A 71,402-nucleotide genomic window follows, 5' to 3' on the forward strand; every position below is an offset into this window, starting at 1 on the left:
ACACCGAACGCTCCCTCCGAACGGAGGAGCACACGGCGGCCCTTGCGGTGGAAGTTCAAAGCAGCCTCTCTAGGAAGTTCCCCAGTCCGGCCACCAAACGACCGGACACCGTCAAGCGCGCCCGGAGTAACCTACAACAAGACCACCGGGCACGATCCGAGCAGGCGTAGCAATGCGGCCCCAACCCCAACCCTCGCAAAAAGGCGACGCCAGTACTTCGCGTACATAACTACGCTCTAGAGATACCATGGGCACAGGGGGAGGGGCACCATCACGGCACGCCCAAAACATGGCTTCAACCGTACCAGGGGCAGCCGATTTTTTAATTTTCTCTTACTTTCAGGACTCCACTCTTAGGAAGGCCATCTCCAGTTCAATTGCCGCACAAACGATGCAAGAACCAGGGAAGCAGACAAGCCGCGCCACATTACGGAACTCCCAGGTGGTCTCTATCACGAGCAGTATACCTGTTTCGCATATTATTCCGCAGCTTGCCCCTGGAGCGGACACGCTACATAGTCCAACCTTTTGCTTATCGCGTTATTTGTATCGTTCTACTTTGATCGCAACTCTTTTTAATAAACAATGCATAGCTTTTGTCTATTTTTGCATTACCCTTTTTTATATTTATATATGTTCCTTAACGACATGTCGCACCCGTACACTTTGGTACGGCCAAAATATGCTAGGGGCTTTAGTACCCCTCAACATGGTGTGAGAAGTCCGAACACTTCAACAAGTGCGGCACCCCAAACTTATAGCATTATATGCATCGGCTCCGAATCATGTCTTGGGTCAATAGTTGGGTTTCCCCGGCTCCTATGTTTTGGTGCCTTACGTTCCGCTATATCGGCTAAGGTAGCACTAGGAGAACCACTACAATTGTGCCCCGGTTGAGCTGGGTCGAGCACCTCAGTGGAGAAAGCTAAAACTGACCGTCATGATGAGGCGAGAGCTGGTCGCTGTTCAAGAGGTCTTTTCGAGTCCTTAAAGACTTATGCCGCTTAGGGCGAGGAGCCGACTCTGTCCAGCCAAGGCGTGGATAGCGCCCCGAACTCGGTCTTCCGAATACCAGGGGCTTCGCCGAAATTTAAAATTATAGAATTCTATGGCTAAGTGAGAGTGTTCACGCATTATAGTCCGATTGCCTTGTTCATTGGGCTGGGCGCCTCCCTCGAAGGACCCAAACATGGGAAAAAGAGCCCTCAGGTTTATCCCCGAACACCCCAGCACTAGCGGCACGGGGGCAGAAGCCGACGACTCTCCATCTCTCAGAATTGATAAACAGCCGCACAGAAGGTAATATTTTAAATTCTAATAGCATTGCTTAAGCGCATATGAACAAGTTTTCAGCGCACAGGATAAAACGAGCGAGTTTTACTCAAAAATTACATCCATAGAACATTCCTCCGCCACAAGGCGGGCACCCTTCAGAACATCCTTATAATAATTTTCAGGCTTGCGATGCTCTTTCCCCGGCGGTGGCCCGTCCTTCACAAGCTTCTCAGCATCCAGCTTGCCCCAGTGCACCTTCGCATGGGCAAGGGCCCTACGGGCACCTTCAATGCAGATGAAGCGCTTGATGACTTCGAGCCTCGGACAGGCCTCCACCAGCCGCCGCACCAGCCCGAAATAGCTCCCAGGCTGAGCCTCTCCAGGCACAGCCGAACTATGAGGCCCTTCATGGCCTGTTCGGCTGCCTTGTGGAGCTCGAACAGTTGCTTCAACTGGTCGCTCAGGGGCACGGGATGTCCGACCTCAGTGTACTGAGACCAGAACACCTTCTCCGTCGAGCTGCCCTCCTCGGCTCGATAGAATGCGGCGGCATCAGATACACTCTGGGGAAGATCTGCGAATGCGCCTAGAGAACTCCGGATTCGGGTAAGTAACAAGTAACTCACGCTTATGTGTTTACTTTGCATAAAGAATGCCTTACCCGCCGCTATCTTCTTCACCTCATCCAACTCCTGGAGGGTCTTCTGGGATTCGGCCTTGGCAGACTTGGCACTTTCAGTAGCCGCCGCAAGCTCGGACGCTCGCGCCCTTGAGTCACGCTCCAAACTCTCATGTTTTTCCATGAGAGGTTGGAGCTCTTGCCGCACCTTGCCAACCTCGGCCTCATACTTTTCTCACTCAGTGCGCTCCGCGGCCGATCTCTTCTTGGCCTCGAGCAGCACTTGCTTCAGGGTCACCACCTCAGACGTGGCCCCTACAATAGCCACGATAATCCTGTCGTTTTTTGCAATTGCACCTTTTTATATATACATATATTTTATTTAAATAAGGTATTTCTTACCTTCATTGTCCTCGAGCTGCTTCTTGGCACGTCCGAGCTCTTGCTCGGACCGCTTGAGGTTCTGCTTTAGCACGTCCACTTCCGCAGTCAGTGCGACGGACGCTGGTAGGGAAGCCTGCACACGCATATTGACTCTTTTTAGACTCCTGCGATTTTTTATTTGATCCTCTATTCGGCTTTTCTTTCCGAACGCCAAACAGAGCATCAGGGTCTACTATCTATGCGGTAATGTTATTTACACATTCTTTACTTACCTCAAAGCCTGTTAAAAGGCTTGTACAAGCTTCAGTCAGTCCGCTCTTGGCGGACTCAACCTTCTGGATCACCGCACTCATAATAGTGCGGTGCCCCTCGTCGATGGAGGCGCCTTAGAGCGCCTCCAACATATTGTCCGGCGCCTCCGGTTGGACGGAGGTCGCCGCCGCGGTGGGCTTGCTCCTCTTGGAAGGAGGTTCCCCGCCGGACTCTGGAACCTTTGAAGGTTCCAGAGCGGTGTCCGGCCTAGGGCCGGACTTGGAGCCCTGGGGGATTTCGTCCCCTTTACTCCTGGGGTCCGGGTGGTCACCTTGCGGCGCCTCCAGGACCACCTCCTCCCGGATTGGACCCTGTTGGGACAACACTTCGGTGTCGTCCGTAGGGCGGGGGGAGGAAGCCGTCGGCAGCAAGTTCACGTCCGACGAGTCCAGTGAGCCGCACGACGACGCGTCGATCCGGTCTTTGGGTGGGCTGCATAAACATATTCGACATAAGGGAAAGCTGTGCAATAAACGAATACTATGAAATCACTTCGGTATCCGGATACTTACGATTTCGCCAGGGACTTGGCCCTGGGTGGCCACTCCTCTTCACCGTCGTCAGCGTTGGTGGAGTAGTCCGGAGGAGGGATTCTCCCCTTCTTGGACCCTTCGGCCTCCCCAGTTGGGGCGGCCTTCCTTTTCTTCCCTTCCCCCGCTGGAGGGGGAGGGGTCTCTTCTTCCTCCTCCTCATCTTCGTGGGAGGAGTGCGCCTCAGAACCGTCGGATGATGGATCCGACGCCTCCTGGCGCCGGGCACTCTTTCGAGTCCCCACGGCCTTTTTCGCGGCCTTCTTCTCCGGCACCACATAGGGTGCCGGAACCAGCAGCTTCGCCAATTAGGTGTCCGCTGGGCCTTCGGGCAGAGGAGCCGGACAGTTGATCTGCCCGGACTTCGCCTGCCAATCCTGTCAAAGGTAAGGGAGCTTAGATCCCACACAGAGTTGACCTATGAAAAACTAGTGCCCTGTAAAAGGTACAAAAAACTTACCGCGCTAGCATGACGCTGCGCGCCGTATCCGCGATCCTCGGCGGCAGATGCGGGAGCCTCGACGCCTTTGAAGAGCACCTTCCAGGCATCTTCGTACGTCGTGTCGAAGAGCCTGCTCAGAGTTTGGTGCCGCGCCGGATCAAACTCCCACAGGTTAAAAGCCCGTTGTTGGCACGAGAGAATCAAGCGGATGAGCATAACCTGGACTACATTCACAAGCCTGAGCTGCTTGTTCACCAGGGATTGGATGCATGTTTGTAGTCCGGTCACCTCCTTTTTGCTACCCCACGACAGGCCCGTCTCTTTCCAGGATGTGAGCCGCGTTGGGGGTCCGGACCGGAACTCAGGGGGCATGACCCATTCGGTGTCGCGTGGCTCGGTGATCCAGAACCACCCCGATTGCCACCTGAGTGAGTCCTGGATTAGGGGGTGTTCGGGTAGCCGGACTATACCTTCAGCCAGACTCCAGGACTATGAAGATACAAGATTGAAGACTACGTCCCGTGTCCGGATGGGACTTTCCTTGGCGTGGAAGGCAAGCTTGGCGATGCGGATATTCAAGATCTCCTACCATTGTAACCGACTCTATGTAACCCTAACCCTATCCGGTGTCTATATAAACCGGAGGGTTTTAGTCCGTAGGACAACAACTTCATCAACTCCATATACAACAATCATACCATAGGCTAGCTTCTAGGGTTTAGCCTCCTCGATCTCGTGGTAGATCTACTCTTGTACTACCCATATCATCAATATTAATCAAGCGGGACGTAGGGTTTTACCTCCATCAAGAGGGCCCGAACCTAGGTAAAACATCGTGTTCCCTGACTCCTGTTACCATCCGGCCTAGACGCACAGTTCGGGACCCACTACCCGAGATCCGCCGGTTTTGACACCGAGATTGGTGCTTTCATTGAGAGTTCCTCTGTGTCGTCACCTTTAGGCCCACTGGCTCCTTTGATCATCAACAACGATGCGGTCCAGGGTGAGACTTTTCTTCCCGGACAGATCTTCGTCTTCGGCGGCTCCGCTCCGCGGGCCAATTCGCTCGGCCACCTGGAGCAGATCGAAAGCTACGCCCCTGGCCATCAAGTCAGGTTTGGAAGCTTAAACTACACGGCTGACATCCGCGGAGACTTGATCTTCGACGGGTTCGAGCCACGGCCAAGCGCGCCGCACTACCTCGAGGGGCATGATCTAGCTCTACCCCCGGACAGTGTCCTGGAGGCCGCACACGTATCGGTTCCGACCCCTAACTCGGAGCCTATTGCGCCAATCGAGGATGAGTGGTTGGACGTCACCTCGGGGGCTACGATCCCGAAAGTGATCGAGCCAAACGCTAGCCCCGCACTCTGCACGACCCGTGACTCCAAGGATCCGGACTCCTCCCCGGACTCCGAACCCCCCGCGCCCCTGCCAATCGAATCCGATTGGGCGCCGATAATGGAGTTAACCGCCGCAGACATCTTTCAGCATTCGCCTTTTGGCGACATCCTGAATTCTCTCAAGTCTCTCTCCTTATCAGGAGAGCCCTGGCCGAACTATGGTCAGCGAGGATGGGATACGGACGATGAAGAAATTCAAAGCCCACCCACCACCCACTTTGTAGCCACTGTCGACGATCTAACCGACATGCTTGACTTCGGCTCCGAAGACATCGACGGCATGGACGACGATGTAGGAGACGAACAGGAACCAGCACCTGTAGGGCGCTGGAAGGCCACCTCTGTAACACCCCGGATGTAACTTACCCAATTTGTACTCCAACTCTTGCCGTTTCCGGCCTTAAGTTATTTTATTTTCTCGGGTTCGGGTCTTTGTCTCCGTGTGTTGTTATCATTGTCATGCATCTCATATCATGTCATCATGTGCATTGCATTTGCATACGTGTTCGTCTCATGCATTCGAGCATTTTCCCCGTTGTCCGTTTTGCATTCCGGCGCTTCGTTCTCCTCCGGTGGTCATTTCTACCTTTCTTTCGTGTGTGGGGATTAAACATTTCCGGATTGGACCGAGACTTGCCAAGCGGCCTTGGTTTACTACCGGTAGACCGCCTGTCAAGCTTCGTATCATTTGGACTCCGTTTGATACTCCAACGGTTAACCGAGGGACCGAAAAGGCCTCGTGTGTATTGCAGCCCAACACCCATCCAATTTGGCCCAAAACCCGCCTAAACCCTCTCCATCATCTAGATCGTTCGATCACGATCGCGTGGCCGAAAACCGCACCTCATTTGGACTCTCCTAGCTCCCTCTACCTCTATTTAAAGACCCCTCCTCGAAAATCCGGATCCTCCCCCGTCCTAACCCTAAAATTTCAGATCTCCGCCGCCGCCGGACACGTCCGGACGGAGCCGGACGCGTCCGGATCCGCCACCGCCAACCGCCGCCTGCCACATGGCGCGCCGCCACCCGCCGCCGCCGAGGCCCGCGGTGCCCAGCGCCGGCCCCCGAGCCCGGTTGGCCGCCTCCCCGCGCCGCCCTTCTCCTTCCTCCTGCGCCGCTCGCCGGCTCCCCACCGCCACCGCGCCGGCGCCGCACCTCCGAGCTCTGTCGCCTCGCCATCACCGCCCGGAGCCACCGCGCCACCTAAACGCCGGCGCTCGCCGCCCCGGCCACCGTCGCCTCGGCGCCCGTCCTCGCCACTGCCGCCGCGGGAGAAGGCCGGCGACCCCTCCGGCGAACTCCTTCTTCCCGGCGTCCTCCCCGTCGAGCTTCGGCGATCCTCGATCCACGCGCCGGCGAGATCCAGATCCAGCTACAGTAAACCCTAATCCGCGAGGTGGTTTTTCTTCTAAGTCCTGAGATTTCAGATCCATGTGCTCCTGTTCATCATGCTATATCTCCGCATCTGTAGCTCCGTTTTTGGCATATAGCATATCAAAATGTTCGTCTCAGAGAGTACATAATTTCATTCCATTGCATCATTTTCATTTGAGTTCATCTTGATGCCCGAAATGTTGTTAGAAGGAGGCTACTTGAGATAATTGTCAGATCTGCTGCTCCATTTAGACATTTGTCATTTTTGCCATGATTATTGTGTGCATGATATGCCCTGATGCTCTACATATGTTTTGTTAAGGGTTTTGTCATCTTTCCAGAGGTGCAAACCATGTATTTTTGTGATGTGTGTGGTGACTAGCACAAGCTTGCCAAGTGAGGCACTTGGTAATGCTGATTTCAGGGACTTAGCATTTCCACTAAGTCCTTGAGCTGTTTATCTCATATTGCCATATGTTCATGCTGTTTCCTAGTGATCCGTGCCTCTTTTCAGGATGGTCAGTAAGGATGTTTAATTAATCTTGTAGTGCTCTATCCATCCATGTCTTTGTTTGCAATTATGGAGCACCCTAGCTTGAGTCAATCGAGCTCTACTTTTGCTACTTCGTGAATCTGGGCAGATTGTCAACTTGTTTGCAATTTTGCCGATGATGTTGTAGTTGATCCGTGCATGCTATTCCATTGTTCTTGCCATGTCTAGCTTGCATTTTGTGTGTTCTTGATAGATGTATGCTTAGCTTTTCATGACTTGCTCCGTAGTGAGTGCATCGAGCTCGTAAACATGCCTACTTGAGATATGTTTCAGCATGTGCCAGTTTTCACTAAGTCTGAAAACTGATTATGCTTTTGCTATGTTCACATGCTTGCTAATGTGTTTTCTGATACCTTTTGGCTCAAGGTCACTATGGGACTTTTGTTAAGCTTTTTGAGAAGCTCCATGCCATGTTTTACGTTGCCATGTTCAGATCCTGTAGCATGTAGTTTTGTTGCTCCAAAGAGTGCTACCTGATCTGAAATTTCAGACAAGTGTTAATTTCACCAAGTCTGAGATCTGTTTGTCATATGCATTTTTGCCATGCTTGTTTGAACCTGCTAATGGATGATTTGGCCGTAGCTCAGTGCAAGACTTTTGTTAAGCATCTTGAATGCATCCCTTCCATGTATTTTGATGCCATGTTTGAGTGCTGTAGCATGTTCATCTCATTGCATTTAGGTGACTACTTGCTGTAAATTGCAAACCGGTGTCATATTTGAATCGCTTGCCATTTCCAAACCATAACTCCGATTCCGGCATTCTTTATATCGTTTTCAAGTGATTTCATCTCATCTTTCCAGTGGCACACTTGGATTTCCAAGTTTAGGCCAGGTTCATGCATCCAAATCTTGCATATGCATCCCGCATCGCATCCCGCATAGCATACCATGTTTGCATCATATTGTTTGATCCTTGCACGTGGTTGATTGTGTCCTTGTTGCTTGTTTGTCTTGTTTGGGTAGAGCTGGGAGACGAGTTCGCTAACGAGGAGCCCATTGAGTTTGCTTTCGAGGATCCAGTCAACTCTGACAACTTTGCAGGCAAGATGATCATACCCTCGAAATCACTACTATCTTTGCTATGCTAGATTGCTCGCTCTTTTGCTATGCCAATGCTACGATGCCTACCATTTGCTTTCAAGCCTCCCAAATTGCCATGTCAAACCTCTAACCCACCATGTCCTAGCAAACCGTTGATTGGCTATGTTATTGCTTTGCTCAGCCTCTCTTATAGCGTTGCTAGTTGCAGGTGAAGATTGGAGACCGTTCCTTGTTGGAACATTATTTACTTGTTGGGATATCATTATATTGCCATGTTATCTTAATGCATCTATATACTTGGGAAAGGGTGGAAGGCTCGGCCTCTCGCCTAGTGTTTTGTTCCACTCTTGCCGCCCTAGTTTCCGTCATATCGGTGTTATGTTCCCGGATTTTGCGTTCCTTGCGCGGTTGGGTTATAACGGGAACCCCTTGATAGTCCGCCTTGATTAAAGCTTTTCCAGCAATGCCCAACCTTGATTTTACCATTTGCCACCTAGCCTCTTTTCCCTTGGGTTTCCGGAGCCCGAGGGTCATCTTATTTTAAACACCCCCCCCCCCGGGCCAGTGCTCCTCTGAGTGTTGGTCCACCTGTCAGCTGCCGGTGGCCACCAGGGGCAACTCTGGGCTGGCCTACCCGTACCTAAGACAATCTGAGTGTGCCCTGAGAAAGAGATATGTGCAGCTCCTATCGGGATTTGTCGGCACATTCGGGCGGTGTTGCTGGATTAGTTTTAACCTGTCGAAGTGTCTTGAAGAACTGAGGTACCGAGTCTGATCGAAACGTCTCGGGAGGAGGTCTATTCCTTCGTTGACCGTGAGAGCTCGTCATGGGCTAAATTGGGACTCCCCTGTAGGGATTTGAACTTTCGAAAGCCGTGCCCGCGGTTATGGGCAGATGGGAATTTGTTAATGTCCGGTTGTAGATAACTTGAACCTTAATTTAATTAAAATGAATCAACCGAGTGTGTTACCGTGATGGCCTCTTCTCGGCGGAGTCCGGGAAGTGGACACGGTGTTGGAGTAATGTTTGCGAAGGTTGTCCTCTAGTTTCTCACTCGCTCTTTGCCTCCTCTTCTCGCTCTCTTTTGCGAACAGGATAGCCACCATATATGCTAGTCGCTTGCTGTAGCTCCACTTATATTTACCTTACCTTACCTATAAGCTTAAATAGTCTTGATCCCGAGGGTGCGAGATTGCTGAGTCCCTATGGCTCACAGATTACTATTACACCAGATGCAGGGCCTGATGATTCCGCTCCTGGTGATGCACTCGAGCTCAAGTGGGAGTTCGACGAGGACTCTCAACGTTACTATGTTTCCTTTCCTGATGATCAGTAGCGGTGCCCTGTTGGGGGTGATCGGGACCGTGTCGCATGTTGGGTTATCTTTTATTTTGGCGCCGTAGTCGGGCCATGAGTGTTTGGATGATGTAATGTTATTTATGTACCTTGATTGACGTGGCGAGTGTAAGCCAACTATGTTATCTCCCCTTTATGATTCATATTACATGGGATGTTGTGAAGATTGCCTTACTTGCGACATATGCCTTCAATGCGATTATGCCTCTAAGTCGTGCCTCGACACGTGGGAGATATAGTCACATCAAGGGTGTTACAACCTCGTCATATGACATATATATGGTGGATACTCCAAAAGATGGAGATGGTGATGGAACAGTGGGGGATGACGCCCCCAAGAAACAGCCAAAGCGCCGGCGTCAGCGGCGCCGCTCTAAATCCCGCCAAAGCAAAAACGGTGATTCCAGCACGGGAGATAATACTACCCCGGATAACGCCGAAGAACACCCACCTCAGCAAGATTCGGCACAGGAAGATGGAGAAGCTAGCCCTCATGAGAGAGCGGCAGACCGAGAGGTCGAGGATGATAACTATACGCCTCCCTCCGAAGACGAGGCAAGCCTCGATGACGACGAATTCGTCATACCATCAGACCCCGCCGAACAAGAGCGTTTCAAACGCAGGCTTTTAGCCATGGCAAGCAGCCTCAAGAAAAACCAGCAACAGCTTAGAGCTGCCCAAGATTTGCTAGCTGACAGATGGACTGAAGTCCTTGCGGCCGAAGAGTATGAACTCGAACGCCCCTCCAAGAGTTACCCAAATCGCAGGCCGCTACCCCGATCAGAGGAGGAAGCACCTACATCACCAGCGCACGACATGGCTGATCGGCCACCTCGCGGCCGCGACAGAAAGGCCTCTCGGCCCTCCACCCAAGCCATGCCCCGACGCCGCTCAACTAAGGCACGGGAAAATGCGCCAGACCTGCGAGACGTACTGGAGGATAAGGCAAGACAAACAAGATCGATCTACGGATCGCGCAGGCGCCCTACGGCATGTGACAATGATCTTCCTCCGGATACAACAAATCCGGCCGGGACGAACACAACAGACATAGCTCTTCCGAGCTGCATCGTGATATAGCCTAGTACAGAGGCGCCGCACACCCGCTATGCTTCACAAATGAAGTAATGGATCATAAAATCCCAGAGGGTTTCAAACCCGTAAACATCGAATCATACGATGGCACAACAGATCCGGCGGTATGGATCGAGGATTATCTCCTTCACATCCACATGGCACGCGGCGATGATCTACACGCCATCAAATACCTCCCGCTCAAACTTAAAGGACCGGCCTGGCATTGGCTTAACAGCTTGCCAGCAGACTCAATCGGTTCTTGGGAGGACCTGGAAGCCGCATTCCTTGACAACTTCCAGGGCACTTATGTGCGACCACCGGATGCCGACGACTTAAGCCACATAATTCAGCAGCCAGAGGAATCGGCCAGACAATTCTGGACACGGTTCCTAACAAAGAAAAACTAGATAGTCGACTGTCCGGACGCAGAGGTCCTAGCAGCCTTCAAGCATAACATCCGCGACGAGTGGCTTGCCCGGCACCTGGGACAGGAAAAGCCGAAATCCATGGCAGCCCTCACAACACTCATGACCCGCTTTTGCATGGGAAAAGACAGCTGGCTAGCTCGCAGTAACAACTTATCAAAGAACCCTGGTAATTCGGATACCAAGGACAAAAGTGGCAGGACACGTCGGAATAAGCAAAAACGCCGCGTTAGCAGCGACAGCAATGAAGACACGGCAGTCAATGCCGGATTCAAAGGCTATAAATCCGGTCAGCGGAAAAAGGCATTCAAAAAGAATACTCAGGGCCCGTCCAGTTTGGACCGAATACTCGATCGCTTGTGCGAGATACATGGCACCCTCGAAAGGCCAGCCAATCACACTAATAGGAATTGTTGGGTGTTCAAGCAGGCAGGCAAGTTAAGGGCCGAAAACAGAGACAAGGGGCTGCACAGCGACGACGAGGAGCCCAAGCCGCCGAACAACAATGGACAGAAGGGCTTTCCCCCACAAGTGCAGACGGTGAACATGATATACGCAACCCACATTCCCAAGCGGGAGCAGAAGCGTGCGCTACGGGACGTATACGCGATGGAGCCAGTCGCCCCAAAGTTCAACCCATGGTCCTCCTGCCCGATCACTTTTGATCGAAGGGACCATCCCACTAGCATCCGTCATGGCGGCTTCGCCGCATTGGTTCTCGACCCAATCATCGACGGATTTCATTTCACAAGAGTCCTCATGGACGGCGGCAGTAGCCTGAACCTGCTTTATCAGGATACAGTGCGGAAAATGGGCATAGATCCCTCAAGGATTAAGCCCACAAGAATGACCTTTAAAGGCATTATACCAGGTGTAGAAGCCAACTGTACAGGCTCAGTAACACTTGACGTGGTCTTCGGATCCCCGGACAATTTCCGAAGCGAAGAGTTAATCTTCGATATAGTCCCGTTTCACAGTGGCTATCACGCCCTGCTCAGACGAACCGCATTCGCAAAGTTCAATGCGGTGCCGCACTATGCATATCTCAAGCTCAAGATGCCAGGCCCTCGAGGAGTAGTCAGGGTCAACGGAAACACAAAACGCTCCCTCCGTACGGAGGAGCACACGGCGGCTCTCGCAGCGGAAGTACAAAGCAGCCTTCTTAGGCAATTCTCCAGTCCGGCCGTTAAAAAGCCAGACACTGCCAAGCGCGCCCAGAGTAACCCACAGCAGGACCGCCTAGCACACTATGAGCAAGCGTAGCAATGCGGCCCCAACCCCAGCTCTCGCGACATAGCGAAACCAGTACCTCGCGTACATAACTACGCCCTTGAAATACCATGGGCACAGGGGAAGGGGCACAATAACGGCACACCCAAAATACGGCTTAAAACGTACTAGGGGCTGCCGGATTCTTTTTTAATTTTTTCTTACTTTCAGGACTCCATACTTCGGATGACCTGCTCGGCAATTCGACTGCCGCACAAACGATGCAAGATCCAGGGAGGCAGACAAGCCATGCCGCATTATGGAACTCCCAGGTGGTCTCTGTTACGAGCGGTATACCTGTTTTAAACACAATTCCGCGGCCTGCCCCTGGTCAGGACATACTACATAGTCCAATATCTTTTGCTTACCGCACTATTTGTATCGTTTGGCTTTGATAAATAGCCTCTTTGTAAACAATGCATAGCTTTCTGTCTATTTTTTGCATTATCTTCTTTTTACATATATGTTTATTAAATGACATGATTGCACACGTACACCATGGTACGGCAAACACGCCAGGGGCTTCAGTACCCCTCATAATGGCTTGAGAAGTCCGTACACTTTCCCAAGTGCGGCACCCCGAACTTATAGCACTATATGCATCGGCTCCGAATCATGATTTTGCTCAATAGTTGGGTTTGCCCGGCTCCTATGTTTTGGTGCCTTACGTTCCGCTATATCGGCTAAGGTAGCACTAGGAGAACCACTGCGATTGTGCCCCGGTTGAGCTGGGTTAAGCACCTCAGTGGAGAAAGCTAAAACTGACTGTCATGATGTGGCGAGAGACTGGTCACTGTTCGAGAGGTTTTTCGATTCCCTAAAGACTTATGCCGCTTCGAGCGAGGAGCCAGCTTTGTCCGGCCAAGGTGTGGATAGCGCCCCGAACTCGGTCTTCCGAACTAGGGGCTTCGCCGAAATTTAAAATTATAGAGTTCTATGGCTAAGTGAGAGTGTTCAAGCATTATAGTCCGATTGCCTGGTTCATTATGCTAAGCGCCTCCCTCGAAGGACCCAACTATGGGAAAAAGAGCGCTCAGGTTTATCCCGAACACCCCAGCACTAGTGGCATGGGGGCAGAAGCCGACGACTAGCCATCTCTCAATTTTTGATAAACGGCCGCACAGAAAGTAATATTTTAAATTCAACAAGCATTGCTTAGCGCATATGAACAAGTTTTCAGCGCACAGGATAAACACGAGTGAGTTCATTCAAAAATTACATCCTTGGTACATTCATCCGCCACAAGGCGGGCACCCGCTAGAACATCCTTATAGTAGTTCTCGGGCTTGCGGTGCTCCTTCCCCGGCGGCGGCCCGTCCCTCACAAGCTTCTCACCGTCCAGCTTGCCCCAGTGCACCTTTGCACGGGCAAGGGCCCGACGGGGAACTTCGATGCAGATGGAGCGCTTGACGACCTCAAGCCTCGGACAGGCCTCCACCAGCCGCCGCACCAGCCCGAAATAGCTCCCAGGAAGGGCCTCTCTGGGCCACAGCCGAACTATGAAGCCCTTCATGGCCTGCTCGGCCGCCTTGTGGAGCTCGACCAGCTGTTTCAGCTGGTCGCTCAAGGGCACAGGGTGTCCGGCCTCAGCATACTGAGACCAGAACACCTTCTCCATCGAGCTGCCCTCTTCGGCTCGGTAGAATGCGGCGGCGTCGAATACGCTGCGGGGAAGATCTTCGAATGCCCCTGGAGAGCTCCGGATTCGGGTAAGTAACAAGTACTTCACTTTTATACTTCTGCTTTGCATAAAGAATGCCTTACCCGCCGCTATATTTTTCATCTCCTCCAACTCTTGGAGGGCCTTTTGGGCTTCGGCCTTAGCAGACTTAGCAGTCTCAAGGGCCGCCCCGAGCTCGGACGCTTGCGTCTTGGACTCAAGCTCCAAACTCTCATGTTTTTTCATGAGAGCCTGAAGCTCCTGCTGCACCTCGCCGACCTGGGCCTCAAGTTTCTCTCGCTCGGTGCACTCCGCGGCCGTTTTCTTTTCGGCCTCAGACAGCGCCTGCTTGAGGGTCGCCACCTCAGTCGTGGCCCCTACAATAAGCAGTATACTCCTGTCATTTTTTGCAATTGCGCCTCCCTATAGGCATTTTTTCTATAAGGTATCTCTTACCTTCTTTCTCCTTGAGCTGCCGTTTGGCAAGGCCGAGCTCTTGCTCGGTCCGCTCGAGGCCCTGTTTCAGGGCACCCACCTCTGCAGTCAGTGCGGCGGTGGCTAGCAGCGAAGCCTGCATACGCATATTGACTCTTTGTTGTTAGACTCCTGTGAAATTTAATAGATCCTCTATTCGGCTTTTCTTTCCGAACGCCAAACAGAGCATCAGGGGCTACTGTCTATGCGGTTATATTTTTACATATTTTTTACTTACCTCGAAGCCTGTTAGAAGGCTAGCGCAAGCTTCACTCAGTCCGCTCTTGGCGGACTGAACCTTCTGGATCACCGTACTCATAATAGTACGGTGCTCCTCGTCGATGGAGGCGCCGTCAAGCACCTCCAGCAGATTGTCCGGCACCTCCGGCTGGACGGAGGCTGCCGGCTCGGAAGGCTTACTCCTCTTGGAAGGAGTTCGCCTACCGCGGTCCGGAACTGTTATAGATTCCGGTGCGGTATCCGGCTCAAAGCCGGACTTGGAGCCCAGGGGGGTCTTGTCCCCTTCACTCCTGGAGTCCGGGAGGTCGCCTCGTGGCTCCTCCTGGACCACCTCCTCTCGCCCCGGAGCTTGTCGCGACGCCACTTCAGCGTCATCCGCAGCACAGGGGGAAGCAGTAGGCGGAACTGAATTCACGTCCGATAAATCCAGGGAGCCGCTCGATGACTCATCGAGCCCGTCCTTGGGCGGACTGCATGATTATATCCGACATTAGGGAAAGCTGTGCAACAAAAGGAATATCATGCGTTACTCTGGTATCCGAACACTTACGATCTCGCTGGACGCTTGGCCCTGTCCGGCCACTCCTCTTCGTCCTCGTCGGCGTTGGGGACGTAGTCCGGCGGAGGGGTTTTCCTCTTCTTGGACCCCTCGGCCTCCCCTACTGGGGCGGCCTTCCTCTTCTCTCCTCCCCCCGCTAGAGGGGGAGAGGTTTCTTCTTCCTCCTCCTCGTCTTCACGGGAGGAGTGCGTCTCGGACTCGTCGGACGACAAGTCCGACACCACCATATGCCGGGAACTCTTTCGAGTCCCCGTGGTCTTCTTCTTCTTGGCCTTCTTCTCCGGCACCACATAAGGTGCCGGAACCAGCAGCTTCTCTAGGAGAGCAGGGGCTGGGTCTTCGGGCAAGGGAGCCGGGCAGTTAATCCGTCCGGACTTCTCCCGCCAATCCTGTCAAAGGTGAGGGAGTTTAGATCCCGCATAGAGTCAACTATGAAAAAACTTAACATCCTGTAAAAGATGGAAATATCTTACCTCGCCAGCAGGACGCTGCGAGCTGAATCCGCGGTCTTCGAAGGCGGATGTGGGAGCCTCGGCGCCTTTGGTTAGCCCCCTCCAGACATCTTCGTACGTCGTGTCGAAGAGCCTGTTCAGAGTTCGGTGCTGCGCCGGGTTGAACTCCCACAAATTGAAGTCCCGTTCTTGACACGGAAGGATCCGGTGGACGAGCATGACCTGGATTACGTTGACAAGCTTGAGCTGCTTGTTCACCAGGGACTGGATGCATTTTTGCAGTCCGGTCAACTCTCCTTCGTCGCCCCACGACAAGCTCGTCTCCTTCCAGGACGTGAGCCGCGTAGGGGGTCCGGATCGAAATTCTGGGGCTGCGATCCACTTCGGATCGCGTGGCTCGGTGATGTAAAACCACCCTGACTGCCACCCCTTCAAAGTCTCCACAAGGGAGCCCTCGAGCCATAGGACGTTGGCAAATTTGCCCGCCATGGCACCTCCGCACTCTGCCTGGTTGCCGCGCACCACCTTTGGCTTGACGTTGAAGGTCTTGAGACAGAGGCCGAAATGGGGGCGAATGCAGAGGAAAGCCTCGCACACGACGATAAACGCCGAGATATTGAGGATGAAGTTCGGGGCCAGATCGTGGAAATCTAGGCCATAGTAGAACATGAGCCCGCGGACAAATGGGTGGAGAGGAAAACCCAGTCCGCGGAGGAAGTGGGGAAGAAATACTACCCTCTCATGGGGCCTTGGGGTGGGGAGAAGCTGCCCCTCCTCGGGAAGCCGGTGTGCGATGTCTTTGGACAAGTATCCGGCCTTCCTTAACCTTTTGACATGGCCCTTCGTGACGGAGGAGACCATCCACTTGCCTCCCGCTCCGGACATTGCTGGAGAAGGTTGAGGTGGGAAGTGCGGGCTTGGGCGCTGGAGCTCGGGTGCGCAGGAGATGGATAGGCAAAGGAGGAAGAAGGCGTAGGTAAAAAGGTGGATCCTTATCCCCTTATATGGGTGGATGCGGTTGTGCGTCCCCGCCTGCCTAGTAAAACTCGCTTGCCTCCCAAGCGCCGAGATGAGTGGCGCGGTTGGGTTACCCACGTCCGTATTGATGAGAATCCCGTAAACAAAGGGGACACGATCTCTGCTTTGACAAGACGTGCCAAGGAAACCGCCTCGAGGAACACGCTGAGGTGGGAAAGTAAAAACGATTTGAGTAAAGGACTTGGCCATAGTGTGATGGCGCACTGCGGAATACGTCAGCAGATTTGGTTTGTGTTAATATTATTCTCTCTATGGCAATATGTGGAAGCTTATTTTGCAGAGCTGGACACTACTCTTGGTGTTTACGATCTTCTATGAAGGACTTGGAGGAGGAACCCGCCTTGCAATGCCGAAGACAATTTGTGCGCCGGACTCGTCATCATTGAAGCCTGGTTCAGGGGCTACTGAGGGAGTCCTGGATTAGGGGTGTTCGGGTAGACAGACTATACCTTCAGCCGGACTCCAGGACTATGAAGATACAAGATTGAAGACTACGTCCCGTGTCCGGATGGGACTTTCCTTGGCGTGGAAGGCAAGCTTGGCGATGCAGATATTCAAGATCTCCTACTATTGTAACCGACTCTATGTAACCCTAACCCTATCCGGTGTCTATATAAACCGGATGGTTTTAGTCCATAGGACAACAACTTCATCAACTCCATATACAACAATCATACCATAGGCTAGCTTCTAGGGTTTAGCCTCCTTGATCTCGTGGTAGATCTACTCTTGTACTACCCATATCATCAATATTAATCAAGCAGGACGTAGGGTTTTACCTCCATCAAGAGGGCCCGAACCTGGGTAAAACATCGTGTTCCCTGCCTCCTGTTACCATCCAGCCTAGACTCACAGTTCGGGACCCACTACCCGAGATCCGCCGGTTTTGACACCGACACCACCCCTTCAGGGTCTCCACAAAGGAGCCCTCGAGCCATAGGACGTTGGCCATCTTGCCAACCATGGCGCCTCCGCACTCCGCTTGGTTGCCGCGCACCACCTTTGGCTTGACGTTGAAGATCTTGAGCCATAGGCCGAAATGGGGGCGGATGCGGAGGAAAGCCTCGCACACGACGATAAACGCCGAGATGTTGAGGACAAAATTTGGGGCCAGATCGTGGAAATCCAGGCCGTGGTAGAACATGAGCCCCTGGAAAAATGGTTGGAGAGGGAAGCCCAGTCCGCGGAGGAAATGGGGAAGGAACACCACCCGCTCATGGGGCCAAGGGGTGGGGATGAGCTGCCCCTTTTCGGGGAGCCGGTACGCGATGTCGTTAGACAGGTATCCGGCCTTCCTCAGCTTTTTGATATGTCCCTCCGTGACGGAGGAGACCATCCACTAGCCTCCCGCTCCGGACATGGCTGGAGAAGGTTGAGGTGAGGAGTGCGGACTTGGGCGCTGGAGCTCGAGTGCGCAAGAATGGATAGGCGAAGGAGGAAGAGGGCGTAGGTGAAAAGGTGGATCCTTATCCCCTTATATGGGTGGATGCAACTACATGTCCCCACCAGCCTAGTAAAACTCGCTTATCTCCCAAGCGCCATAATCAAAGGCGTGGTTGGGTTACCCACGCCCGCATTGACAAGAATCCCGAAATAAGGGGACACGATCTCTGCTTTAACAAGACGTGCCAAGGAAACCGCCTCGCATAACGCGCTGAGATGGGACAGTAAAACGGTTCGAATAAAAGCTTGGCCGTGGTGTGATGTCACACTACGGAGTGCGTCAGCAGATTAGATTTGTGTAAATATTATTCTCTCTATGGCGATATGTGGAAACTTATTTTGCAGAGCCGGACACTACCTTTGTGTTCAAAATCTTCTATGAAGTACTTGGAGGAGGAACCCGCCTTGCAATGCCGAAGACAATTTGCACGCCAGACTCGTCGTCATTGAAGCCTGGTTCAGGGGCTACTGAGGGAGTCTTGGATTAGGGGGTGTCCGGATGGCCGGACTATACCTTCAGCCGGACTCCAGGACTATGAAGATACAAGATTGAAGACTTCGTCCCGTGTCCGGAAGGGACTTTCCTTGGCGTGGAAGGCAAGCTTGGCGATACGGATATTCAGATCTCCTACCATTGTAACCGACTCTATGTAACCCTAACCCTATCTGGTGTCTATATAAATCGGAGGGTTTTAGTCCATAGGACAACATACACATCAACAATCATACCATAGGCTAGCTTCTAGGGTTTAGCCTCTCTGATCTCGTGGTAGATCAACTCTTGTAATACCCATATCATCAATATTAATCAAGCAGGACGTAGGGTTTTACCTCCATCAAGAGGGCCCGAACCTGGGTAAAACATCGTGTCCCCTGCCTCCTGTTACCATCCGGCCTAGACGCACAGTTCGGGACCCCCTACCCGAGATCCGCCGGTTTTGACACCGACAATGATCATCATTATTAGAGCATTGTCCCAGTGAGGAAAGGATGATGGAGACTATGATTCCCCCATAAGTCGGGATGAGACTCCGGAAGAAAAAAAAAGGAAAAAAAAGAGGCCATAAAAAAAGAGAAAAAGGCCCAAAAAATGAATGAGAGAAAAAGAGAGAAGGGGCAATGCTACTATCCTTTTACCACACTTGTGCTTCAAAGTAGCACCATGATCTTCATGATAGAGAGTCTCCTATGTTGTCACTTTCATATACTAGTGGGAATCTTTCATTATAGAACTTGGCTTGTATATTCCAATGATGGGCTTCCTCAAAATGCCCTAGGTCTTCGTGAGCAAGCGAGTTGGATGCACACCCACTAGTTTCTTTTGTTGAGCTTTCATACATTTATAGCTGTAGTGCATCCGTTGCATGGCAATCCCTACTCACTCACATTGATATCTATTAATGGGCATCTCCATAGCCCGTTGATATGCCTAGTTGATGTGAGACTATCTTCTCCCTTTTTGTCTTCTCCACAACCACCATTCTATTCCACCTATAGTGCTATGTCCATGGCTCACGCTCATGTATTGCGTGAAGATTGAAAAAGTTTGAGAACACCAAAAGTATGAAACAATTGCTTGGCTTGTCCTCGGGGTTGTGCATGATTTAAATATTTTGTGTCGTGAAGATGGATCATAGCCAGACTATATGATTTTGTAGGGATAGCTTTCTTTAGCCATGTTATTTTGAGAAGACATGATTGCTTAGCTAGTATGCTTGAAGTATTATTATTTTTATGTCAATATTAAACTTCTGTCTTGAATCTTATGGATCTGAATATTCTTGCCACAATAAAGAGAATTACATGGATAAATATGTTAGGTAGCATTCCACATCAAAAATTCTGTTTTTATCATTTACCTACTCGAGGACGAGCAGGAATTAAGCTTGGGGATGCTGATACGTCTCCAATGTATCTATAATTTTTGATTGTTCCATGCTATTATATTATCAACTTTGGATGTTTATGGGCTTTATTATGCACTTTTATATTATTTTTGGGACTAACCTATTAACCCAGAGCCCAGTGCCAGTTTCTGTTTTTTCCTTGTTTTAGAATATCGCAGAAAAGGAAAATCAAACGGAGTCCAATTGACCTGAAACTTCACGGAACTTATTTTTGGATCAGAAGAAGCCCAGAAGACTTGGAGTGCACGTCAGGGGATCAATGAGGAATCCACGAGGCAGGGGGCGCGCCCACCCCTTGGGCATGCCCTCCACCCTCGTGGGCTCCTTGTGGCCCCACTGGTGCACTTCTTCCTCCTATATATCTCCATATACCCTAAAACAATCGGGGAGCACAATAGATCGGGAGTTCCGCCGCCAGAAGCCTCCTTAGCCACCGAAAACCAATCTAGACCCGTTCCGGCACCCTGACAAAGGGGGAATCCCTCTCAGGTGGCTATCTTCATCATCCCGGCGCTCTCCAATGACGAGGAGGGAGTGGTCCACCCACGGGACTGAGGGTATGTACCAGTAGCTATGTGTTTGATCTCTCTCTCTCATGTTCTTGAGGTGGTACGATCTTGATGTATCACGAGATTTGCTATTATAATTGGATCTTATGATGTTTTCTTCCCCCTCTACTCTCTTGTAATGGATTGAGTTTCCCCTTTGAAGTTATCTTATCGGATTGAGTCTTTAAAGATTTGAGAACACTTGATGTATGTCTTGTCATGCGTATCTGTGGTGACATTGGGATATCACGTGATTCACTTGATGTAGGTTTTGGTGATCAACTTGCGGGTTCTGCGCATGAACCTATGCATAGGGGTTGGCACACGTTTTCGTCGTGATTCTCCGGTAGAAACTTTGGGGCACTCTCTGAGGTTCTATGTGTTGGTTGAATAGATGAATCTGAGATTGTGTGATGCATATCGTATAATCATACCCACGGATACTTGAGGTTACATTGGAGTATCTAGGTGACATTAGGGTTTTGGTTGATTTGTGTCTTAAGGTGTTATTCTAGTACAAACTCTAGGGCTGTTTGTGACACTTATAGGAATAGCCCAACGGATTGATTGGAAAGAATAACTTTGAGGTGGTTTCGTACCCTACCATAATCTCTTCGTTTGTTCTCCACTATTAGTGACTTTGGAGTGACTCTTTGTTGCATGTTGAGGGATAGTTATGTGATCCAATTATGTTATTATTGTTGAGAGGACTTGCACTAGTGAAAGTATGAACCCTAGGCCTTGTTTCCTAGCATTGCAATACCGTTTACGCTCACTTTTATCATTAGTTACCTTGCTTTTTTATATTTTCATATTACAAAAACATTTATCTACCATTCATATACCACTTCTATCACCATCTCTTCGCCGAACTAGTGCACCTATACAATTTAGCATTGTATTGGGTGTGTTGGGGACACAAGAGACTCTTTGTTATTTGGTTGCAGGGTTGCTTGAGAGAGACCATCTTCATCCTACGCCTCCTACGGATTGATAAACCTTAGGTCATCCACTTGAGGGAAATTTGCTACTATCCTACAAACCTCTGCACTTGGAGGCCCAACAACGTCTACAAGAAGAAGGTTGTGTAGTAGACATCACCTGCCCCAAATGGGACAAAAAATTTACCACGGCATGTTGATGCCGCTCCATGATAGCATGCCAAGTTTCATGAATTTCAGATGAGTTTTGGATTTACTAGAATTTAAAAACAAGGTATCTCAATGTTTGCGGCCGAGTGACAGTGGCATGGTGTTTGACATTCATTCTCATTTCTTGCATGGGACCTAAGCATGCAACCAAGGACACAAATTTGAATTTTCAACCAATTTATATGCATTACAGCATGTGCATGTAGTTCAAATTTGAATTATGCACATGAATGCATTGAAAACTCAGTTAATGCATAAAAATGTCCAAACGAACCCCGAAAAATCACAAAAATTGACAAAACACTCCTCTTATTCTAAGTTGACACGAGATTTTTTTGAAAGCAATAAGAAGCAATGGATATCGTTTTGTCCCCAAAGGTGGGAGGTTCCCTACCGAAACCATCATGCTTATTGTGAGAAGCTCTGGTCTGTGAGAAGCATATATCCAAACCCGCCCCAAATGGGACAAAAAAATTACCACGGCATGTTGATGCCGCTCCATGATAGCATGCCAAGTTTCATGAGTTTCAGACGAGTTTTGGATTTACTAGAATTTAAGAACCAGGTATCTTAATGTTTGCGGCCAAGTGATGGTGGCAGGGTGTTTGACATTCATTCCCATTTCTTGCATGGGACCTAATCATGCAACCAAGAACACATATTTGAATTCTCAACCAATTTATATGCATTAGAGCATGTGCATGTAGTTCAAATTTGAATTATGCACATGAATGCATTGAAAACTCAGTTATAGCATAAAAATGTCCAAACGAACCCCGAAAAATCACAAAAATTGACACAACACTCCTGTTGTTCTACGTTGACATGAGAAATTTTTTAAAAGCAATAAGAGGCAATGGATATCGTTTCATCCCCAAAGGTGGGACGTTCCCTACTGAAATCATCATGCTTCTTGTGAGAAGCTCTGGTTTGTGAGAAGCATATACCCAAACCTGCCCCAAATGGGACAAAAAATTTACCACGACATGTTGATGCCGCTCCATGATAGCATGCCAAGTTTAATGAATTTCAGACGAGTTTTGGATTTACTAGAATTTAAAAACAAGGTATCTCAATGTTTGCGGCCGAGTGACGGTGGCAGGGTGTTTGACATTCATTCCCATTTCTTACATGGGACCTAAGCATGCAACCAAGGACACATATTTGAATTTTCAACCAATTTATATGCATTAGAGCATGTGCATGTAGTTCAAATTTGAATTATGCACATAAATGCATTGAAAACTCAATTAATGCATAAAAATGTCCAAATGAACCCGAAAAAATCCCAAAAATTGACAGAACATTACCGTTGTTCTATGTTGACACTAGGAAAAAATTGAAATCGAGAAGAGGTAATGGAGATTGTTTCGTCCAGAAAGGTGAATGATGACCCACAAGTATAGGGGATCTATCGTAATCCTTTCGATAAGTAAGAGTGTCGAACCCAACGAGGAGCGGAAGGAAATGACAAGCAGTTTTCAGTAAGGTATTCTCTCCAAGCACTGAAATTATCGGTAACAGATAGTTTTGTGATAAGGTAATTCGTAACGGGTAACAAGTAATAAAAGTAAAGAAGGTGCAGCAAGGTGTCCCAATCCTTTTTTTAGCAAAGGACAAGCCTGGACAAACTCTTATACAAAGGAAAACACTCCCGAGGACACATGGGAATTATCATCAAGCTAGTTTTCATCATGCTCATATGATTCGCGTTCGTTACTTTGATAATTTGATATGTGGGTGGACCGGTGCTTGGGCACTGCCCTTACTTGGACAAGCATCCCACTTATGATTAACCCCTCTCGCAAGCATCCGCAACTATGAAAGAAGAATTAAGGTAAACCTAACCATAGCATGAAACATATGGATCCAAATCTGCCCCTTACGAAGCAACGCATAAACTAGGGTTTAAGCTTCTGTCACTCTAGCAACCCATCATCTACTTATTACTTCCCAATGCCTTCCCCTAGGCTCAAACAATGGTGAAGTGTCATGTAGTCGACATTCACATGACACCACTAGAGGAAAGACAACATACATCTCATCAAAATATCGAATGAATACCAAATTCACATGACTACTTATAACAAGACTTCTCCCATGTCCTTAGGAACAAATGTAACTACTCACAAATCATATTCATGTTCATAATCAGAGGGGTATTAATATGCATAAAGGATCTGAACATATGATCTTCCACTGGATAAACCAACTAGCATCAACTACAAGGAGTAATCAACACTACTAGCAACCCACAGGCACCAATCTGAGGTTTTGAGACAAAGATTGGATACAAGAGTTGAACTAGGGTTTGAGAGGAGATGGTGCTAGTGAATATGTTGATGGAGATTGGGCCCCTCCCGATGAGAGGACCAATGGTGATGACAATGGTGATGATTTCCCCCTCCCGGAGGGATGTTTCCCCGGCAGAACAGCTCCGCCGGAGCCCTAGATTGGTTCCGCCAAGGTTCCGCCTCGAGAGACAGCGCTTCATCCCGAAAGCTTCCTCCTTATTTTTTCCAGGGCGAAAGACTTCATATAGCAAAAGATGGGCATCGGAGGCCTGCCAGGGGGACCACGAGGCAGGGGCGCGCAACATATATATTGTCATATTATTTCTTATGCTAAAGTAACAATCTATTCATAATGTAAAGTATGAATCAGAAACTTCTTAGAAAACTAACAAACTATAATCTCAGTCATTGAAGCAATTGCCATTTATCATAACATCGGAAATAGTCAATTGATAACCCATAATTATAGGGGATCGCAACAATTTTTGAGGGTCTGTATTCAACCCAAATTTATTGATTCGACACAAGGGGAGCCAAAGAATATTCTCAAGTATTAGCAGCTGAGTTGTCAATTCAACCACACCTAGAAACTTAATATCTGCAGCAAAGTATTTAGTAGCAAAGTAATATGATAATAGTGGTAATGATAGCAAAAGTAATATTTTTTGGTTTTGTAGTGATTGTGACAATAGCAACGGAAAAGTAAATAAACGAAGAACAATATATGAAAAGCTCGTAGGCAATGGATCGGTGATGGAGAATTATGTCGGATGCGAGCAATCATGCAACAGTTATAACATAGGGTGACACAGAACTAGCTCTGGTTCATCAATGTAATGTAGGCATGTATTCCGAATATAGTCATATGTGCTTATGGAAAAGAACTTGCATGACATCTTTTGTCCTACCCTCCCGTGGCAGCGGGGTCCTATTGGAAACTAAGGGATATTAAGGCCTCCTTTTAATAGAGTACCAGATCAAAGCATTAACACATAGTGAATACATGAACTCCTCAAACTAAGGTCATCACCGGGAGTGGTCCCGATTATTGTCAATTCGGGGTTGCCGGATCATAACACATAGTAGGTGACTATAGACTTGCAACATAGGATCAAGAGCTCACATATATTCATGAAAACATAATAGGTTCAGATCTGAAATCATGGCACTCGGGTCCTAGTGACAAGCATTAAGCATAGCAAAGTCATAGAAACATCAATCCCAGAACATAGTGGATACTAGGGATCAAACCCTAACAAAACTAACTCGATTACATGATAAATCTCATCCAACCCATCACCGTCCAGCAAGCCTAGGATGGAATTACTCACGCACGGCGGTGATGGAGGTAGGTTGATGATGATGATGGTACGGATTCCCCTCTCCGGAGCCCCGAACGGACTCCAGATCAGCCCTCCCGAGAGAGTTTAGGGCTTGGCGGCAGCTCCGTATCATAAAACGCGATGAATCCTTCTCTCTGATTTTTTTCTCCCCGAACACGAATATATGGAGTTGGAATTGAGGTCAGTGGAGCGTCAGGGGGGCCCACGAGGTAGGGGGCGCGCCCAGGGGGTAGGGTGCGCCCCCCACCCTCGTGGACAGGGTGTGGGCCCCCTGACGTGGATTCTTCTTCCAGTATTTTTTATATATTCCAAAAATAATCTCCGTTGATTTTCAGGTCATTCCGAGAACTTTTATTTCTGCACAAAAATAACACCAAGGCAATTCTGCTGAAAACAACGTCGGTCCGGGCTAGTTCCATTCAAATCATGCAAGTTAGAGTCCAAAACAAGGGCAAAAGTGTTTGGAAAAGTAGATACAACGGAGACGTATCATCAATATAAGAGCTTTTCAGCAAGTCCACATACTCAACTATCATTTAGTCTTTCACAATTGCTAACACGCATGCAATACTTATGGGTATGAAGCTTTAATCGGACATAGAGAAAGATAGGGGCTTATAGTTTTGCCTTCCAACCTTTTTACCACATGGGTAATGTCAACAATAATAGTTTATGAAAACCCACATCCATAGCAGCAGTAGCGAAGGAATCGCTTGATCGGGTTCAGTTAACATCCATCGATCGATCGCTCGGGTTCAGTAACGTGTAGCCTGCAGTGCAATTGCTCGGGTTTAGTTAGAGCCCAACAGCTCGCTCGGGTTCAGTTAGAGCCAACGCCTCGCACACACGCGCGTACGTGTACGAGAGAAACACGCATCGCTCGGCCCCCGACCTCCCACCGTAACCGGGAACTCCCCGAAATTTTCCTCCCCCTCGCTTCTACCACGGTTTTTTCCATCATGGACGGCCCAAAGAATGTCATGCAGCTGCGTCTCCGGCCCGCCCAGGATGAAAAGCCCATTTTCGGTCATGTTTTTTGTCATAGAAGTAGGAGCCCACCACATCTATGATGATACCGGGTTTTGTCACAATTATCGTCATAGAAGTGTCATATGTATGACAGAAAAAAAATTCGTTCGGCCCGAAATGTCATGGATGTGTCTTTTTTTTGTAGTGTTATGACTTCGCCATGGGCTTGTCCCTGGGTAACCACTCCTCGTCGCCAAAAGCGGCCACCGTGGAGCAGTCCGAAAGGAGAGTCCTTCCCTTCTTGGACCCTTCGGCCTCCCCTGATGGGGCGGCCTTCCTTTTCTTGTCTCCCCCGGTTGGGGGGGAGAACTTTCCTCTTCCTCCTCCTCGTTTTTGTGGGAGGAGGGCACCTCGGTGTTATCGGACAATGAGTCCGATACGACCTTGCGCCGGAGACCTTTCCTGGTCCCCGTGGCCTTCTTCTTGGCCTTCTTCTCCAGCGCCTCATAGGGCGCTGGAACCAGCATCTCCGTTAAGAGAGCCCTTGATGGATCTTCGGGTAGTGGGCCGGACAATCGATCCGCTCCGCTGTCGCGACCCAGTCCTGTTAAATGGCGTGGAGGCTTAGATCCCCCACGTGATTATACTAGGGAAAGAAACATCTTATGAGATATAAGGAGCTCACTGGAGTGGCAGGGCACTTTGCGCTGAGTCCGCGATCCTCGGTAAGGGGAGGAGGTACCTCGGCGGACTTGAACAACACCTTCCAGATGTCCTGGTGCGTCGTGTCGAAGAGCTCTCACAGCGTCTGGTGCTTAGCCGGGTCGAACTCCCACATACTGAATGCCCGTCTTTGACACGGGAGGATCCGGCGGAAGAGCATGACCTGGACCACATTGACAATCTTGATTTTCTTGCTTATCATGTTTTTAACACAGTTTTGGAGTCCGGTTACCTCCACCGATGAACCCCAGGATAGGCCCTTCTCTTTCTAGGAGGTGAGCTGCATGGGGATGCCGGATCGAAATTCGGGGGCCGCCACCCAGTTGGTGTCACGTGGCTTAGTGATGTAGAACCACCCCGATTGCCACCCCTTCACGGTCTCCACATAGGAGCCTTCGAGCCAGGTGACGTTGGGTATTTTGCCCACCATGGCGCCTCCGCACTCCGCTTACTGGCCGACCACCACCTTCGGCCTAATGTTGAAGGTCTTCAGCCACAGGCCGAAGTGGGGCTTGATGCGGAGGAAGGCCTCGCACACGACGATAAACGTTGAGATGTTGAGGATGAAATTGGGGTCCAGATCGTGGAAGTCCAGCCCGTAGTAGAACATGAGCCCGCGGACAAATGGGTGGAGGGGAAATCCCAGCCCGCGGACAAAATGGGTAAGGAATACAACCATTTCATGGGGTTCGGGGGTAGGGACGATCTGCCCCGCGTCTGGGAGCCGGTGCGCGATATCTGCGGCCAGGTATCCGGCTTCCTGGAGCTTCGTAATGTTCTCCTTCGTAACAGAGGAGACCATCCACTTGCCTCCCGCTCCGGACATGTTTGGAGTGGTTTTGCGGAGAAAATGCGAACTTGGGCGCTGGAGCTCGAGTGCGCGAGAATGGATGGGCAGGGAAGAAGAAGGCGTGGGTGAAAAGGAGGAGTCCTTGTCCCTTTATAAGGACGGAAGAAACTATGTGCCTCCCACCTGCCTGGTAAACTCGCTTATTCCCCGAGCGCTGTGACTGATGGCGCGATTGGGTTACCCACACCCGTATTGATGAGAATCCCGTGATAAGGGGACATGATCTCTTCTTCGACAAGACGTGCCAAGAAAATCGCCTCACAATATGTGCAGTAGCTGGTTGAGAAAAACAGTTCGAATAATGACCGGGCCATGGCGTGATGTCACGTTATGAAAAGTTGTCAGCAGATTAGATTTGTGGAAGTATTATACTCTCTACGGTGGTATGTGGAATTTGTTTTGCAGAGCCGGACACTATCCTTGTGTTCGAAATCTTCTATGGTGTATTCGGAGGAGGAACCCTCCTTGCAATGTCGAAGACAATCTGCGCGCCGGACTCGTCGTCATTGAAGCCTGGTTCAGGGGCTAATGAGGGAGTCCTATCCTTTGACCGGACTATTGGGCTATGAAGATACAAGATTGAAGACTCCGTCCCGTGTCCGGGTGGGACTCTCCTTTGCGTGGAAGGCAAGCTTGGCAATTCGGATATGTAGATCTCCTCCCTTGTAACCGACTCTATGTAACCCTAGCTAAACCGGAGGGTTTAGTCCATAGGACAACAACAATCATAATCATAGGCTAGCTTCTAGGGTTTAGCCTCTACGATCTCATGGTAGATCAACTCTTGTAATACTCATATCATCAAGATCAATCAAGCAGGAAGTAGGGTATTACCTCCATCGAGAGGGCCCGAACCTGGGTAAACATTGTGTCCCCCGCCTCCTGTTACCATCCGCCTTAGACGCACAGTTCGGGACCCCCTAGCCGAGATCTGCCGGTTTTGACACCGACACCCCTCCCTAGTCCAATTCAGAGTCCGTATAGGGAGGGGGGCCGACTGCCCCTTGTGGGATGCCTCCCCTCTTCCCTATAGCCCATGAAAGCCCAACTTTCCCCGGGGGGGGGGGGGGTCCGATAACCCTCCGGCACTCCGGTTTTCTCCAAAATAACCCGGAACACTTCCGGTCTCTGAATATAGCCGTCCAACATATCAATCTTTATGTCTCGACCATTTCGAGACTCCTCGTCATGTCCATGATCATATCCGGGACTCCAAACTACCTTTGGTACATCAAAACACATAAACTCATAATACCGATCGTCACCGAACGTTAAGCGTGCGGACTCTACGGGTTCGAGAACTATGTAGACATGACCGAGACACGTCTTAGGTCAATAACCAATAGCGGAACCTAGATGTTCATATTGGCTCCCACATATTCTATGAAAATCTTTATCGGTCAAACCGCATAACGATATACGTTGTTCCCTTTGTCATCGGTATGTTACTTGCCCGAGATTTGATCGTCGGTATCTCAATACCTAGTTCAATCTCGTTACCGGCAAGTCTCTTTACTCGTTCCGTAATGCAACATCCCGCAACTAACTCATTAGTCACATTGCTTGCAAGGCTTATAGTGATGTGCATTACCGAGAGGGTCCAGAGATACCTCTCCGACAATCGGAGTGACAAATCCTAATCTCAGTCTATGCCAACTCAACAAACACCATCAGAGACACCTATAGAGAACCTTTATAATCACCCAGTTATGTTGTGACGTTTGGTAGCACACAAAGTGTTCCTCCGGTATTCGGGAGTTGCATGATCTCATAGTCATAGGAACATGTATAAGTTATGGAGAAAGCAATAGCAACAAACTAAATGATCGTCGTGCTAAGCTAACGGATGAGTCAAGTCAATCACATCATTCTCTAATGATGTGATCCTGTTAATCAAATGACAACTCATGTCTATGGTTAGGAAACATAACCATCATTGATTCAACGAGCTAGTCAAGTAGAGGCAAAATAGTGACACTCTGTTTGTCTATGTATTCACACATGTACTAAGTTTCCGGTTAATACAATTCTAGCATGAATAATAAACCTTTATCATGATATAAGGAAATATAAATAACAACTTCATTATTGCCTCTAGGGCATATTTCCTTCAGTCTCCCACTTGCACTAGAGTCAATAATCTAGATTACATTGTAATGATTCTAACACCCATGGAGTCTTGGTGCTAATCATGTTTTGCTTGTGAGAGACGCTTAGTCAATGGGTCTGCAACATTCAGATCCGTATGTATCTTGCAAATCTCTATGTCTCCCTCCTTGACTTGATTGCGGATGGAATTGAAGCGTCTCTTGATGTGCTTGGTTCTCTTGTGAAATCTGGATTCCTTTGCCAAGGCAATTGCACCAGTATTGTCATGAAAGATTTTCATTGGACCCGATGCACTAGGTATGACACCTAGATCGGATATGAACTCCTTCATTTGCTGCTTCTGAAGCAGCTATGTATTCTGCTTCACGCGTAGATCCTGCCACGACGCTCTACTTGGAACTGCACCAACTGACAGCTCCACCATTTAATAAAAACACGTATCCAGTTTGTGACTTAGATTCATCCGGATCAGTATCAAAGCTTGCATCGACGTAATCGTTTACGACGAGCTCTTTGTCACCTCCATATACGAGAAACATATCCTTAGTCCTTTTCAGGTATTTCAAGATATTCTTGACCGTTGTCCAGTGATCCACTCCTAGATTACTTTGGTACCTCCCTGCTAAACTGATAGCAAGGCACACATCAGGTCTGGTACACAACATTGCATACATGATAGAGCCTATGGCTAAAGCATAGGGAACACCTTTCATTTTCTCTCTATCTTCTACAGTGGTCGGGCATTGAGTCTAACTTCACACCTTGTAATACATGTAAGAACCCTTTATTTGCCTGATCCATTTTTAACTTCTTCAAAACTTTATCAAGGTATGTTCTTTGTGAAAGTCCAATTAAGCGTCTTGATCTATCTCTATAGATCTTGATGCCCAATATATAAGCAGCTTCACCGAGGTCTTTCATTAAAAAATTCTTATTCAAGTATCCTTTTATGCTATTCAGAAATTCAGTATCATTTCCGATCAACAATAAGTCATCTACATATAATATCAGAAATGCTATGGAGCTCCCACTCACTTTCTTGTAAATACAGGCTTCTCCAAAAGTCTGTATAAAACCATATGCTTCGATCACACTATCAAAGCGTATACTCCAACTACGCGAGGCTTGCACCAGTCCATAAATGGATCGCTGGAGCTTGCACACTTTGTTAGCACCTTTTGGATCGACAAAACCTTCTGGTTGCATCATATACAACTCTTCTTTAAGATATCCATTAAGGAATGTAGTTTTGCATCAATTTGCCAAATTTCATAATCATAAAATGCGACAATTGCTAACATGATTCAGACGGACTTAAGCATCGCTACGGGTGAGAAGGTCTCATCATAGTCAACTCCTTGAACTTGTCAAAAACCTTGTAGATAGTAACGTTATCGTCAGCGTCAGTCTTCTTCTTGAAGATCCATTTATTCTCTATGGCCTGCCAATCATCGGGCAAGTCAACCAAAGTCCACACTTTGTTCTCATACATGGATCCCATCTCAGATTTCATGGCCTCAAGCCATTTTGCGGAATCTGGGCTCATCATCGCTTCCTCATAGTTCGTAGGTTCGTCATGGTCAAGTAACATGACCTCCAGAACAGGATTACCGTACCACTCTCGTGCGGATCCTACTCTGGTTGACCTATGAGGTTCGGTAGTAACTTGATCAGAAGTTTCATGATCATCATCATTAGCTTCCTCACTTACTGGTGTAGGAATCACTGGAACTGATTTGAGTGATGAACTACTTTCTAATAAGGGAGCAGGTACAATTACCTCATCAGGTTTTACTTTCCTCCCACTCACTTCTTTCGAGAGAAACTCCTTCTCTAGAAAGGATCCATTCTTAGCAATGAATATCTTACCTTCGGATCTGTGATAGAAGGTGTACCCAACAGTCTCCTTTGGGTATCCTATGAAGACACATTTCTCCGATTTGGGTTTGAGCTTATTAGGTTGAAGTTTTTTTCATAAGCATCGCAGCCCCAAACTTTAAGAAACGACAACTTGGGTTTCTTGACAAACCACAGTTCATAAGGTGTCGTCTCAACGGATTTAGATCGTGCCCTATTTAACGTGAATGCAACCGTCTCTAAAGCATAACCCCAAAAAGATAATGGTAAATCAGTGAGAGACATCATAGATCGCACCATATCTAATAAAAGTGCGGTTACGATGTTCGGACACACCATTATGCTGTGGTGTTCTGGGTGGTGTGAGTTGTGAAACTATTCCGCATTGTTTCAAATGAAGACCAAACTCATAACTCAAATATTCACCTTCACGATCAGATCGTGGAAACTTGATTTTCTTGTTACGATGATTTTCTACTTCACTCTGAAATTCTTTGAACTTTTCAAATGTTTTAGACTTATGTTTCATTAAGAAGATATAACCATATCTGCTTAAACCATCTATGAAGGTGAGAAAATAACGATATCCGCCGCGAGCTTCAATGTTCATTGGACCACATACATTAGTATGTATGATTTCCAATAACTTTGTTGCTCGCTCCATTGTTCCGGAGAACAGAGTTTTAGTCATCTTGCCCATGAGGCATGGTTTGCAAGTACCAAGTGATTCATAATCAAGTGATTCTAGAAGTCCATCAGAATGGAGTTTCTTCATGCGCTTTACACCAATATGACCTAAACGGCAGTGCCACAAATAAGTTGCACTGTCATTATCAACTCTGCATCTTCTGGCTTCAATGCTATGAACATGTGTATCACTACTATCAATATTTAGTAAAAATAGACCACTCATCAAGGGTGCATGACCATAAAAGATATTACTCATATAAATAGAACAACCATTATTCTCTGATTTAAATGAATAACCGACTCGCATCAAACAGGATCCAGATATAATGTCCATGCTCAACGCTGGCACCAAATAACAATTATTTAGGTCTAAAACTAATCCCGAAGGTAGATGTAGAGGTAGCGTGCCGATGGCGATCGCATCGACTTTGGAACCATTTCCTACGCGCATCGTCACCTCGTCCTTAGCCAATCTTCGCTTAATCCGTAGCCCCTGTTTCGAGTTGCAAATGTTAGCAACTGAACCAGTATCAAATACCCAGGCACTACTGCGAGCATTAGTAAGGTACACATCAATAACATGTATATCAAATATACCTTTCACTTTTCCATCCTTCTCCGCCAAATACTTGGGGCAGTTCCGCTTCTAGTGACCAGTCCCTTTGCAATAGAAGCACTCAGTCTCAGGCTTAGGTCCAGACTTGGGTTTCTTCACTTGAGCATCAACTGGCTTGTTGTTCTTCTTGAAGTTCCCCTTCTTCCCTTTACCCTTTTTCTTGAAACTGGTGGTCTTGTTGACCATCAACACTTGATGCTCCTTCTTGATTTCTACCTCCGCAGCCTTTAGCATTGCGAAGAGCTCAGGAATTGTCTTATCCATCCCTTGAATATTATAGTTCATCACGAAGCTCTTGTAGCTTGGTGGCAGTGATTGAAGAACTCTGTCAATGACACCATCATCAGGAAGATTAACTCCCGGTTGAGTCAAGTGGTTGTGGTACCCAGACATTCTGAGTATATGTTCACTGACGGAACTATTCTCCTCCATCTTGCAGCTGTAGAACTTATTGAAGACTTCATATCTCTCAATCCGAGCATTTGCTTGAAATATTAACTTCAACTCCTGGAACATCTCATATGCTCCATGACGTTCAAAACATCGTTGAAGTCCCGGTTCTAAGCCGTAAAGCATGGCAGACTGAACTATCGAGTAGTCATCAGCTTTGCTCTGCCAGGTGTTCACAACATCTGGTGTTGCTCCTGCAGCGGGTTTGTCACCTAGCGGTGCTTCCAGGACGTAATTCTTCTGTGCAGCAATGAGGATAATCCTCAAGTTACGGACCCAGTCTGTATAGTTGCTACCATCATCTTTCAACTTAGCTTTCTCTAGGAACACATTAAAATTCAACGGAACAACATCACGGGCCATCTATCTACAAAAACATAGACATGCAAAATACTATCAGGTACTAAGTTCATGATAAATTAAAGTTCAATTAATCAAATTACTTAAGAACTCCCACTTAGATATACATCTCTCTAATCATCTAAGTCATCACGTGATCCATATCAACTAAACCATGTCCGATCATCACATGAGATGGAGTAGTTTTCAATGGTGAACATCACTATGTTGATCATATCTACTATATGATTCACGCTCGACTTTTCGGTCTCAGTGTTTAGGCCATATCTGCATATGCTAGGCTCGTCAAGTTTAACCCGAGTATTCTGCGTGTGCAAAACTGGCTTGCACCCGTTGTATGTGAACATAGAGCTTATCACACCCGATCATCATGTGGTGTCTCGGCACGATGAACTGTAGCAACGATGCATACTCAGGGAGAACACTTATACCTTGAAATTTAGTGAGAGATCATCTTATAATGCTACCGCCGAACTAAGCAAAATAAGATGCATAAAGGATAAACATCACATGCAATCAATATAAGTGATATGATATGGCCATCATCATCTTGTGCATTTGATCTCCATCTCCAAAGCACCGTCATGATCACCATCGTCACTAGCTTGACACCTTGATCTCCATCGAAGCATCATTGTTGTCTCGCCAACTATTGTTTCTACGACTATCGCTACCGCTTAGTGATAAAGTAAAGCAATTACACGGCGATTGCATTTCATACAATAAAGCGACAACCATATGGCTCCTGCCAGTTGCCGATAACTGTGTTACAAAACATGATCATCTCATACAATAAAATTTAGCATCATGTCTTGACCATATCACATCACAACATGCCCTGCAAAAACAAGTTAGACGTCCTCTACTTTGTTGTTGCAAGTTTTACATGGCTGCTACGGGCTGAGCAAGAACCGTTCTTACCTACGCATCAAAAACCACAACGTGGTATAGTGATTGCTTTTTGATCTTCAGAAAGAACCCTGTTCATTGAATCCGATTCAACTAAAGTTGGAGAAACTGACACCCACCAGCCACCTATGTGCGAAGCATGTTAGTAGAACCAGTCTCGCGTAAGCGTACGCGTAATGTCGGTCTGGGCCGCTTCATCCAACAACACCGCCGAATCAATAATCAACTAGTGACGGCAAACAATATGTATATACCCACGTCCACAACTCCTTTGTGTTCTACTCGTGCATATAAGTTATAACATCTACGCATAAACCTGGCTCGGATGCCACAGTTGGGGAACGCAGTAATTTCAAAAAAATTCCTACACACACGCAAGATCATGGTGATGCATAGCAACGAGAGGGAAGAGTGTTGTCTACGTACCCTCGTAGACCATAAGCGGAAGCGTTATGACAACGCGGTTGATGTAGTCGTACGTCTTCATGATCAACCGATCCTAGTACCGAAAGTACGACACCTCCGTGATCTGCACACGTTCGGCTCGGTGACGTCCCACGAACTCACAATCCAGCAGAGTGTCGGGGAAGAGCTTCGTCAGCACGACGGCGTGATGACGGTGATGATGATGCTACCGGAATAGGGATTCGCCTAAGCACCGCTACGATATGACCGAGGATGGATTATGGGGAGGGGGGCACCGCAAACGGCTGGGAACAATCAACTTGTGTGTCCTAGGGTGCCCCTGCCCCCGTATATAAAGGAGCAAGGGGGGAGGCCGGCCGGCCCTAGTGGAGCGCCAAGGGAGGAGGAATCCTCCTCCTAGTAGGAGTAGGATTCCTCCTTTCCTAGTCCTACTAGGAGGAGAAGGGGAAGGAAGGAAGGGAGAGGAAAAGGAGAAGGAAAGGGGGGCACCCCCTCCCTAGTCCTATTCAGACTCCCTATAGGGAGGGGGCGCGGCTGCCCCTTGTGGGCTGCCTCCCCTCTTCCCTATGGACCATGAAGGCCCAACTTTCCCCCCGGGGGGGGGGGGTCCGGTAACTCTCCGGCACTCCGTTTTCTCCGAAATCACCCGGAACACTTTCGGTGTCCGAATATAGCCGTCCAATATATCAATCTTTATGCCTCGACCATTTCGAGACTCCTTGTCATGTCCGTGATCATATCCGGGACTCCGAACTACCTTCGGTACATCAAAACACGTAAACTCATAAAACCGATCGTCACCGAACGTTAAGCGTGCGGACCCTATGGGTTCGAGAACTGTGTAGACATGACCGAGACACGTCTCCGGTCAATAACCAATAGCGGAACCTGGATGTTCATATTGGCTCCCACATATTCTACGAAGATCTTTATCGGTCAAACCGCATAACGATATACGTTGTTCCCTTTGTCATCGGTATGTTACTTGCCCGAGATTTGATCGCCGGTATCTCAATACCTAGTTCAATCTCATTATTGGCAATTCTCTTTACTCGTTCCGTAATGCATCATCCCGCAACTAACTCATTAGTCACATTGCTTGCAAGGCTTATAGTGATGTGCATTATCGAGAGGGCCCGGAGATACCTCTCCGACAATCGGAGTGACAAATCCTAATCTCGATCTATGCCAACTCAACAAACACCATCGGCGACACCTGTAGAGCACCTTTATAATCACCCAGTTACGTTGTGACATTTGGTAGCACACAAAGTGTTCCTTCGATATTCGGGAGTTGCATGATCTCATAATCATAGGAACATGTATAATTTATGGAGAAAGCAATAGCAACAAACTAAACGATCATCGTGCTAAGCTAATGGATGGGTCAAGTCAATCACATCATTCTCTAATGATGTGATCCCATTAATCAAATGACAACTCATGTCTATGGTTAGGAAACATAACCATCATTGATTCAACGAGCTAGTCAGGTAGAGGCAAACTAGTGACACTCTGTTTGTCTATGTATTCACACATGTACTAAGTTTCCGGTTAATACAATTCTAGCATTAATAATAAACATTTATCATGATATAAGGAAATATAAATAACAACTTTATTATTGCCTCTAGGGCATATTTCCTTCATAACAACACCCGCTGCTCAGGGCCAATGTCCTTTCCCCCTCTTCTAGGCCGAGCCGACCATGGATGTGTGACAAAAAAGACCAAGCATGTTGACGGTTCAGCGGCGATGAACGAGAACACATTGTGAGGGGAAAGGAGCACATAAACATAAACATTCCGGAGAGGGCGTCGAAGGTAATGCGGTCAAAACGAATAAATCACAAATCAACATATTTCAATTTCCTAGTGGCCGAAAATGTCGGAGATTCAATAAAAAATTTAAAAGGGAGAAAAAACAAATCTTAGTAGATTTGATATATGTTCAAGGCCCACACCATCATGACATTTACAAAGGAAACCCATCCATCGAGAAAATTCCAAGGCTAAGACCAAGTCAAAACTGGGCACTCAATCAAAATCAAAGTCCTCGGCTGAATGGGAGGCCTCCAATCCTACCTTAGTGATATAGAAAATATAACCTCACACATGTGACAACTATTAAAATAATGTCAGAAAGAACGGGTGCGACAACACACGCCATCATGGGCTAGTAATATGATGCCCAAGGTCGGTTTATAATTTTGGCCATGGTCGAGGCGTCACAACCTTACAAAAGTCCTTTTGAATACAAATCTAAAAACACTTTTTGACACATGGGTAAATATTATTTTACTCATCTACCATTTTAATTAAAAAATGCATGGTTAAATTTCTATCTACATTTATTTAAAAAACACATTGCATATTATGCTCTTCCTTGAGTTAGACGAAACCACAAAATCCTTTGTGATGGGAAACTTTTGCTACAAAGACAATCTCCACATGCGACCATTGTGCCTACCTTGATCTAGCCCACACATGTGATTTCTTCCCATTTTTATATGTTTTTTCTCACTGAAGGACCTCTTAGAGATGCCAGGGGGTCGTGTATGCTTTTATAATATTGAAAATAATAAAACAAAAAATCCTCCAGATGCATGTGGATAAAAATAGGAGGATGAAAGAAAAGGCATTGCTATTTCAAGGATGGTGTAATAAAAGGTATTCCTATTTATAGGTTTTGAGGAGAGCGGAGAGTTACTTGCGATTCTTTCTCCATCACCATCCTCGCCATCTCTTCTGCTGCGAAAAGAACAACAAACAATCCAGTCAATCAAATGGGTTCTCGATGGATCCGACCCGAGGTATGTAATGATAATTTAGGTTATCCATTTGCGGATGCAAATCAAGCACATTACTTGTTTTTATCTGAAGTTTATACCTATTTCTATTGGTTTTCCAGAGTCATTACTCTTCTTCTTATACTTCATTTGGTGCCTTACGAGCAATCAAGTAATTATCCGATCTATAGTGTCTAAAGAAATATACATGTTTTGTTGATTGCTGCCTACATATGATCTGTTTCATTTGTGTATGCAAAAACTTATCAAGGATCAATCAACACATGGGAGGATTATTTGATAATTGCCAACCATGATTTGTTATTGCATAGGTCATTTGTGTCACATGTCTTATATTTCATATGCATCAAAGAACCTCGACAATATTTTGATTTAGCCATAAACGTAAACACACATGACCAAAATGTATGGTAAACGAAATCTCAGAGATTTTGTTTGTGTTCATGTTGGCATAGGAAAACCATACATAGTCATACAATAAAGTCATGTTGAGTCACACGACATGCCTCCTTCTACCCATAACATCATAATATGCAATTCATCATGTCAATGCCTGATTAGTGATTCAAACATCCAGGTGTACCCACTGTTCGCGACGACCGGCGTGGCCGTCGGTATTTGTGTGATGCAACTTGTGCGCAATATCACCACCAACCCTGAAGTCAGGTACTACAAAAACAAAACAAAACTTCCATCCATATTCAGGACTCCACATTTCGACACACCGCACTTGATCAATTTTTCTACCATCACTCAAGATTTGATTTAAAGTTGTTTTTGTGTGAAACAACCGAGGGATGTACATGCAGGGTGACAAAGCAGAACAGGGCAGCTGGGGTGCTAGAGAATCATGATGAAGGGAAGAGGTATTCCCAACACGGGGTGCGCAGGTTCTGGCTCTCCAAGCGTCGTGACTACATGCATGAACTGGACAATGTGCCCACCGACCGGAATTAGATCCAATTACGGGTCGTCCATGAGAAGAGGCCACCGTGTTTTCTTCATCCATCACACATATATGCATACTACAAGAACAAACGTGCTCCGCCACGCTTGCTATTATTGTTGCCTCCCTTTGTTTACTATATCCGTGTAGTCATGCATGTATGTTTTTGTGGCTGAAAAGACTATTTTGCTGTTTTATTTGATATGATATGGTCACACATTTTAACATCTTGTAGTTTATTTTTCTTGCCAAAAAACAACCAACTCATGATCAATCAAAAGCCTCATATAGAAAAATGTCTAACCAAATTCTTTGTAGGGGCAAACCAAGGCTAAAACCAAGTTTATTAAAAAAAAAGAGAACATAGCCAAGTGGCTATTAGTGTACCACCAACCTTATTTTCTTCAGAATCACTCAACTATATAGACTACGATCCCCTAGCCCTACTCGATTTGGCACCCTCCACTCGCATCGGCAAAATCAACCTTCTGCCTAGAACAAAAAGAGGTTGATCGGAGAAATTTTTGACTAAAGTGTCACATCATTGTTGTCAAAGTTCTCGTCACCAATTCATTTCGTGGATCCAAAATGGCAAATAGTAAATCCACTATCCACGTGTATTCCTTTTTTCCGTCACCAATTCATTTGTTTACAAAGGGTATGTATTAGCGAAAGTTTATATGCAGAGTTCACATTTTTTTTCTGCTAACAAGAAAATAAAGAGTTTACATCTTTATGCACTCCTCCGATACAATGCCAATTTTTTTAACTTTGTTGAGGGTTTGAAACATCATTTGCAAATAAAGAGAATCATGGAGTGGTAAAGTTGCGGCGAACTCTTTGGTTTCTTCGGCAGTTATTATTTTCGCCATCACTTCGCCTTGTCACCTGCCGTTCACGTTCGTTCCCCAATCCCCACTACCGGGTCCGATCCAATTCCATGACGCGGCTTTCACGGACCTCCCACCACCCACACCCAAACCCGCCACCGCCCACCCCTCTCCCCTCCCCCGGCCATCCCCTCCCCTCCTCCCTCCACTAAACCCTAGACCACGCGCGCGCCCCAACCACTCCCCAATCCTCTTCCCCCCACCCAAGCGGCGTATCCGGCGCCGCCGCCGCCATGGGGGTCCTCGCGGCGTCGACGTCGGCGGGGGACTGGCTCGTTGAGGACGACATCCTCCTCAAGAACGCCATCGAGGTAGGTAACCGACGCCCCCGTAGCCCCGGATCGCGGCGGCAATCGCCCAATAGCCCTCCGTGTAGACGCGTTGGTTAGGTCGGCTTCGATTGAGTTGTCCAATTGCTGTTCTTGGGTGGTTTACTGCCCGCCGGAGCACCATGGAGCCAGAGGGGCCCTGCCCGTTAGTCAGAATGCTTAGTCCCCACCAGGCCTTGCAAAATTCCTGCGCCCGTGATTCTTGTTATCCGTTACTCGCAAGATTCTTGGACTCCCCTGTTGTTTACAGCAAATCTTCTTTGCTTTCTTTGTGTTTCAATTGCATAGGGGTGGTGCTCTGCAAGTCTGCACTACACAGTGCTTGGGTAGTTCTCGGGCATTGCTGTTTCTTACAGCCAATGTTTTTTATTTCATTTTGCGTTAGAAGGAAGCGTGTCGCTCTGCAGCACATAGGAGTTAACTGACAGCATGATGTAATCAGAAATTGGTGCCTCGTGTGATTGGCTTGAAACAGTTCCCGTTGTGCGTCTTTTGGTCCCGCGACAATCTTCTTTTAACCTTTGAGTCTGTAATGTTACAAGTGTTTAACCTTCTGTAAAATTTTGCATTGCTATATAATTGTTAAATTTATTCGAGACATGTTATACTGTATTCGCACATGTCAGCTTATTGGCCATGCAACAATCAAATTTGTTTGCGTAAAAAAAGATGGCATGAAGAGATAGGCCTAATGAGTGCTTTTTTATTATACCAGTGAACAAAAATGAGAAAAGCTGCTCTGGCAATTGCTTATGAAATTCTGAAATCTGAATTTATGACTGCCCCCCTGTTTACTACTAATTGTTAAAATAATAATTTTGATACCTGTAGACTGGTGCCTCTTTGGAGTCCTTGGCAAAAGGAGCTGTATGTTTTTCCCGTAAATTTACCCTTCAAGAAATACAAGATCGTTGGACGTCATTGCTATATGACCCAGAGATCTCAGCACAAGCTTCTGCTCGGATGGTTGAGTATGAGACTGAACTTTCCACTTCCAACCCTGCCAAGCTACATAAACTTGTCAACTCGAAGGCAAAAGATTTCTCATTTCAGAAGCGGAAAATAGAGAGTGTCAAGAATTTATACTATGCGATGAGAAAGAGAGTATGCAATGAACCCTGTAACACCAATGACCTTGGTTTTCTCATTGCCCCTTGTTCTTGCATGGTGATTGGCGGGGAGTGTGTCTGCGGAGGCGTACCTAAACCTTCACATGATCAGCATGTAGTTCAAAATATTGAACCAGGGATGAATACAGTGAGCTGCTATGGACAAGCAGGTGGAAGCTACAGTGGTGCACAACAGACACATCCTGAAATAAATGGCCATTCTTTCCATGCACAGCATCCTGGGAGCATGATAAAAGATGAGGATGCCACCAATAATGCACCATATGTCTATTCAGATGTTCAAATGTATGACGCCTACACGCAAAAAGTTCCTGAGCCTAGTGAAGTGAACAATGTCTCTCTTAGAGGTATCACAGATTTTCAGGATTCTATGCAGTTTCAGCAATTGGCATCTAGCAACCAATGTGGCAATGAAGTAGCAGAATCAAAAGAAATGTTGATTACTGATCAAGTTGGAGTTGAACACGTCCATTTCCCTGCTAATAACAGCGGAGAAGCAATCTGGAACGGGGTTGATGAAACAAACACACTTACTCTTGCTGATGGTAAGAAAATAAAGACAGGCAACAGAGACCCTCTAGCATTGCAAGCAGATGGTGGGATTTGCATGCCTGGTTTAGATGATGCAGCAATGCCAGAAGGTGATTACATGGATTTTCCCTTTTTCAGTAACAGTGATGAGTTTGATCTCCTGAACGGTGAAAATTTTCTGAATTCTCCACATGATACGAATCAGGAAGACTTGGATGATCCTGATCCAAAAGGTGTACTGGGTGCAGACTCCGTCATGCAGAATATGTTGCACCCTGATGAGGCCAACATTTGCTATGATCAGGTAGATTCAGGCCATGTACATCATAACGTTGAGGGTGTTTCGGAAACGATCCTGGTCCCTACTACACCTGAAGTATGTTATCCTGGCCCGTATGCGGAATGCATGTTAAATACGGAAGATCCTGAAATCCCTTGCAATGACGATGCTAGTACACATGGCGAGTTTTCTCCCCTGCGCCCTACTGCTTCTTTTGCGCGGAACTCCGAGTCTCCATTCCCCCCTGCAACTAGCTCTCCATTAAAGGCTGAGCATTCCAATGCGAGTGATTTGGTCCAAATAAAGAGAGGAGATATGGCAAATGCCCAATCTCCATCACAACCAATGAAGCTTAGCCCATCCACTTCAGAACAAAAAGAAGGTTCAGTGGTACTTAATAAAGGTTGCATCCTAGGAGCTATACCCTCTGAAGGTCCTTCAACTTCCAGTGCACTTATGCATGGTAATATTGACACGAATGATGAGAGCACATGCATGCTAGCTTTACCTGCTATTCACCCATCTGGATTTGGTGAAGGACCATCGTGCAGTTTAGGACAGCACGATTTTTTTGATAACTCCCAAAGTTTGATGTTGTTCAATCCTGTTCAAGTGCCTGATCACATGAATTACAGCTCACATGACAATCAGTCAGAACTGCAAGATGCCTCTGCTCTACAGAACTGTATGCCATCACATGCATTGCCAGATGTGGGTCTTCAAGACCCTATTGCGGCCGCACCGGCATCAGCTCCACCAGAAGAATGCTTGGACATTGAAAATGATATTCCAAACTACTATGATTTAGAAGCCCTGGTATGTACCTGTTAACTTAGATAATAGAGCCTTTCACCGTGTTACTTCTGATTCACCCCTTTCGGTTCATTGCAGATACTTGATCAGGATCTAATCCCATGGGACCAGGCTGATTCATCTCACCCTGCAGGTAAATACGAACCATCCATTAAATTATTCTGAATGTGGTTAAGGATGTGCTACATTAATATATGCAAGTTTTTATAGAGATGCACATCTTAAGGCTAGCATGAATAACATTAGGATGACAAAGTTGTCCAAAAAAATGTATTGTGCTAAACTACGAGTCCTATTGTGCTGAAATAATGGTCCCATTGTTGTAGTACTTCACTATCAGTGTTTATAGTCACTAAAAATGAGACTAGTCATCAGTTCGTCATACGGGTGGGGTATTGGTCAGCTAGTAGGCTTAAGGAGGAAAATATATTCTGGTCTGGGTTCTGGCACTAGTGTAAGGTGTGTGGACCCACTTAACTGGATGTGGTGTGGCCCTTTCCCTCTTAGTGGCAATTTGAATGCAAACTACGTGTCATAGAACAATAAAACTGATCAAGCTTAGCCCATGCACACCAAGAAGCGTGACTTGGTAGATAATTTGGCTCTTCAGCAAGATGTGCCTGATCAACATAGATGGCACCTAACTCAATCAGGGTCTTACACCAGTAAGTCGGCTTACAATGCTTATTTTCCTGGCTCCATCAAGTTTGCGCCATGGAAACGGGTTTGAAAATCATGGGCTCACTCTGCTGCAACTTCTTTATCTGTCCGGCAATCAAGAATAGATGCTGGACATCCGATCACTTGGCTAATATAGGGGCTGCCGCATCCTACTGCTTGTTCCTTTCGTGATCAAGAAGAGGAGACAATCCAACGTTATCCTTATTTCTTGTGTCTTTACAAGGCATGTTTGGATGGTTATCCTACAAAAATTGGGCGTGGCTGCTCTTGCCCCTTGACCTGATGTAACACGTTTCTCCAATTGTTGGTATAGTCCTGTCAGAAGTGTGCCCAAGGAATTGAAGAAAGGCCCCAACTCCCTCATCATCCTTGTGGCTTGGGAAATATCGAAACACCGCAATGCATGTGTGTTTGAGGGTGCCAGGCCTTGTATTCCATTAGTGTTATAGGCAGCTGCTTATGAGAGTGACTTCTGGTGTTTGGTTGGTACTTCAGCCCTCCATGAGCTACTCCCTGACACTTGGTCAGGGTGTGTTTGGGCGAGGTTAATTTTCTTTTGTTCATGGCGAGTCTGTTATTAGACCTCTGGGAGCTGGCCTGCTGGCATCTCCTTGTATTTCTTTCCTTAACGAAATGACACACAGCTCTCCTGCGTCGTTTGAGAAAAAAAGGGAAATTGATTGAGTTTAATTTAGAGCAATTTTATTTTTCTGGTACTTTGGACCTTGTATGTTATTAGCTACAGTTAGGCATTTGCGTACCATGTACAGGAGAAAAATAGCCTACTTACCATTATCTATGTATTTGCATGGCCAGTTTCCAGATTTGATCATCCAGAGAACAGGAAATCATTGATAAGGTTGGAGCAGGGTGCTCGGTCTTATGTGAACCGAGGTATCATGTCTCGAGGTGCCTTTGCAGTTATCTATGGACTGCACTTGAAGTACTACATAAAGGATCCTGAGGTAAATCCAACTGATGTTTTTCAGCTAATATGGTCCATCACATATAACGAGACACAACTCAGCTTCTCCAGAGTACGGAGAACTTATGTTCATACATCTGCGCTGAACAGTTGCATCGTTTAAATTTCGTGTTGTGTTCATATTCGCAGATAGAAACAATTCATATGTTTGGTTATTTGAACAGCATCACACTTGCTACTCACTAGCAGTTTGAAAACTCATCTATCTTGTTTCTGTCTCATAATTGAATGCTGATTGAATTCTTCATTTCTTCTAATTCAATCTTTAAATAGAGAGATACGACCAGGCTGGTTATTGTGTGGCTTTCACTTCCATTAATTTTTGGCAAATTGTCTTCTTTAACTTGTATGAAATACATAATATTTTCGCATTTGTGCATCTTGGCACCATTTCTGACTTTTAGTTGCATTTCTCTCTTCTTTTCTCAGGTTATTCTTGGAAGAGAGACAGAAGACGTGAAAGTAGACATAGATTTAGCAAAAGAAGGGAGGGCGAACAAAATATCTCGACGACAGGTATTTGCTTGAATATTTTTTTCCAAGTTAGTGAATTTTAGTTACAGTTCAGGAAATAGGTGATGCCTAAAATATGATGATAAATATCTATATCCTGCAGAGTCTTGTTTTTTTGTTTAGTTGGTTCTTCTGTTTGTGGTTAGCTCCTGAAGAAAATGTATTTTTAGCTCATCTGCCGGTCTTAGTGTAATTGGTGGCCACAGAAGGTCTACTCTGCCCTGACCCTGACAGCAGTAAAAGCTTTGTGTGTCATGCATTGTCCGAAGACATTTTGACGTGCAGGGCACATGTTTGTTTGAGCCAGTGGAGTTGCCGACTTTATTTAGTTGGCAATATTTTGGACTGGAAAAGTCTGGTGGGGGATGAATTATGTTTATCTAGGTCTCTTTTTTCACTCTAGGGTTGACTTGCATATTTATCTCAATGATTTGTATCATGCCTTTGTGTTATTAGTTGAGAAACTGTTAGTCTTAACACTTTGTGGCATTATACGATTCTGTGTATCTTGACTTGTTATGGATAGTTTTAAAAACATCTCCAGCTATTGATGTTGACCACACTTATATTATAGAATTGCGATTTTGTGGTATTCTACGATTCTGTGTATCTTGTAATTTGTACATCGTCTGACCATGCCGTGCTCCTGAAGTAGTTAACTGTTTTAAGTAATTAACAGCAGGCATCTCTGGTTACATCTGACCCCCAGTGGTTGCATCCACTAACCCCATTCATATGTTCTCCTTTAAGTTGCGAATTAGGGTATCATGCTGGTGAACTGCCCTAAATAGTGGACACCGTTAAGTTTTGCTAAATTCGTGCTATATTCTGAAAATCAGGCGGTTATCAAGATGGATAAAAGTGGGTCTTTCCATATCAAGAACATCGGGAAATGCTCAATCTTTGTTAATAGCAAGGAAGTGCCGAGCTGCAAAGGGATCAACTTAAGTTCTGATTCTTTAATCGAGGTACACAGATATCTCCTATTTCATTTTCCTGATTTAACTCTAGCCTCTTCATTTACGTTTTGTTTGTAACTTGGTGAGAAAGCTATTATCCTTCTAGTAAATATTCATGTTCTCTCTTTGTCTGGATTCTGATACAACTGCATTAAATGCTCCAGTTCTATGTTATTTCACAATAGAATCTTTGCAGAATGTCTGCAGTAATCCTAATAAACTGTATTACCCATTTACATACTGCATTTGGATTTTTTGAGCAACAATTGGGATATAGTTATGTGCCTGTGCCTGGAATTTGGACGGATAGTTTCAATGAATTTGTATAGAATAAACACTTGGCCATTGATGTAATTACCAAGAGAAGTAGAGATTTAACTAAAATCTCTATTGAAGCATGTGTTATTCAATGTTAACTTATCCTGGAGACCTGGTGTTTGCCAGTGAAATACTTATCATTATCTTAAAGAAAAGAAAAGCTTCATCATTCTGAGAAGGATTTTTATTCTAGATGGACCATTCATGCCTTATGCAAGGTCACAGCATATATCAAATTTTTTTGAACATGGACAATTTGTTGAGTGCACATCAGTGCCAGAGCTCTTACCGCTTAGAGTCAGGTACCAGTGTACTTGATCTAAGAGGTCACTTGCTATGTAGCAACGCAAGTGTAACATTTTAGGAGTTGAAGACTAGACCAAAGTGTAACACACGGACTAACGGAATGAATTATATTAAGAAAATTTATGATAAAATCGTAGAAACGCTTACATGCATGGGCCCTTTTTCAACTTCAAATGGGAAATAAAGCTGTATTAATTATTTAGACTAGCCATTTACTCTCTAACCAAGTGTTGGGCACATGCGTGCATGTGCTTTGTGAAGCATGTGAAAGATGAGGGTGGGTTGTGTCAGTCTGGTTAACTTTTCTGGTCGACTTAAATAACTTTGTTAATTTTCTACACATGTTTTCTTTTGCTGCAATGTCTGTTAGGTGTTTTATAAGCCGACAGATGTGATCTATAACTACAGTCCCTCAGCACTCACCACTCGCCCTTTTTGAAATGCTGAAACCTAAATGCTACTCCCTCCGTTCCTTTTATATAATGAAGTAATTGGGTTGCCACTAACTATCCAGCTGGCTACTAAAATAATGAAGGAAAACATAGTCGACAAAGATATATTGCTCACTCTTTTTTGATTCATCAGGAAGTTAGTGACTAATAATTTACACATGAATAGTATAACTTGCTCCCTCTGTAAAGAAATATAAGAGTGTAAACGCTCTTGTATTTCTTTACCGATGGAGTAGCATTGTACCAGTGTATCTGCCAGTCCCCCATTCCTTTGCCATTCTGTTGTCCCGTAATTACGCCACCCATTGTGCTTAGTATTTGAAATAGAGTAACTTGCATAGTTACAGGGATGATTGGTACTCGCCGATGAGGTGCTTGCAGCTGCTAGTACTTACCATGATGCTGGTCTCATTTAGCTGTCGATTTTCCCTGCAGATAAAGGAGATGAGGCTGATCTTCCACTTGAATCAGGACGCTGTGAGGCAGTACATCGCCCGCACCCCAAAGCTCCAGTACTCGTCGTACCAGCCGGGTTTCTGAGCCCGCTTGCCAAGGCGCCCAATGAGCAGAGCAGCGAGCAGCGTATCTGCGTTGCTGCCAGTAGTTAGCGTGTCAGAGTGAGGGGCGCCCTGCCCTTGGAGGGCATCCACGTTTTAGAGTAGAGTGTGATTATTATCTCGATAGTTGTTCTCGGTACTTGGGATGTGTGTACATACATGGCAACATGGGTAAAATGTTGACTGGTTTCTGTTCCGTTCGTTTTAGTGAAGCACAAGTACTTGTTGAGTGTAGCAAGTGGTGGCGATTGCCTGCCTTTTTCCTTTGGTACTTTGGTAGGCTGTGGCGTGGTGTGGTGGCCTGTGCCAGTAGGAAGAGGTGCGTTGTACTTCCTCCGGTCCTTCTTACTCTGTATATTAGAATTCTCTGCAGTCAAATTTCACAAAGTTTGACCATATTTATATAAAAAAATATCAACATCTGCCGTGCTAAAGTTATATAATATGAAACTTTAAGTCATGACACATCTAGTGGTATTGATTTCAGATTGTGATTGTTGACATTTTTTTCTATAGAGTTGGTCAAACTTTACGGGGCTTGATTTGAGTCAAATCTTATATGCAAATTAAAAAGGACCGGAGGGAGTTCTCGCAGCAAGTGCGGGTGGAATAAACGGAGGAGCGTGAAGGGAGATTCCGTGGGAGGACCGCGGCGGAATGCACCTCCGGGAGAAACCATTGGGCTGGCACATGTGTGTGTGGCGGATTATAGGCAGAAGAGGACAGTGGTTTTACACGGCATCGGTTCATGCCAAAGTAGCGTTTTTTTCTATTAAGAAAAGGCAGCAGCTCTGGCTTTCTTTACTGGTGAGAGCGAGTGTGAAACCATTTTAGGAACGGGAAAGAAATTTGGTGTGCACGGCACGGAGATGTTGCTGGGAACTTTTGTAGGGCCACTTTTCCCTCTTTTCTTTTGGGTGTTTAGCCGTTTAGGTCAAGCGGGATTGGTGCAGTTGTTCCGTTGGCACTTGGCAGCAACAGCACGGTACCTACTACTCCGTAGCTCAATTTTTCTCATCTCAAAAGAAAAGAAGTCCGTAGCTCAACCGAACCAACACAACCACCCAACCGCTCATCATGCGTCTGATTGCGTTGCGTCGACAGAAAACACCGGCCACAGCCGCCATCAGACGTCAACTCATCAAATTACTCAACGAACGCACCCGGGCTTGTCGATCGGAACCTGCCTTTGGCTGGCGGGGAATCAGTTGACATTGAGGCACGCAGCCAGCTTCAACTTGGAGAAGTAGCATTTTTTTTCTTTTGCGAAAAAGAAGTAAGCATTCTCTGCCTCAGCCCCGTCTTGTTGAGGGTGAATGAAACCATGTCACCCGCGAAAAAAGAAGAAGAATTCTTGATGAGACGCCGGTGGCGGTCATAAGTCGCCACCTCTTGATCTTATCTTAGCAAAGAATGAGAAGTATGGCTTGGCTAGGGAAGTAGTAGTAGTAGTAGTGGCAGTTAGTGTGATTTCCTGGAGAACTTTTTTGGCTTTGTCATTTTTCCTTGCTTTGGAGAGCTAAAGGGGGATATATGCGGATCGATGAGAACAAGGTTAATTTCTTTATAGAAAACAAATGCATTGCATTGTGTGTTGTGTGTGTGTGCGTGTGTATCCCAGCTTACTTTGTAACGACAGGCCTTTACTATTTCCTCCAAGAATGCATTGCATTGCATTGCAAACACCCGTGAGGCCGTGACACAGGAGTAATAACGCATCAAAAGTTTTCTTCAAAAAAAAAGAAGCAGTGGCAAACGCATCCGGTGACGAGACTCGTGGCGCCTCTAGCTATGCATATGCTATGCTCTAGGAGGTAGAGTGGTACACGAGCTAGCAAGTCGGCAGTGCGGCGAGTCACCAAGGAGAAGGAAGGAAGCCTGGACAGCACGCACGCACGGCGCCCCGCACCCTACCCTCCACCGGCCGCAGCTATAATTGCCTCCCCTCCCTCCCCTCGCGGTTGCTTCGGTTCAGAGTTCGTTCAGCAGTACCCCCACCCCACCGCTCGCGCTCGCGCTCGCGACGACGAGACAGACAAGCGCGGACAGAGCCAAGGAACCATGGGCTCCTTCCTGTCGTCCTTGTGGACCCCTCCGCCGCTCCCCGGCGACGACCCCGACTCCGCCGTCGTCGCCGTCCACTCCAAGCCCGCCTGGGACCGGCACTGGGAGGCGCACCGGAACGCGTCCAAGCTGGTCCGTCCCGTTCCTCCTCTTCCTTATGAGTAATCAATCCCCTGCCTGCAGCGCGCTCCTCCGGATCTGACGGGCCCTGCTAATCTGCTGCGCTTGCCCCGGCAGATGGTCATCGACTTCTCCGCCTCCTGGTGCGGGCCCTGCCGCTTCATCGAGCCCGCCTTCAAGGAGATGGCCTCCCGCTTCGCCGACGCCCTCTTCGTCAAGATCGACGTCGACGAGCTCGCGGTACCCACCTACCTACCGCCTCCTTCCCGCTTCCTCTTGCTCCTGCTTGCTTGTCTTCCGCGCTCGTCTACTAGTAACGCCACCGAATTGTTAATCTGGCTTGGGCCTTCGTGGAATTGGGAAGGGGGGAGGCTCTGGTTTGGTTCCGTCTTGGAGAAATAGGTAGCTCACGCCTTTGGTTCGGTGAATTAGATAGATCCCAGTTTCGCCCAGTCATCCAACAAAAAGAATATATCCATCCCTGTTCCACTGTGTATTTGGGAGGAATCGTCACTAGTGCTTAGCTCCGGTAGATTTGGATGCATCGTGTGCTAAGCCGGATGTCTGATTGTATTTGAATCTGTGAGTGCTTGGGCATATAGAAATCAAATGCATTGAATCAAAATCGGCGGAGGTAGGACTAGATTGTGCACATGGGATCTCACTTGATGCTAATTAAGACTTCTCCCAGTAGGAGTAGGACCAATCAAACATCGAATACTTTCAAATAGAGGCTTGCTCGATTTAAAGCACACATTCCACATATTTTTCCTTGTTAGAAGGGAGAGAGATGGATTGTTGCGGAATATGATGGATGCTGTATTGAGCCTCTCGGGCGGTTTATATAGAGTACAAGGCTTGGAGGGCAAGAAGCCTCTCGTAGAGATAAGGCAGAAGATGATTATAAATCATAGTCTACCATATACAAAGATATGCCTATATACTCTAACATCCCCCCGCAGTCATAGCGGTAGTGATGCAGACAATAGGAGCGTCGCGGACAGTCAGACTGGAGAGAATAGCAGCCGATAGACTGACATCCCCCTGCAGTCATAGCGGTAGCGTCGCGGACGGTGTCGTGTCGCGGACGCATTGACTGTAGAGTAAGCCGACGAGTTGCTCAAGCGGATGATAGCCCTTTGTGCCGATGTCGAGGTAGCCGAGAGCGTAGGATGGTGTAGCCGTGGTTGAGGTAGCCGTGCGAAAAACGCCGTGGTCGATGTCGGATCGGGGTAGCCGGTGTCGAGATAGTCGCTGTGGAGTCGCAAAAGAAGAGCAGCGGCGGCGGCGGCGGCCTAAGGAGGCGGCGGCGGCTAGAGAAGAAGCGCGGCGGCGGTGCTCGAAGTAGGTGATAATGAACTTGACAGTGTGACGAAGACCGGCGTGGACGGTGACGTTCCCGCGCCAAGGGAGGCTGCGCGGCGCATATCACGTGGAAGTCAACGCGCGTGGACGGCGGTGGACCGCGGGCCGCAACGTTACGGCTTGAAGGGGCGACGCAACGGCGGCGGGCAGGTCGGGGCGACGGCAAGGAAGACCTCAGGGCGGTTGCAGGGATCATGTGCCACACTCGCTACGGCCCGACGGGGCGACGCAGCGGCAGCGCGAGGGTCAGTGCAGCGTCGGGGATGGCCTGGAGCGGACGGCCTCGGTGCGGCGGTTGACCGCGGGCCGCGGCACTACGGCCCGAAGGAGAGGCCGGTGCGTTAGGTGGTGGCCGAGTGGAGGACCGCCGGGCGGCGAGATGCTCCCAAGGACGGCAGCGGGGGCGCCTGATTGTAGCGCCTGCAATTTTTTAGATGATCCACGATGAGGTTTCATGTGCGTGTGTTTGAATTTAAGAAGCGGCAGGAGGCAGGATATGATGCATAGAAGGAAATCATTTGCGTGATTTCAGCATCAGGATCATTGTCTTCCGTGACTGTAGGGGACGCGGGATCGCAGCGGGCGCAGCCTCTCCTGGTGGAGTGCGGTCAGTCATTGGAAATTGCTAAGTGCACACCATAAAGATATTAGATAAACGATGAACGTTAGATTTAGACTTATGAACCTAATCGTGTGGTGTAGATTGGTTCGTGCGGGGTTGTGGGACTAATTATGGGGTACACGTAAGAAAGTTCTTGTTCGATTGTTTAATAGTAGTGGAGATGGAGATCAAGCCTCTTGTGTCAGCTTATGCATTCAGAGCAGAATGCTTTCCTGTTCTTCAGAAACTGAAGCGATTTGTTTTCTTAATGTTAATGTACTGGGATTTCGCAGGAGGTTGCAAAGACATTCCGCGTAGAGGCGATGCCGACCTTTGTACTGGTGAAGGGCGGGCAGGAGGTGAGTCGTGTGGTTGGGGCTAAGAAGGATGAGCTCGACAGGAAGATCAAGACGTTCATCTCATCGTCCTGATCCTAGCTTAATTAACCTGCACTCCAGTTGTAGTGCCAGGTTCTGTCTTCTCGACCCCAGTGGCAGGGGGCTCCTATGGTTTCCCCATGGTGTAGTACCAATCCTCCTAAAATGCTGCAAATCCGACGTAAAGTGGTAATAAAGGTTCTGAAACTTGGATCGTGTAAATGTGTAACTCTGGCCTGTCTTGATCTGTCACCTTTGGCAGTCAAGTGACCGGGATATAAAGTTTCTTACTGTTTTTTGGCATGTTTTTTTATCGTGATTCTCTCTCAATATATCGATCCTCAGTAGAAGCTATACAACAGCCAAGAAACTTTACAAGAGCTTGGTCAACAATGTGCTTCAGATATCATTGCACTGTTTACCGTTTACTTGAGCAAAGCTAGGTTCTTGTAAAAAGTCGCACATAAGAATTATGCGCCAGTGAACCATCTCAGATCATCACATATTCCTGGTCTTGCACGCCAGGGGAAAAGACATACCCAAATATGTCGTCGCACTGCAGGTGTCCCTTCCATGCCGACGACTCGCCTGGATCATTGTTGATGCTGGCGCGCTGTCCCTTCTGCGCCGACGACTCGCCCGGATCATAGATGCTGGCGCACCTGTCACGCAGGCGGTAGGCATGAAGCCTGCCGAGGGGGTGGCCACCGTTCACGGCGGCGGACGGGCTGCGCGCACAGCTGATCCTAAGCTCGTCCTCGACGAAGCAGACATGGCTCTCCTTGATCTTGTCACCTCCAGCGGCGATGAGGAAGGCTCCGGAGCAGGCGTCCCCGACGAAGAGGGCGTGCTCACTGATGCCCCTGACCGGCACCCACGAGTCATCAGGCGCCGTCCCGTCGCTGGTCTCGAGCGCGTGCACCTCGAACTTAACTGCCATGTGGTTCAATCGAATGAACCAACTGGTGACCTTGAGTAGCCTGGTCTTGCACTCCACCAGATACCGCCTCGATGGGTAGCCGTCACAGTCCGAGATCTTGGCCACATGCGTCGGTAGCTGCTGCTCGTGCAGCCTCTCCGGCTCGCGCCGGAGGAGGTCCAGCTTGCGGTGGTCGAGCACAACCAACTGGTCGCACGAATGGAGGGCATGTAGCTCCCCGTGGTAGAGTATGATATCGTGCAGGTACAGGGGAATTGATCCTATGCTGGTTGTCGCTGCCGCGGACCGTGCACATGGCCGCGATCAGGCAGCTCTCTGAGCCCGGGTTGGAGGACATGACCATCTTCAGGATGAGATCTTACTCCGCCCACGTCGGCAGCGGGATCCTAGCCTTGGAGAACAGGTTGAGCAGGAAGGGCCTGCACGGTCTGTCCGCCGGCACGAGTGCGACCCAATCTCCGAGGGAGCCACAGCAGCGCGTGGCGCGGGCGTCCTCGGGAAGGGACCAGACGCGGTGGATGGCGCCATCGGGGAGGCTGACGCAGTTGCCCGGGATGGCGAGCCACGGCGCCGGCGGGTGCGGCTGGCTGCGCCAGGCGGCGCGCCACGCGCGGCAGACGGCGCGGAAGCGGGCGCGGTCGGCGAACGACGGCAGCCAGCGGAGGACGTCGCCGATCAGGTCCTCCGGGAGATCGGCCCACGCGGCGCGCCGACGTTGCTTCTTCCCCATGACGGAGCGATGGATCGCGATCTGGGCTGCGTGCCCTAGTCAGGATCGAAGCCGAGAACTAGCGAGACGAGAAAAACTGGAGAACCAGCGAGACGAGAAAAACGTCGCAAGGGTCGACTGGAGTATATTCTTTTCGCCCGTTAGCTTTACAGGAATTAACGCCTAAGGCTACTTTTCCTTTTCTTTTCATGATAATACGTGTCTTATTTATACTCCCTTTATTCTATAATAATGTGCTACACCCGCCCTGGTTTATTGGTCCCCTTTGTATTTTATGTCATAATTTGACCTTAGATTTAACTAACAAAATGTTAATGCATGTCACCGCCATGCCATCCTTACTTGAACATGTTGGTTTTCAAATCCATCCCCAACCATAGGACCCAACGTCTCGTTGGGGAAGTATCTGAAGAATCTTTATTCAGCGCCGCCATCGCCGCCAAAGAAGCAAGACGATGAATAGCCTAAAAGCCTAGACTATGAAGGCCTAAAAGGTCGTCGGCGAAGGGGAGCCGCTGGTCCTGGCGGCTGACACGAGATCGCTTCTTCTTTCTTTCCCAAAAAAAGTTTTTTTCCTTGATCTGTCTTTGATTCCATTTTTATATTTGTCCACGTTGTATTATACTGTATAAGTTGAAAATTTCTTAAAAGTCCACCAAGAGCTTGCACATCCAAAAAATAAAATGCGCACGACAATCTTTGCTTTCCTGCAAAGGGCATATCGTTTACTTTTCAATGTTACTTCTATGCAAGAGTCAATAGTGTTCATCTCTATTCCATTCTTATTTATTCTCCACCTGGCAAGCATCATGTGGTAGAGAAAGATCTAGGCAGATATATCCAGTTGAATGTAGGTAATCATGAATTATTATTGTTGATATTATCCTTGAGGTAAATAAGTTGGGAAGTGAAAACAATAAACCCCCATATTCCTATGTATCTGACGGAAATGTTTATTTTCAAAAACATGCTTTAAGTGTTAGCAATCATAGAAGACTACTAGATCATAAAGGCTCGCTTTGCCACGCCCGTCCCTTAATGAAAATATAGATGCAGGGCATGCCTGCTCTCTCTACTAAAGATCACATGCTTAACAACATCATGATGAAAGGCAAATGGTATTTCAGCCCCCTAACTTCCGTATCATTTATGGTAGAATTCATTGATTTATTTCCCAATTCTCCATCCCAACAGGAAAAATAAACATGATCCAAGCAAACCAATATAAGCATGGAACTCACAAAAGAAAAAATGGATAACGTTTAATGGGGCAAGATTTTTTCTCAACTGACTGCAAAACGAGGGCTCAAACCAATCAGTATGTGATTCCACAGCAATCCAAGCAAAGTGTATGGAGAGATGTGTTTACCTATGAAGCTGAGATTAGTGACGACGCATGTCAGCTTCAGTTATGGAATGGGAACGGATGCGCTGTACAGCTGCAAGGCATGGAGGCGGATGCAGGAGAAGGACAGTCGGCGCTGGACGACGATGACGGGGGCGGGCGCCGCGCTGCCATGGAGGAGCGCTGCAAGACATGAAATTAGAAAACAATACAGAAGGGGCTCCGGAGGAAGAGTATAGGAGGGTGAACAACACCGACGGGGACTCAGTCGTGCTCATGCAGCAGAAGCTTCCCGACGGCGACGGCGCATCATGGAGGATGAAACGGCGGCGCCTCGTGTAGGAAGGAACAGAGCAGCTGTTCTTTCGGGGGAATAGCGCTGGAACTTGGACGACCTGGCCTATTAGCGTGCGAATGAAAGACCTGGGCCTTGGACGGCCCGCTTAAGGAGAGAAACAGGAGCTCGTTCTGCGGAGCAGCAGCCTGCGAGACGGTTTGTCAAACGTGTGGACGATGTGGGATGACCGAGTCTATCTGCATCGTATGTTTGAGTGATCCAACGACTGAGAGACGAGAATCGCTGTGGAGGCTCCTAGCTCGCCCCGTTATACTGTTTCTCAATATGATGGTTAAGTATGCTGACTTGCTAAAATAAAAGCTCTTACATAGACTTTTTCTGAAAATATGATGCATTGTAAAAAGTTTATACTTCGTACTTCAACATTGTGAACGAATTGTTACTTGTTTATGAGAAGCTATATGCTGAATAATTGTTGCTATCATATTGATCATGATGCTACTATGTCTGCATTTTGTTTTATCGACACCTTTCTCTCTAAACATGTGGTCATAATTATTGAGTTCGGCTTTCATGGCAGATCAGGATACGCCAAGGAGGTGCGGCACGTCCGTACTCTTTAATAAATAGCTAGCCTAGGTTAGGGTTTAGACTTGGGTTTTGTTTAGAGAAGTTTAGTTATTGCTATTTATATTTGTCTTCGCTCGTAGCAGCTAGTGTGACCGTCAAGACATCCTATCGGAGCCCCATCTTGTGAGATTTATTTCATCTAGCATATCCGCAATTTCAGATTGCTATGGCTATTATTTTCTTGCATGTTCTTCGATTTGCTTGCAGGAAAAATCCTTCGTGGATAGGTCGATCGCTCCGTTGGCTCGGTCGATAACACCGTGGAGTTGGTTCAGCGATTGCCGTGGATATCAGTCGTGTACGGTTCCCTGTACGGTTGGTAGCCGGACGTGAGGGTCAAGTCCCCCAAAACCGTAGTTATCACTACAAAAAAAGACACATCCGTGACACTGTGCGCCGAACGATTTTTTTCCTGACATGCTTATGACACTTCTATGACAATAATTGTTGGGGATGTAACTATTTGTGTAAGCCGCCCAGGACGGGCCGGGTTACGTAGAGATGATTTATCATATGAAGCCCAAGACCAAGCATGAAGATGGCGGTTTAATAAAGGGTCTGAGGCCTACAGGCGACTTAAGGCCCATAGTGATATACCGCCGTGATGGCATGACTTGTATCATAAAGCAGAATTAACTAGTCACCGAGCCGGACACTGTTTATGAGCCGGCCGGGACTCTGAGGGCCGCAGGGCGTCAACCCGTGTATATAAGGGGACGACCCGGTGGCGGCTTAGGGCAAGAAACAACCCATCGAGAGCCAGGCATAGCGTATCTCGCTCCCTGGTCATCGAAACCTCAATAATCCCAACACAACTAGACGTAGGCTTTACCTTCACCGTAAGGGGCCGAACTAGTATAAACTCTCTCGTGTCCTTTGTCCCGATTAACCCGTTTAAGCTTCCTAGTTGCGATGGCTCCACGACTAAGTCCTTCTACGAGGACATCTGCCATGACAATTTCACGACAGTTGGCGCCCACCGTGGGGCTGGCGCACGGTGGATTTGAGTTCTTGAAGGGCAACTTTGAAGGGCTCAAGGGATACGCTGTGGGACGGATGATCAAGAGTCGTCACGGCAAGATCTACATCGACGACGAAGGCTGGGGCCCCGACGCCGGCTCAATTGAGTACGGGTACTGGGTCCCCTTCGGCGGAATCCACGTTTTCATCGCCCGAATTGGTGAGCCAGGCCCTGAGCCGGACAACTGCACCGACCTCGTCGAGACGGCTCAGCGTGCGAGACCCGCCCGAGTTCAACCCGTCGTGAAGCGTGCCTTCGTGGGTTGCATCCACGGAGGGGAACTTTCTGAAAGATCCGTTGACGGTGGTGAGACGGCTGTCCCCTCCGATGGTGATTCGTCCACCGGTTCAACAGATTCGCTGTATCTATTGCAAGACGGCGGGCTTGGGGGCTGTTCCGATGGCAGCAGTATTCCGGACCCCTATGAGCCGCCAAGCTGGGCAGGAGTCTTCATGGCTGGTACTCAACCCGGTCAAAATTCTATGGTTGCAGCAGCGATAACGTCCGGGTCACGAGCGGCCGGGGCAGGAGGCCCTGTGCGCCCTCCGGCTCAGGTGCTGATGGATCTCATGGATAAACTAACAACCCTGTTAACCACCACGGTTATTCCTGCGAATCAAGATGAGCATAATGCAGAAGTGGCACAAGTGCGTGAGGAAATAGCTCGGGCCAAGGAGGCCTTGGCAGCTGAGGACACCAGATTGGCCACAGAACAGGCAACTTTGGATGCACGGGTCCAGTAGCTCCAATCAGAGGCTTACCAGCTTACGATGAGCCTGAACGCGTCTAACGAGGTGATGAGGAGGAGGCACTAGAAAACTCAATCCCGTTTGCCTCCGATTTACGATCCTCGGAACCTTTTCGCTACACGCGGAGCCGGCCCTAGTAACCCGCCAGAAGCAAATTAGTTCACGACAGCTGGAGCAGGGGGGCCGGTTCAGCCTCGGGTGATGGCACCTCCTCATGGGAATATGGTCCCGCCCCAATATGTGCCAAAACCACCGGGTCACTTTTCTAACCCCATGGAGAATCTGATTGCAGCCTCTGCACGTTTGGCGGCTCTCCCAGTGGATGGTGATGAACCCACAGCTGTGGAGACACGAAGGATCAGAGAACTCGTCCAGACAGCTCTGGCTCAGCAAGAGGCTTATTCCTAGAGTTGGGACAGGATTCATTCAACTCCTCGCCCAAGCCGGAGCCCGAGTTACAGCAGACACATGGAATCAGAAGCTTTGTCAAGCAACACACAGTGCCGTAACCAGCCCGGTGGTTATAATCCGGGGCAGGACCGGATACGTCAGGAGGACGAGCGGGCGGCTCAACTGGCGGCTCAGCAGGCGGCTCATCAAGCCTTCATGGATTATCCAACGACTTCTGTTGAGGCAGGAGTAGCCACCAGAACCGGCGGTGTTCCTTGTTTGATACCGGCTTTACGTAATGTGCGTCTGCCTAAGGATTTCAAGGGACCCCGAAAGGTGCCGAATTACACGGCCGACTTACAGCCCGGGGCCTGGATCGAAAGCTATGAGATGGCTATGGAGTTGTTGGAGGTCAGCGATGAGGCTATGGCTAAATATTTCACCATGAAGTTGGATGGAATGGCCCAGACTTGGTTAAAGAGCCTGCCGCCCAATTCTATTGGTTCATGGGCGGAGTTGAAGGCCCGGTTCATTCAGAATTTTAAGGACACTTGCAAGCAGTCTATGTCAATTGTGGATTTAACTAACTGTAAGCAAGAGGAGGGTGAATCTACCACTCATTGGGTACGCCGGGTCAAGGAGATAATACATTCATCTGATAAGATGGATGCCGGCTCAGCGGTCCTCATGTTGGAGAAGAATTATCGGTTTGAACCACTGAGATAGAAGCTGGGGCGCCTCAAGCGTGATTGCTCTGATATGGGTACGCTGATGACGGCTTTAGTCAAATACGCCGATTCTGATAGTACCAAGGATCCCGCGTCCTCTGAGGAAAAGACAGGGAAGGGAAAGAAGAACAGCAATGGAAAAGGTCAGCAGCATAACCCAACAGGCAATAAACGTAAGGCTGACGGTAACCCGGAGTTCGTGGCAAACACCAACGCACAGGGCGGTAATCAGCGGCGCAAGGGGAGGCCACCCCCTCGGTCCGGCGGGTCAGGACCTAGTCTTGAACAGTTACTCAATGAGCCCTGTCCGAAACACGGTACTCGGGAGAAGCCGGCCACCCACCTGTGGAAGGATTAATTGTGCAATTATGAAAGCCTTCAAAAACTATAACCCGTTTGACGGTGGTCACGGGCCTGGTGGCGGCTTTGGTGGTGGCGGCTTTCATGGCCCGGGTGGCGGTTCAAACTCCGGCTTTCAGGGAAATCAAGGTGGTTATAACCAGCAGCAATCTGGCCAGGGAGGTCAGCAACAGCAGCAGTCGGGTTATCAGAGCAATTCGAAGCAGCTAAAGAGTGGACAGTATCATGTGTTCACCACTAGCTTATGTAAATGAGATCAGAAGATTCACAAAAGGGCTGTGAACTCTGTTGAGCCGGCAGTTCCTCGTTCTCTAAGATGGACAGAGCAGCCAATTGTGTGGACCAAAGAGGATCACCCTCCCTGGGTTGACAATCCGGGTCAATTAGCCTTGGTGGTAGCGCCTCAGGTTGGTGGATATAAGTTTACTAAGGTGCTCATGGATGGGGGCAGCATCATTAACATCCTTTATTATGAGACCTTTCGCCGCATGGGGCTGACTGACAAAAGTCTCAAACCGTCCAACACTGTCTTCCATGGAGTGGTGCCTGGTAAGTCGGCATACCCGGTTGGTAAGATTGAGTTGGAGGTAGCTTTTGGAGATGATTATGATTCTAGGGCTGAGAAGCTAACTTTTGAGGTGGTCAAAATCAAGAGCCCATATGATGCTCTGTTTGGGCGTCCGGCTTACGCTAAGTTCATGGCGCGACCGTGTTATGTTTATTTGCAGCTCAAGATGCTGGGTCACAAGGGCACCATTACTGTGCATGGGAGTTGAAAGATAGCCCTAGAATGTGAAGAAGGCGACGCAGCTTATGCCAAGTCTGTTTGCGCAGTAGAAGAGCTAAAATTTTATCAAGATAACATTGACCCGGCGGATATGACCTCTCTGAAAAAGCCAACCACAGAGCATGACCCGGTGATGAAGTTTAAATCGGCTGCTGAAACCAAGCTTGTTGACTTTACTCCAGGCGACTCGTGTAAGCAGTTCAGTATCAGTGCCAACTTGGATCCTAAATAGGAAAGCGCGCCCATCGAGTTCATCCGTGAGAACCGGGACATCTTTGCATGGAAACCTTCTGACATGCCGGGTGTATCGAGAGAACTCACTGAGCACACTCTTAATATTGATCCGAAGTATAAGCCGGTCAGGCAGTTTCTTCGGTGGTTCAACGAAGAGAGACGGAAAGCTATTGGGAAGAGGTGGCCCGGCTCTTAGCGGCTGGGTTCACTGTTGAAGTTTTTCACCCTGAGTGGTTGGCTAACCCGGTGCTCGTGCTTAAGAAAAATGGCACCTGGCGGATGTGTGTGGATTACACGGACTTAAATAAGGCTTGTCTGGCTGATCCCTTTGCTCTCCCCCGTATTGACCAAATTATTGATGCTACGGCGGGTTGTGAGCGTTTGAGCTTTTTGGATGCTTACTCTGGCTATCATCAGATCAAGATGGCAGTTAAGGACCAGGAGAAGACGGCCTTCATCACTCCGTTTGGAGCCTTCTGCTATGTATCTATGCCATTTGGGCTTAAGAGTGCCCAGGCGACTTACCAGTGGTGCGTACAGAACTGTCTCCACAATCAGATCGGGCGCAATGTTCATGCTTATGTGGATGATATAGTGGTTAAATCTAGAGAAAAGGAAACCTTGATAGCTGATTTGAAGGAGACCTTTGACAATCTCTGGGTTTACAAGATGATGCTTAACCCGGCCAAGTGTGTGTTTGGCGTACCAGCAGGCAAGCTTTTGGATTTTCTGGTTTCAAACAGAGGCATTGAAGCTAATCCGGAGAAGATCAAGGCGATTACCTCTTTGGCTAAGCCGGCATGCATCAATGATGTTCAACGACTGGCAGGTCGTGTTGCCGCCTTAAGCCGGTTCATAAGCCGGTTAGGGGAGAAGGCCTTACCGTTGTACCAGATGATGAAGAAGGCGGACACCTTTGTCTGGAGTGATGCTGCTAACGCTGCCTTTGAGGATTTAAAGAGACAGTTGTCTGAGCCGCCGGTCCTTGCGGCTCCCATTGATAGAGAGCCATTGCTGCTATATGTGGATGCTAACTCACGTGCTGTTAGCGTTGCAATCGTGGTGGAGCGCAAGGAGGCTGGCAAGGAGCATCCGGTTCAACAGCCAGTTTACTACATCAGTGAGGTGCTCATTAAGTCTAAACAAAGATACCCACATTGGCAGAAGCTTGTTTATGGAGTGTTCATGGCAAGCCGGAAGCTGAAGCAATACTTCCAGGGTCACCCTATCACCGTGGTAAGTTCTGCCCCCTTGGGAGACATCATCCAGAATAGAGAAGCCACAGGACGAGTCGCCAAGTGGGCCATTGAGCTTGGGCCTCACGGTTTGAAGTACATGCCACGTACTGCCATTAAATCTCAAGCCCTGGTGTACTTTATCAATGATTGGACAGAGCTGCAAACACCTGAAGAGAAGCCGGATAGCACGTATTGGACTATTCACTTTGATGGGTCCAGGCAATAGGAAGGCTCGGGGGCTGGAGTTGTTTTAACATCCCCTCGAGGTGACAAATTTTGTTATGTGCTCCGGCTCATGTTTCCTTGTACTAATAATGCAGCTGAATATGAGGCTTTACTCCATGGTCTCCGAATAGCCAAAGAGATGAATCTGTGCCGGGTAAGGTGCTTGGGCGACTCAAATCTCGTGGCTCAACAGGTGTTAGGCAAGTGGGACTCCAAGGATCCCCTTATGGCGGCTTACCGTCATGAAGTTGATGCTGTGGTTGGACACTTCAAAGGTTATCAAGTAGAGCACATTGATCGAAGGAAGAATGAGGCGGCTGATGCTTTAAGCCGCCTGGGGTCTCAGCGTAAGCCGGTGCCGCCTCATACCTTTCTCGATATTTTGCATAACCCTTCTGTCAAGCTACCCATAGAGGAAGACTTAGCTATTCCGGACCCGGAGGCACAGTTGGTGGCGGCTCTTCACGTCATCGCGGATTGGACAGTGCCATATCTGGCTTACATGACCCGGGGAGAGTTGCTTGAGGATGAGACCTTGGCGAGACAAATCATCCGGCGGTCTAAATCCATGACAATTGTTCATGGTGAGTTACATCACCGCAGTGTCACTGGGACATTTCAACGTTGTGTATCACCTACGGAAGGACAGGAAATACTTCGTGAGATCCATGAAGGGGATTGCGGTCATCATGCCGGCTCAAAATCACTCGTGGCCAAGGCTTTCCGTCATGGATTTTATTGGCTGACGGCTCATGCTGATGCGGAGGATTTGGTCAGTAAATGTGACGGTTGTCAGAAGTTCTCACGACGAGCTCATGTGCCGGCTCAAGAATTGAGGATGATACCAATTACTTGGCCGTTTGCGGTCTGGGGGCTTGATATGGTCGGACCTTTCAAAAGGTCCTAGGATAAAAAAACACACCTCCTGGTGGCGGTTGATAAATTTACCAAGTGGGTTGAAGCAGAGCCGGTCAGTAGGTGTGATGCAGCCACATCAGTTCAGTGCATGAAAAAGGTGATCTTTTGTTTTGGTTTTCCACACAACATCATAACTGACAATGGCACTAATCTCTCCAAAGGTGCTATGGAAGAATTCTGTCAACGAGAGCATATCCGGCTTGATGTGTCATCCGTGGCTCATCCTCAATCCAATGGGCAAGCAGAAAGAGCTAATCAGGAGATCTTGAAGGGTATTAAACCCCAGCTCTTGGTCCCCTTACAGCGGACGCCGGGTTGTTGGGTGGAGGAGTTACCTTCTGTACTTTGGAGCATCAACACTACACCTAACAGATCTACGGGTTACACACCTTTTTTCATGGTGTACGGAGCAGAGGCGGTCCTGCCAAGTGACATCCGTCATGACTCACCCCGCGTGGCGGCTTACGTTGAGGCTGACAATGAAAAAGCTCGTCAGGATGCACTTGACTTGTTGGATGAGGAGCGAGACTTGGCAATAGCCCACTCGGCGATTTACCAGCAAGACCTGTGCCGCTATCACAGCCGCCGGGTTAGGTCCAGAACCTTTCAGGAAGGTGACTTAGTGCTCCGCCTCATCCAGGATCAATCCGACATGCACAAGCTATCCCCTCCTTGGGAAGGACCCTTTGTGGTCAGCAAGAACCTGAACAACGGGTCATACTACCTCATTGATATTCGAGAGCACAAAGACTCACGTAAGTCAGAGGAGGAGACCCATCGGCCGTGGAATATCATTCATCTTCGGCCTTACACACTTGAGCCGCTGGCTCTCATCATGTACATACTTATGCAGTGTATATATTATGATAAGTAATAAAACAGGACCTCTGTCCTTTTTTCTGCAAAGATCGTATATTCTTTCTAATGCTTTCTTTCAGATAACCCACAGGAGATGGATCACATCTGAATCCGGCTTTCCTTTGGGCCTGACTTAAGATCATATCTGAATCTAGCCATGATCACTTGGGGGCTTCCTGTTCAAACATAGGTCGTACTCGAACCAAAGAGAACATAGCTGTCGATACCCACTTGATCGGCATACTGCCAAACCCACTAGGGGGCTTCTTGATCATATCTGAATCATAGCTTAACCCCTTTGGGTCTGACGTGGATCGTATTCGAATCAGCATCATTAAACAACTCTTATGGTCACTTGGGGGCTTCCTGTTCAAACATAGGTCGTATTCGAACCAAAGAGAACATAGCTGTCGATACCCACTTGATCGGCATCGCCAAAGCCACTGGGGGCTATATGATCGTATCCGAATCTTAGCTTAACCCCTTTAGAACGGTTTACTGATCGTATTCGAATCAGAAGCCTTTGAAATTTTACCTATTGTTTCGTCTCACTTTACAGTCACAATTATTTGACTATTCTGAGATCATTTTTGAATGCATCTCTGAGGTTAACAAAGTTTGCCTTTATTGTTCGGGTCACATAAGCCGGCAAGGTAATCAAAGGATCACAGGTATGCTGTCATGATTATGTCTAACAACTATAATCGTAAGTCGGCCTTTATATGATTTTTTGGTTTATACTCCGGGTTTTCAATACCTTATGTGACCCCTAGTGCGATAAGTCGCCAAGGGAATTGTGTTTGTTTTATATGAAGGACAATACAAGCAATTTCTGTTAACATAAAGGACATAGAAGATCAATATAAACCGGAAGCATATAACGGTGGCGACTTAAGAAAGTGTTGAGCGCCACAGACATGCGCGAAGGCACGACAAAACCAAGTGTTTTTCTATGCTATTACAAGACTCCCCGAGTCTGGATAAAGAGGCATTGTTTTTTCACAAGACATAAGCATATGACGCCTGATGGTTCACTCCATCGGTTGTCTTGAAGATTCCGGGTTATCCTTCTCCGCTTCTCCATCGGCTGCCTTGTCCTGGAAGGTTGACGATGCCCAGTCAATGCCACTCAAGGCCTCAAACTCAGCTTCATCATCTATTAAACCGGCTGGGTCGACTTTAGGGGCAAAGGTATGCTTATAGATTGGAGGGATCAGGCTGACTTCATCATAGTGCGGCGTTGGGAGTCTCCGATTCTTGCTGTCATAACCCAGATGATACTTGGTAAGGTCAGTATCATTCCCAATAAGAGTGGCCACAGGGCGTATATCCTTCATGCAAGTGGTGATGTCCGTCTCATTAAATAAGGTGCCATCTTCCTTCAAGCTTGGATAGCCAAGAGGAATGTCAGCCGGGTCTAGCTTTGGAAGCCACGCCTTGGCCCGGCTCAATGCGGCTATAGCTCCGGCTCTGGCAGATGCCCGTCTTAGCTCTTGGACTCGCTGAGTAGCACAATGAGCCGCTTTAGCATGTCTTGCAGGAGACGGGGAGCATCATTTGATGAAGCCACAACGGCCAAAGCACGTTGTGACCCGGTGTAGAGCTGCTCCACAAGAGTATAAACCGCCTTCAGCTTGATTAACATGTTCTGCTTGAGGTTTGTGCTCTTGGGGCCTGCATTATTAAACATAAGGTGAGCCGGAGGTAACAATTGAAATAGTCATCGAAAGAAGGTTTGTAGCATTTAAGGTTTGTATAAGTAACTTACCGAAGATTGCTGAGACCATTTGAGATATCTGGCGCTTTAAGCCGGTCAGCTCGTCTGTTGCTTCTGCAAGCGATGCCTCTGCTGTCTCGGCTCGGGTCACCAGTGAGGCCTTTTCATCAGCCCAGGTCTTCTTGTCCGCTTCAAAGTTTTTCTTCAAATTCTCTTGTTCAGAGATGCTAAATTCAAACTTGGCATTAGCCTTTTGAATTTCAAGTTCTTGAGCTGCCAGGCGGTTCTTCAGGTCAGCAATCTCCGACTCAAATTGATTTATGGTGGCCTGCATTGATGCCGGGTTATAGTCAGAAACATTATAAGATAACATTAAGTCCCAAGCACTTTGCAAGCAAAGGTACTTGACACTTGGGGGCTAATGTATACCGAAGAACTCTAAATTACTACGCTAGTTCCTGGAAATTAAGTCCCAAGTACTTTGCAAGCAAAGATACTTGGCACTTGGGGGCTAATGTGTATCGCAAGTTCAAAGTATCATGCTACAACCGGTTTAAATATCTTCTTTCTAAGCCAGACAAGCAGTGTTAGGCAGTTTTCTAAGTCTACAACATATTTACTTATAAGCAATAGACTTGGGGGCTGGTATAGTAAGTATGGTGAAGGAAAAGTAGCATAAGTCATACCTCAGATTTTTGCTGTATCTGCTTCACCATGTCAATTTCCAGGTCACGGCTGCTATGTACTTGATTAATATAGCCAGAGACGATCTCTCCAATACTCAAATGAGTGTAGTCAGCGATGTCCAGCTTGGCCTTTCGGCATTCCAAAAATTCCTCTTTGGTAGAGCACTTGGCAAGTACAGTGGGCTGTCCCGGCTCAATAAACTGAGTCTTGAGAATCTCAACTTCCGGATCAACTGTCTTGGCTGGGCTAGGAGCTTCCGGTTTATCAGAATCATCGATTGATTGTTCAGCAGGCGGGTCAGAAGTTGGTGCCGTAATGTCATAAGCCGGCTCAGGTGGCGGCTGATGTGTGGAAGTGTCAGGAGCAGCCGTTCCGAGCTTCGGTTCAGTTACAACTAGTTCTTGAGATGGCTTATTCTTCTTCACCCTCTTACTGGGCTTCACTTGCACGCTGTGGACAAGTCAGAAGGGTTAATACAAAGCATGAGCAAGATAAGCATAAGGTAAACAAAGTTGACCTTACCCTGGGGAAGTTTTGAAAGCCGACATGTTGGATTGCATAGACTCGCCGGAGGAAGGTGAGGTTTCCTGGTAGTTTGAGTCAGAGGAGTTAAGAGGTTGACGAATTAAACCCGCCAAAGGTAAAACAGAACGTAAATCAGAGATAACCTCAGTCCGGCGCTTCCTGGTCACGTCAGGTAAGCCGGAGGAGAGTTCTGCATCCTTGCTGGTCCGGGTCTGCCTCCGGCTCTCATGAGTCTATCGCTTCAAAAGAAATTGAGGGTCTTGGTAAGCTAAAGGATGTGAAAATCTTACTTTCCGGGTCACTCTTCGGATTTTCAGCCTCGGCAAAGGCTCTGAGTCGGAAGAGATTATAGTTACCTCTTCCTCAACGGCTTGGCTGTTTCCCGTATCCTCCTGAAAAGAATTAATGTCAATAAAATGATGACAAAGGAGTCAGGAATGTTAAGGGTTACCTCTTCTTCATCGTCAGAGGTGTCATCCAGCTTCAGTAAATCCGAAGCGCTTGGTTTCTTCTTCCCCGAAGACCCTGTCTTGATGTTTTTTTCTCTCGGCTCTCTTGGCCGCTCTGGCTTGTTTGGCAGCCTCATGGTCATACTTGACCTTCCAGAAGTTGTCATTTGCCTATGAATAATGGTAAAGTGTTATGAGTAAAGCAAGGCATAACATAATAAAGGTATAATTGTTCTAGTTGGAGACTTACAGCCGGAGCCGGGTTCTTCTTGCGAAAGCAAGTAAGCCAAAGGCATTACTAACCACCGTGCCTTCTTTCAACAAATACTAGGTCATAACCTCCACCATATCATCTGGTAAGTCGTCAGGGCTATGACGCAGCGGGCATCCTTCTCACCTGAGTAAGTACACATTAAGCCGGGGCGACGGCTTAATGGAATCACCCGCCAGGAGATCCAGACTCGGACCAAATCAACGCCATCTAAGCCGTTCCCCAAGAGAGCTTTGATTTTCTTGATGGTGGGAGCAAGTGTAAGACGTTCAACAACAGTTAATTTATCCAGCAGCGGGTGGTTTGATTCAAGACGCAGGGCGCGGAAGCCGGGCAGTGGGTTCTCATCAGCCGGAGAGGTGTCCTGGCAATAGAACCACGTCTGGTTCCAATCCTTTGGGTGGCTTGGCAGTTCAGCATAAGGAAAAAGGCAGTCTCTCTGCCGCTGAATTGAGATGCCGCCAAGTTCTAGACTGGGCCCGTTGGCACGTTCATTCTGCCGGTTCAAGTAGAACAATTCCCTGAACAAAATTAGGTTGGGCTCCTCTCCAAGGTACACTTTGTAGAAGACTTGGAAATTGCAAATATTTGACACGGAGTTGGGCCCAATGTCTTGAGGTCTGAGATCAAAGAATTGCAAAACATCCCTGAAGAATTTTGAGCCGGGTGGAGTGAAACCCCGGCTCATATGATCAGTAAACACGATCACCTCCCCCTCCTTGGGTTGAGGTTTCTCCTCTGACGGGTTGGGAGAACGATAAGACATGGCCTCCTCCTTAGGCAGATGGCCGGACTTCACGAACTCAGATAAAGTGCTCTCCGTAACAGTGGATTTGACCCAGTTACAGGTTACAGGGGCTTTGGGAGCCTTGGGTGCCATTGCGTAAATTGAAGCCTATGACAAAATAAAAATTTCCGGTTCAATTCATAACCCGGAAGAAAACATTTTTAATCTATTCAAGATGGCGGCTTAAGGAGGGGCCTAATGACATATGGCTTATTGTGGCTTTTAAGCCGCTACGGGTTTCAGAAGCAGTTAAAGTTATTTAAAGTCGCGAGAAGCAAGCAAGACTGACAAATCAGTGTTGTCTTCTTAAATCGGCCACATGGACTACCGTGGTTAAGCAGATTCAACAGATGCAATTTTTTTTGGCTAAGTGTGGAATGAACAGGTTTCACAAGTTGCAGCTATTATTTTGGATCAAACGGTCGTTCTGAAAGGGCAAATTTCTAGACCTAAAAACAGTGCAGAGAAGTTCATACACTCAAAGAAGCCCCAATGCAGATCTAAAACAGGGGAGGAAAGAAACTTACAGATGCGGAGCTGCTCCGTGGTTCCGTTGTGTTTCTCTGGTCAAATCAGGTCGATGCAACGACCTGAGTTGGAGAAGACGAGGAGATCTGCGGCGGCTGCGGCGGCGGAGCTCGAGCGGCAGAGAAGCAGTGAGAGGAAGAAGACGACCGAAAGGGGGAGAATGAAAATACCTAGGTCGCGCTTATTTATAAAGGAAGGCCGACTGAGATGGCGCGAGAAACAAGGAGACTGAACATCATTATCGAGCGGCCCCGACGCCTCGGTTTTCGGAATGGTCAGTAAAGGCAAAGATCCATTGGAGGATATGACGGAGTAAAATATGAATTTAATTGAAGATGATGTCACGGCGGGTTAACATGGATCCAGAAGATGACGTCATGGCGGGTTAAAGCTTTTGCACAGATAGAAGACTGAAGGCTTGTTCCTTAAGGTATTTTAAGATTGACATGAACCGGTTCAAATCAATCTGGGGCCTAATGTTGGGGATGTAACTATTTGTGTAAGCCGCCCAGGACGGGCCGGGTTACGTAGAGATGATTTATCATATGAAGCCCAAGACCAAGCATGAAGATGGCGGTTTAATAAAGGGTCTGAGGCCTACATGCGACTTAAGGCCCATAGTGATAGACCGCCGTGATGGCATGACTTGTATCATAAAGCAGAATTAACTAGTCACCGAGCCGGACACTGTTTATGAGCCGGCCGGGACTCTAAGGGCCGGAGGGCGTCAACCCGTGTATATAAGGGGACGACCCGGTGGTGGCTTAGGGCAAGAAACAACCCATCGAGAGCCAGGCATAGCATATCTCGCTCCCTGGTCATCGAAACCTCAATAATCCCAACACAACTAGACGTAGGCTTTACCTTCACCGTAAGGGGCCGAACTAGTATAAACTCTCTCGCGTCCTTTGTCCCGATTAACCCGTTTAAGCTTCCTAGTTGCGATGGCTCCACAACTAAGTCCTTCTACGAGGACATCTGCCGTGACAATTCCACGACAATAATTGTGAAAAAACCACGTATCATCATAGATGTGATGGGCTCCTACTTCTATGACCGAAAATCATGTCAGAAAATGGGTTTCTCGTCCTGGGAGGGCCGGGGACGCACCTGCATGACATTCTTTGGGCCGTCCATGACGGAAAAATTGTGGTAGAAGCGAGGGCGAGGAAAATTTCGGGGAGTTCTTGGTTATGGTGGTTGGTCGGGGCCGAGCGAGGCACAGAGGTTTGCGCGTTTCTCTTGTACACGTACGTGCATGTGTGCGAGGCATTGAGCTCTAACTGAACCCGAGCGAGGCGTCCGCTTACTGAACCCGAGTGATTGCACTAGCTATGTTACTGAATCCGAGTGACCGATCCCTTGGCTGTTAACTGGACCCGATCGATTCCTTCGCTACTGCTGCTAACTGAAGCCGATCGAACCTGCCTCTTGATGAACAATGATCGTTGTTGGAGGTTGGATGAACAGTACCCCGTGGTAGTAGAGGCCGTTGCCGCTGGATGAACATGACCCCGATCGAGGAGGCCTCCACACCCGAGCTGGTTGGGGGTGGATGAACAGGACCTCGTGGAGGGATGGTTGAACAGTAGCCGATGGAGGCTAGATGAACAGTAACTGGAGGCAGGAGGAAGACAGCGGTGGATGAACAGTAGCAGGTGTAGGCTAAAGGAAGTCGACGGTGGATGAACAATAGCCCCTGGAGGCTGGAGCGAGGCAGTAGACGGTGGATGAACAGTAGCCCGTGGAGTCCCGTTTGACGGTATGCCACACCCCTCCAGATGAACAGGACCCCGTTTCGACCGTAGGCGCTCCAATATAAGGCCCTGTTCGGAACACGGGTGTGTATAACATAGGAATATAAGCAAGTGGAGGAATGGAAAATGACCACATATGCAAAACAAAGGAACCGAACAAACACAGAAAAAGGTAGGAGTGTGTATTCGGTTGGTTGCAGGGTAATGGAGGAATGCATACTCAGTTTCATGAATATTTTATTTGCATTCAACAGCGATCTCTGCTACTGGCATCGAGTGGATGGACACCAGCCGATTATTCTATTCGCATGCACTGAGTACTGCCAGCGTTTTTTCTCGGGCTTCCGCCAAAACATTTGATCTGGGTGGATGTTTCTAATCCTGAGGAATGAGCACTGTTAGGCACGAATTCCTTTGAAATACTGTAGCACTTTCCTACATTCCGAACGCCATGTAGGAAAAATTTCCCACACAAACAGTATCCCTATGAAATTCTTGCAGATTTCCTATGAACCGAACGGGGCCTAAGTCTGGTTCCTCCGTTTTTCGGTACGCCACACCCCTCCCGATCAACAGGACCCTGTTTCGACCATAGCCGGTCGAACAGAAAGCCATTTCCTCCATATTGCGATATACCAGACCCCATTTTGGCTGTTCCGTCCAAGCCGGTTGGCTCCCGATGAACACGACGCATTCCGTTGCCCCCCGATGAACACGACGTAGTTTCTCCGTTTCGACCCAGCCAGTTGGCTTCCGATGAACAGGACTCCATTGTTGCCGTCCGTTGCCTCTCCATGTACACGAACCCTGGCCGTACATATGCGCGACTAGGCGTTCGAGACCGCGCCCGTATGTATGTACGTGGCCGTATTTTTTGGCATCTGGCTGTACGTACGTCTACACGGTTTAGACTAGACTGCCTGAACTGCAACGTCGGGGGCTCTACTACTACACGTGCCGCTGCTTGCTCGGCCATGGTTCATCATTGCAGAGAGACCGATCGACCAGTATGTACGTACATGTTCGCGACCAGAGAGACAACCCTATGTACGGTTCGACCGGGTGGCTCCCAG

At 47.9% G+C, this 71,402-nt stretch overlaps 4 protein-coding genes across 4 annotated transcripts; 3 read left to right on the forward strand and 1 right to left on the reverse strand.

Moving 5' to 3' along the window:
- The first annotated feature begins 37,916 nt into the window (after positions 1-37,916).
- LOC125506163 lies at positions 37,917-38,946 on the forward strand. Its single transcript, XM_048671025.1, has 3 exons — positions 37,917-37,943; positions 38,518-38,606; positions 38,750-38,946. The coding sequence occupies exons 1-3, from the start codon at positions 37,917-37,919 to the stop codon at positions 38,895-38,897; spliced, it is 264 nt and encodes an 87-aa protein (XP_048526982.1). The 3' UTR covers positions 38,898-38,946.
- Positions 38,947-39,881: 935 nt separating this feature from the next.
- Positions 39,882-48,050, forward strand: LOC125510982. Its single transcript, XM_048676266.1, has 7 exons — positions 39,882-40,087; positions 40,937-42,862; positions 42,938-42,992; positions 44,357-44,505; positions 44,955-45,041; positions 45,878-46,006; positions 47,509-48,050. The coding sequence occupies exons 1-7, from the start codon at positions 40,010-40,012 to the stop codon at positions 47,611-47,613; spliced, it is 2,529 nt and encodes an 842-aa protein (XP_048532223.1). The 5' UTR covers positions 39,882-40,009; the 3' UTR covers positions 47,614-48,050.
- A 1,448-nt stretch (positions 48,051-49,498) lies between these two features.
- On the forward strand, positions 49,499-52,460 carry LOC125510983 (thioredoxin H2-2-like). Its single transcript, XM_048676268.1, has 3 exons — positions 49,499-49,826; positions 49,932-50,054; positions 52,074-52,460. Exons 1-3 carry the CDS (start codon positions 49,692-49,694, stop codon positions 52,209-52,211), a joined length of 396 nt encoding a protein of 131 aa, XP_048532225.1. The 5' UTR covers positions 49,499-49,691; the 3' UTR covers positions 52,212-52,460.
- A 79-nt stretch (positions 52,461-52,539) lies between these two features.
- LOC125510984 (probable F-box protein At4g22060) lies at positions 52,540-54,267 on the reverse strand. Its single transcript, XM_048676269.1, has one exon. The coding sequence runs from the start codon at positions 53,825-53,827 to the stop codon at positions 53,456-53,458; it is 372 nt and encodes a 123-aa protein (XP_048532226.1). The 5' UTR covers positions 53,828-54,267; the 3' UTR covers positions 52,540-53,455.
- Positions 54,268-71,402: the final 17,135 nt, after the last annotated feature.

The sequence above is a fragment of the Triticum urartu genome, chromosome 5, assembly GCF_003073215.2.
Source record: "Triticum urartu cultivar G1812 chromosome 5, Tu2.1, whole genome shotgun sequence".
In the NCBI taxonomy this organism is placed as follows: Eukaryota; Viridiplantae; Streptophyta; class Magnoliopsida; order Poales; family Poaceae; genus Triticum; species Triticum urartu.

Coding starts and splice junctions, on each gene's coding strand:
- LOC125506163 (XM_048671025.1), top strand. CDS start 37,917: ATGGGTTCTCGATGGATCCGACCCGAG. Junction 37,944..38,517: donor CTCGATGGATCCGACCCGAG/GTATGTAATGAT, acceptor TCAAACATCCAG/GTGTACCCACTGTTCGCGAC. Junction 38,607..38,749: donor ACCACCAACCCTGAAGTCAG/GTACTACAAAAA, acceptor ATGTACATGCAG/GGTGACAAAGCAGAACAGGG.
- LOC125510982 (XM_048676266.1), top strand. CDS start 40,010: ATGGGGGTCCTCGCGGCGTCGACGTCGGCGGGGGACTGGCTCGTTGAG. Junction 42,993..44,356: donor TGATTCATCTCACCCTGCAG/GTAAATACGAAC, acceptor TTGCATGGCCAG/TTTCCAGATTTGATCATCCA. Junction 46,007..47,508: donor GTTCTGATTCTTTAATCGAG/GTACACAGATAT, acceptor TTTTCCCTGCAG/ATAAAGGAGATGAGGCTGAT.
- LOC125510983 (XM_048676268.1), top strand. CDS start 49,692: ATGGGCTCCTTCCTGTCGTCCTTGTGGACCCCTCCGCCGCTCCCCGGC. Junction 49,827..49,931: donor ACCGGAACGCGTCCAAGCTG/GTCCGTCCCGTT, acceptor TTGCCCCGGCAG/ATGGTCATCGACTTCTCCGC. Junction 50,055..52,073: donor TCGACGTCGACGAGCTCGCG/GTACCCACCTAC, acceptor GGGATTTCGCAG/GAGGTTGCAAAGACATTCCG.
- LOC125510984 (XM_048676269.1), bottom strand. CDS start 53,827: ATGGGGAAGAAGCAACGTCGGCGCGCCGCGTGGGCCGATCTCCCGGAG.